The sequence below is a fragment of the Vicia villosa genome, unplaced genomic scaffold (genome assembly GCF_029867415.1).
Source record: "Vicia villosa cultivar HV-30 ecotype Madison, WI unplaced genomic scaffold, Vvil1.0 ctg.001471F_1_1, whole genome shotgun sequence".
NCBI lineage: Eukaryota > Viridiplantae > Streptophyta > Magnoliopsida > Fabales > Fabaceae > Vicia > Vicia villosa.
Window position 1 is genome coordinate 367,665 of NW_026705630.1, and position 72,089 is coordinate 439,753.

Consider the following 72,089-nt stretch of genomic DNA (forward strand, 5'->3'; position numbering starts at 1 on the left):
ATCATGTTTTTTGGAGGCTGACCCTTTCCAGGGGTTTTGACTCTTTTGGGGAAATTATCTCCTAAGAGAAATGAATCTTTATTTTTTTGACATTTTTATTAATTGACTTTGGAGGCTAACCCTTTCCAGGGATCTTGTTGAAAATGAAAGAATGTGTGGAAGCTAACCCTTTCCAGGGATTTTGATTGAAAATGGAGGATTGATTTTGACTTTGGAGGCTAACCCTTTCCAGGGATGTTTATTGAAAATGAAAGAATGTGTGGAAGCTAACCCTTTCCAGGGATTTTGTTGAAAATGAAAGAATGTGTGGAAGCTAACCCTTTCCAGGGATTTTGTTGAAAATGAAAGAATGTGTGGAAGCTAACCCTTTCCAGGGATTTTGTTGAAAATGAATGTTTTGGGTAGCTCTCCATTAGTTATTAAAGGATGAAAGGATTGGCAGAAAGATTATCTAGTGGAGACTTCTTGTTTAAAGCCCAAGATAAAGGCTGACTCAATGCTGAGGATGACCAAAACATGGATCCTAGACTCTATTAAGGAGAATTGATGAAGATGAGGGTGACAGAGACTGTCCATGTCTCTCATTCCAAAAGTGTACTCAAATGTAGAATTGAGACAAACTTAGCTTGTTTAAAGTCTGGTTTAAATTGGAAGAAACTCACCAGGGTAGGCTAAATGGTGACTAAAGACCTGTTCCTATGTTTATAAGAAACCTGATGGGTCCTTGTATACAAGCTCAAGAGGAAGCTGGAAATGCTTTTAAGAAGCCTGTGGGTCCTTGTACAAAGCCCAAGAGGAGGCTAATCGAGGGTCCTTGTTATAGCACAAGAGAAAGCTATGTGGTTTTGAACTTATTTTGGCTCTAAGCAAATGGGTAAGAGGTTTCACCGGGAATAATTCCTCTTTGGGTGGATGTGTCCTATTATTTGGATTCTAAGGTTTTTACCAAGATGTTTCACCGGGAATAATTCATCTTGGGGGTTTGAACTACAGATCTCTAATTAGGAAAGAGCCTTCACCGGGAAGACATTCTCAATCCTAGGCCATATTCCTATAATATATATATAGTTTACTGTCCTAGGGTTTGTACTCAAACGTAGTTCTAAACAAATATATGTACAGTTTATATTTGACAGTAATTTAAACAAAGACTGTAAATTGAAAGCTTGTAAAGCCTAACCTGGATGGAGTGGAGGCCTTTGAAGAAGTATGTACAGAGCCTCAACAGTAATTGGTGGATAACAGTTGAATATATATATGATAAACAGTTAATGGTTTTTGAAAACAGAAGAAGTGAAGATGGACAAAGGTCACATAGGTATCTGAAGAGTTTCACCGGGAATAATGCCCTTCAAATACCAGAAGAATGTTTTGAAAACAGAAAGAAGATTTTGAAAATACAGTTTTGAAAACAAGCTAAGAAGAGAAGGTTTTTGGGACTTACACTCTATTAGAGGCCCAGTACTTTACAGTACTGGTGTAAAAGCAATTTGAAAAATGATTCGGAATGATACAAGGTTTTGTTGTTTGAAAACCTTAATCATTTGATTTATTCGGAGATTGAAAACAGTTTTTGAAAATTGACAAAAGTCAACTTAATTAAGGTAAAAATAAAGATTTCTAACTAATTAAGACCTAAACAATTAGGGTTTTATCATAAACTTATTTACAAAATGATTAGGTTAAAACAAAGTGAATATATATATTTAAAGTATTTAAAAAAAACACTTAAAACATACTATTTTAAACCTAATTAAAACACATGAAATAAATAATATTTTTATGATTTTTTGATTATTCACAAAATAGATATATTAAATGACAAGTGTGTGAAAAATGAAGTGAAAATGATTTAATTTGATAGGTTTATTAATTGTGTGAAGTTTGTATAAAAAAAGGAATGAAAATGGGTGCTAAAAAATTGGTTTGGCCTTAGAGAGGTTCGAACCCACGCCCTTCATGATCACATTTCAAAACTTAACCAACTGAGCTGCGCGCGCAGCTTGTTAACTATATACACTCAATATATTATATTTTCAGATAAGCCAGGAAATTCAAATTTTACGCGCGCCATGTTCATCTTCTTCCTCGAGCTTCAGATTTTCAAATTCCTAACTCTTTGGTTTCTCAACTAAATGGCATGATGTAAACATCAATCTCACTCGTTTTTGGACAAGGAACATGATCATGGGCTCAAAATTCATTTATTCTAAGTGTAACTAACGAATTTCATCATGAACACGAAGAACATACAAACCCTAATTTTAAAATTAAATGATGCACAAGATGAATAAATGAATGATGATAGAGGGTTTTCAATCCTCTGATGATGCTGAACAAGATAGAATCGAGCTTTACCACAAAGAGTGCTTAAATTAAAGGGGTGGAGTTCAGAAACTTACCTCTAAAAATGGAGGTCGTGAGGATGATTGAGAGCACCTGGGCTTGTATGAATGATCTCAATAGCTTCCTTGAGACTCAATGATGCTAACTGAATGTTTATTGGAGCTTGAATCCTCCTGAATTGCTCTATGGACCTCCCTCGATTTCAGCTTCAAGTGAACATGGAGGTTGTTGAATTTGGAGTTACAGATGAGCTGCAGCCATCTGGTTAGCTTCACTATGACCTGAGGAGTGTGCCTGGATGATTGGCTTGGCTCAGAACCTCCTGAATTACTCCATGGACCTCCAACTGCAAATGATCCAAGGTGAGAGAAACAATGGTGTTCCTCCACTTACAGAAGTGATCCAGGTGCTTGGATCACCTCAAATTACCTCCCTTGAGATGTTAGAATGTTCACTTCTCAAAGATGAGCTCTGGTTTGAAGAAATCGATTCTTCTTGCCAAAGAACTTTGAAAAACAATGAACATGAGAAGAGAAAGAGAAAGCAAGGAATATGGTTGCTTTGGTGTGTTTTCTGAATGAGAAAGAGGCCTCTATTTATAGGCAATTGACTCAGAGCAATGGATCATAGTAAGCTTGCTTAGTGTAGTGAGTTTGGTTTCTTAGCCATGAAGGAATTCAAAGAATATTCCAAGTGCAATGATGAGCTCTTTGATACCACTCCCTAGCCATCGGTTTTGCTTGATCTTAGGGGACCAAATGGCTGCAGAAATGAGCTCCAATTGGTTGGGAGAAGATTCCTTTGATGAATCACCAATTTGCCATAAATTCAAAAATGCAATCATTACATAATCACATGCCTTTGTTTTTGGGAATCTTCTCTAATCCTTATGCAATGATGGAAATTGATGTATGGTATGGTTTCAGATGCATTAGAGGTCGTGTAGCATCACTTAGTGAAGCAAAATGCACAAAATTGCAAAGTTCCAAATTGTACATGACCTATAATTTTACTTCATGAGGCCAACTTTGAACAAGCATAACTCCTAGCTCAAATTGAATTTGGAGAAGGTTGAACACAATTTGGAAAGCCCTAAACATCTACTTCAAATCATTAGTTTGGAGTTTCTTCAGAATCCTTTGGGAAATTTATGAAAAATGAGCCCAAAGTTGGATGAAAACTAGGTTAAAACACTTAGAAAAATTTCTAAGTGTTTATGACCTAAACTTCAAAATTTCCAAAACTTCATAAATGATTGATCTTTTGAAAAAAGTTCCTTTGTAAGATGTTGTTTTATTTTGCAAGATCTACAACTTTCATGTTGGAAGTTTTTTGAGTTGTGTAGGTGAAATTTTGAGTTCTCACCATGCCTTCAAAAACCCTAATTCCCGACTTTTTGCTCCTTGATAAATTTCTTTGAATTTCTTTGGTCAAATGACTTTAATATCCATATATTGATGATATTGATCTTTGAAAGTCATTTTTTGACCAAAAACCTTAAAAGTCAATGATGATCCCACACAGTTGACTTTTCCTGACAAAGTGAATTTTTGGACTTTTGTGTAGAAACAAGATCTTATCCTCAAATGAATGGTGTAAATGGATTATATTGAGGTAGTAGAGATTCTTGAATCATGTCTTGAGTTTTGGATCCATGCCCTGATTAAAAGTCAACTATCTTGGTGAATTAGGTCAAAAACCCTAACTGTCGACCAGAGGACAATGATGAGTGTAGACTTTGAATTGAGGTGTAATGTCCAGTGGATCTTGTTATGTGAGTTATTTGAAGATGATTGATGTCTTTGAATGATTCCCTGGGGCTTTTTAGGGTTTCCCAAAGGTGATCCCTGATTTTAGTCCTTGATAGGCTCCAAACCCTAGTCTGTTGATCTGAGTAATCCTGTACTTAGATGACTGGGTGTCTTAATCAATCATAGGTGTAATAATGAGGCTTTTGAGTCTCATGATTGTGTTAGAGACTAATCCCTCTATTGATTGATCCTTTGCCTGAGTTTTCTTGTTTTTGAACACCCTCGATTGAATGTCAGGCTGTTCTGGGTACTTGCTTTGACTTGATGAAAAATCCTGAAGATATGTCATCTCAGGGGGGTCAAAAATTAGGGTATGACAGATGCCCCTATTTAAGTTTCTTTTATCTGGAGGGAGAGAGATTGATATCTCGATCTCTCCTGCGTAAAAGAGACTTAAATATCAAAGAATGCCCGAACTTTGGGCGCTCCTGAGATGATAAAATCTTTGCATGATTTGATCCCGTTGTCACACTTGGCGGGAAATGAGGAGACAAACTCCTGCAGAAATACTTGATGTGGATTCTGGTGAATGGATGGCAATGTAGGATGCGCAATCCATCTTCTTTAACTAAGTGTTGATACTTAGAAAAAGGTAAACAACCTCCCCCTTGTTTCGGATGTCCATATCTCGAAACTGGTCTTAGTTGTGTTTGGACAATATCTCAGATAAAGAGAAAATTTCCAACGGTTTGTTTCCTCATCAAACTTCTTACCAGCACTTGGAGGTAAGATACCATTTGACGGTAAATAAAGAAACTTCAAAGGTTTGTTTCCTCATCAAACTTCTCATCAGCACTTGGAGATGAGATACCATTTGATGGTAATAAAGAAACTTCAAAGGTTTGTTTCCTCATCAAACTTCTTATCAGCACTTGGAGGTAAGATACCATTTGACGGTAATAAAGAAACTTCAAAGGTTTGTTTCCTCATCAAACTTCTTACCAGCACTTGGAGGTAAGATACCATTTGACGGTAAATAAAGAAACTTCAAAGGTTTGTTTCCTCATCAAACTTCTCATCAGCACTTGGAGATAAGATGCCATTTGACGGTAGTAAAGAAACTTCACCATCTTCCCTTTTGACTTGACGTCTTTGAAAGAACGTCATATGGCCTCATGATCTTTTGAGGGGCTAATGACTTTGTTTGAAGGCGGACGAACTGTTTTCGGGGCGAAAACTGCCATTCGTCAACTGATGCCTGGGGAATTAATGAACCGTTTTCCTAAGAGGAAAACTGCCATTCATCGACTCTGTGGGGAGTTAAACATCCCAGAAACAGACAAACTGTTTGAAGAAACTGCCATTTGTCGATCTCTTGAGTATCTAGCAGACAAACTGTCTTTTCTTGGGAAAAGACTGCCATTTGCCAATTGCTAGGGGAGCAAACTGTCTTCTGCTGAAAGAGACCGCCATTTGCTGACTTTGTTGGGGAATCTGAACTATCTTCTGGACGAAGACTATCATTCGCTGACTCCGCTGGGGAATCATTTGTCAATCTGCTGGGAGATTCCGAATTACTTTTTTTTTGACGAAAAGCGGCATTTCCGGATCTTGCTGGGGAAATACCAAACTTGTAGGGAATTCCAAAATGTGAAGCAGACTATCTTATCTGAAGAAGACTGTCGAATGCCGCTCTGCAAGGGATTCTCGGCTGAGGAATTCCAAAAGTGAACAAACTATCTCTTTGAGGGAGACTACCATCTGTTGACTTGCTTGGTGAGATCCTTGTGTATGAACTGTTGTCTCGAAGGAAAAAGTTTCTCCGGAACTTGCAGGGGAAACTCTCAGTTCATGCCTCAATGACTTAAGCACTCACAGGATCAAAGCCTGATTCGGCTATGCAATTATGATGTAATGTATGCATGAATATTATGATAAAATGTAAAGTGAATGTGAATGGAATTGTCGCGGATGTAAAATCCTATGATACGACTTGAACTTTGTTGATCAGAAGATGTCCTCTTCTTGTAGTTCGAACTCTCTTGGGAATATCTGGTTATCAGTTGTCCGCTGTCCGAAATGAGTAGTATGAATTGAAGTAAAGATCCGTCATCGGGAGATGTTCGCAAAGCGACCTCATGGGGAAAACTTGGTTCCCGGAGTCTCAACCGTTCTCGGAGCAACTATTTGCATTCTTCCTATTGTTTGTAAACCTTAGAAAGAAATTTCACCTTTATTTTTGCAAGTAAATTCATTTTATTTTATGAAAACATTTGTTTCAAGAAATTGACTGTTTAAACTTAAAATGCATTTCAAGAAACTGAAAAAGACTAGATTGCAAAGGAAAGCACAAGGCTCAAATTATTATATATGGAATGGTAATCAGCCAAATGCTTGATTCCATGGAGTATTTACAAAGTTGGAAATTGGTAATTTTCGGAAAAAGGGCTACGATGAAACGTGACGACCGTTATCTTTCCCTTCCACTCCGAGTTGCGCTGTATTCGTGCTTCGTAGAAGATGACCTACTGCTGATGAATACTCCGCTATGGATTTTGAATGATCAAGTTTGTCCTGAACACAGTTACTTGCCATATATCCCTAACTTTTGCGTAAACTACCCCTTTCGGGTTTTAAGTCTACCGGGATTGATTATTTTTTTTATGTCTCTAATTTTTGCCTGAACCGCCCTTTCGGGTTTTCGATTCACCGAGACGCTCTTTTTTGCCTAAGCCGCTCTTTGCGAGTTTTCAACTTAGCGAGCTGTTCTTTTAATTATTTAGGCGAAGTATTTCTTGACTGCGTCGACGTTCACAGGACGGGTGAATTCTTCTCCATCCATAGTCGTGAGTATTAAGGCTCCTCCTGAGAAAGCTCTCTTGACCACGTAGGGGCCGTCATAATTGGGAGTCCATTTCCCTCTCGAATCTGTGAGAAAAGATTGAATCTTTTTGAGTACAAGGTCGCCTTCTTTGATTGTGCGAGGTCGAACCTTTTTGTCGAAAGCTTTTTGACAATCGTCTGTCCAGATGCAACTTTGATTTTTCCGTAGAAGTTTGAAAATAGGATCGCAAGTTGCAGTCATGAGATATATGAATCTCGAGATGTAACTCAGACGTCCAAGAAATCCTCTAACTTGTTTCTCGGTTCTGGGTGAAGGCATTTCTTGAATTGCCTTGACCTTGTCTGGATCTACTTCAATTCCTCGTTTGCTGACAATGAAACCAAGGAGTTTTCCTGAATAGACACCAAAGGTGCACTTGTTGGGGTTCAGGCGAAGCTGAAACTTCCGTAAGCGTTGAAATAACTTTGTCAGATTTTGTATGTGATCTTCTTCATTTTCTGATTTGGCAATCATGTCATCCACATAGACTTCCACTTCTTTATGCATCATATCATGGAAAAGTGTAGTCATGGCCCTTTGATAAGTTGCCCCTGCGTTCTTCAGTCCAAAAGGCATAACACGGTAGCAGAACGTGCCCCAGGGGGTGATGAAAGCTGTTTTCTCCATATCTTCAGGTGCCATTTTGATTTGGTTGTATCCTGAAAATCCGTCCATGAATGAGAAAACTTTGGATTTTGCTGTACTGTCTACCAACATATCAATATGTGGTAAAGGAAAATCATCCTTAGGGCTAGCTTTGTTCAAATCTCTGTAGTCGACGCACATGCGGACTTTTCCGTCTTTCTTAGGAACGGGAACAATGTTAGCTAACCACTGAGGGTATTCTGAAGTGACGAGGAAACCTGCGTTGATCTGCTTTTGAACTTCCTCTTTGATTTTCATGGCCATCTCCGGATGAGTTCTTCTTAATTTTTGCTTGACCGGAGGGCATTCTGCTTTTAATGGCAAGTGATGCTCCACTATACTGGTATCCAACCCTGGCATATCTTGATAAGACCAAGCGAAGACATCTGAGAATTCTTTGAGTAGCTGTATCAAACTCTCTCTGATCTCTGAACTGAGCGAAGCTCCAATCTTAACCTCTTTTCTGTTTCCATCGGAACCAAGGTTAATGATCTCTAGAGGCTCATTGTATGGCTGAATGGCCTCTTCCTTTTGTTGAAGTAATCGTGAAATTTCCTTTGATATTTCTTCGTCTTCTTCGTCCGCTGCCTCGAATACAGGAAACTCAAAGCTTGGAGAAGTCATACGGTCGTACGTTTCAACGGGGTATTTTATGATTAATCTGCATATGTGTGATAAGTTTTATTTAGACAACGAGGGAAGACTCGGTGTATGCAGTTAATGGAATATTTGATGTTTTTTTAAGGGTGTTTTTTTTAGGATTACCAATTTCCGAAAAAAGAAAAGGGAAAACTAAACGAAGGAACAGAATGACATTTTTATTTATTGACAGTCATTTCTTGAAACAAAGACCCTATAAAACAAAACTCTATTGCTTTGGGTGAAGCAAAGAGGGACATTTTCCTAAGAAATAGTAAAATGCAAAGCCCTATGAAACATCTCTTCACCCTGGGCTATGGTGAGAGGACAAAATAACGGTGAAAGTTCCTACTTTGGAGTGCGAACAACAGTTGAAACTTCAACAGCTGTCCAGTAGTGGCGAACCCCATTGTGCACTAAGTAATCTTAGGCTTAAACTGGCCTGTGGTAGGTCTTGGTTTACCAACCACTGTCTTTGCAACACTCAGACGATCTTCTTCTACTTCAGCAGACTGAGCGGTGTGAGCATACCCATTTCCAAGTGGAGTATGTCGAACTTTCTTTTAAGGAAACTTCCAATCTTCTGAATGGAGAGACTCGTTGTCGGAGACACTTTCGAGATCATCCTCTTCTATATTTTGGTCTTGCTCTTCTCCCAAGATGGCATTGACTAGATATGTGAATTCTAGATCCGTAGCCTCGGAAGGTGACTTGGGGATATAATCCTCAATGATGATTTCACTAGTCGATGATGATGAATAGCAAGGGTTATACATCTCTTTTGGCTGAGAGAGGTACTCATAATCAATGTTCCATCCAGTTGGAACAATGTCTTCAAGAGAGATTCTTGAACTTTCAGGAGCGGAGTATTTCACCATGTAGTCGAATTTTCCGCTTGGCTCTCCTAATGTATCCCAAGTCTCTTCGGGGATAGGAGGAACTTCTTCTGATGATCCATGACTTCTGGTGGTGAAGCTGTCAGTAACTTCATCACTGCTTGGTTGAGTCTTACTTTCAGATCCTTTAGTCGGATAACAGCAAGGTGGGTCAGACTCTGGTAGGGAGATATATCCCGCTTTGTTAAGATAGGATAACCATTCCTCTTCATCGGTGTTTTCCATACCGATGGTATTGACTGTTTGTTGAACAGGTTGAAGAAAACCTCCGCTGCAGAAAGTTTCTTGAATTGGGAGAACTACCTCAATCCCTGGGATAGCTCTTGATGATGTTGGAAAGAATCCAATTCCCGTTCTGTTCTTGTTGTTGGTAGGAATATTAATGTGCCCCCAACCACTGGTAGTGCCATCCTTTACAACTTGGATTGCATCTTTGTATGAAGAGATAGACGCTGCTTTTTCCTTTCCTTTGTCTAAGGAAAGTGCTTGGAATTTAATTCCAACAACTTATTTTGGTTCTATGTCGGAGAATGATGACAGGTTGCTGACGATCAGAGCTCGTTCTCCACATACGGTTACCAATTTGTCATCTCTTATGAACTTCAGTTTCTGATGAAGTGTTGAAGTAATTGCCCCAGCCTCATGAATCCATGGGCGACCTAGCAAACAACTGTATTGTGCTGGAATGTCCATAACTTGGAAAGTGATTTTGAACGTCTGAGGTCCAATAGTTATAGGAAGATCCACTTCTCCGAAAACTGACTTTCTTGATCCATCAAATGCTTTGACGATGACATGACTTTTTCTTAGAGGGTAATCTTCGAAAGATAATCTTGATAACGTTGATTTAGGCATGACGTTGAGAGAGGATCCATTGTCTATTAGGACTCCTGTGAGTGTATCACCCATGCAGCCAACTGAGATGTGAAGTAGAAGATTGTGGTCCACTCCTTCTTCAGGAAGATCTTCGTCACAGAAACTCAGATTAGTTCCGGCGGAGATGTTGGCAACGATGTCGTTGAATTGGCTTATAGTAACACTTGGTTCTACGAAAGCTTGTTCCAAAACTTTCTGTAGAGCTTCCCTATGAGCTTCAGAACTCAATAGCAGGGAAAGAACAGAAATCCTAGATGGAGTATGTAGTAATTGATCTACAATGTTGTATTCACTCCTCTGGATTAACTTCAAGATCTCATCATTTTCTTTCGCTTGAATAGCATTGGTCGGATGATTGTCTTGCCTATGTGGTACTTCCTCCGAAGGTTTCTCCACATTTTCTGTTGTTCTGTTGAAGACTCGTCCACTTCTGGTGACTCGACTAACATCAGCAATGTTGACAACAGACGGTAATGGTATTTCCTTACCATTTTCAATGAATGTAGCGTTGTACTTGTATGGTATAGCCTTGCTGGACTCATACGGTACAGGACCTGGTAAGTAGATGACTAACGGAGCAACTGCTGTCTTCCTGCTATCATACTTAACTTGCATTGGTTCAACTTGATTAATTTGAGGAGATACGGTAAAGACTTCGTCATCTTCTCTGTTGGCAAGAACAGTAATGGTATTGTCATCCATCAGCTTTTGAATGTCGTTGTGAACACGCAAACATCCTCGTGAATTTCTTCGACAGGTTTCGCATCTACTGTAAGCATGGAAATCTGTTCCAAAGTAGGCAGGTCCATTTAAAGTTTTGTGGAACCTGACTACCGATCCTTCAAGATCTTCAACTTTGTAGATTTTGTATTCTCCTGGACATCCTTGAACCATGTTGATGTCATGCTCAGTTCTGACTCGGATATGTTGAATCCATCCTAAGTCCATTTGTTCTTGTAATGCAGCTTGAACTACGGCACATCCTTGATTATTCTTTGGACAAATTTCACATGTGAAGTAGTTGTGAGGTGGTACATGACCGTACCCAGCTTGTTTAGCGTGCATCTTGACAAGATTTTCCCCTATCTGACGAATGTCGTAGATTTGAATGACATTGGGGTGTTGATCTACCAGATTTACTGAAGCTTCTTTATGCTGCGGCAAAGGATTTGCTTGGACGTTTGGATTAGTATCTTTGAAGGATAGCATTCCGCTCTTCACTAATCGTTGGACGTCAATCTTGAAAGGGAAACAGTTTTCAATATTGTGACCTGGTGCCCCCTGATGATAGGGACAAGATTGGTCAGCCTTATACCATGATGAGGAACTGTTTGTAGGATTTGGAGGACTTCTTGTCTGAATGAGTCCTTTTGCCAGTAATGTTGGAAACAATTCTGCATACGGCATTGGTACGGGGTCAAAGGCAGGATACCTTGGAGCCCGATTGTTGTAATTTGGAGGTCGAACCTGCTGCTGAGGTTGCTGCGACCTTTGTTGAATTTGTTGTTGCGAAACCTGAGGTTGATGAGCTGGCGCTGAGTTAACAACCGGAGTTATTGTTGCAACTTGAGGTTGGAATTTCTTCTTGATTTTGTGCAAGACATTGCTGACATCTTGATCCTTTTTCTTCTGGAAAGAACTTCCATACTTCCTTGGACCAACAGAAGATTCTGGTTCTTTGTTCAAGCGTCCTTCTCGAACTGCTTCTTCTAAACGTACACCCATGTTTACCATCTCGGTAAAGTCACTTGGTGCACTTGCAACCATTCGTCCGTAGTAAAATGGACTTAAAGTTTTGAGATAGATTTTTGTCATTTCTTTCTCTTCAAGTGGTGGACAAATTTGAGCAGCAACTTCACGCCATCTCTGAGCGTATTCCTTGAAGCTTTCTCTATCTTTTTGAGTCATGGCCCGGAGTTGATCTCTGTCGGGAGCCATATCCAGATTGTACTTATACTTTTTGACGAAGGCCTCTCCGAGGTCTCGAAAAGTACGAATCTCTGAACTGTCCAAGTTCATGTACCATTTGAGTGCAGCACCAGTCAGGCTGTCTTGAAAATAATGAGTGAGCAATTGTTGATTATCAGTCTGAGTTGACATTCTTCGAGCGTACATCACAAGATGACTTTGTGGGCATGAATTCCCTTTGTACTTCTCGAACTCTGGTACTTTGAATTTGTGAGGAATCTTAACATTTGGAACCAGACAGAGGTCTGCAGCATTCTTTCCAAATAGATCTTGTCCTCGGAGAGTCTTGAGTTCCTTCTGCATTTGCAGAAACTGTTCCTGGAACTCGTCCAATCTTTCATACACGCCAGCATCCTCACTTGGAGCGTGATGATATACTTGTCCGCCCTGCGGGGGAAAAGTATGCATAATGGGCTGTGGAGAAGCCATGACAGCAGATCTCGGTATCTCAGCATTCTGTTGTGCGAAACCCATTGCCGTTGCTCTTGGAACTTCAATTTCCAGAGGTTTGTAACCCTCCGGTGGACGCATATCCATGGTGACTTTTGGAGCTTCAAAAGCTCGAGGTATGTACCCTTCTGGAGTAAAGTTATACGGCATGCCCCAAGGTCGATCAGGCGGCATGGTATACTGAGGAATAGGAGTAGAAACAATCTCGGAAACCACAGTCCTTTGTGGTTCTTCTGGCGTTGGTCGATTCTGCGCAACTACCAGGGCTTCTACCATACTATTGAGTCTTTCAACAGTACCTTTGAGAGTATTAATCTCTTCTCTGAGTTCTTCATTCTCTTGCTCAAAGTCTTCCATTCTTTTCTTGCGACTTGAACGAGTGTTGTATTGATGAGACAGCTTGAAAGTCTTGGTTCACCTCCTTCTCCTCCTCTCTTTCTGGAGAAAGGAAAGTGACTATTAGATCCGCGACAATTCTCGTGTCAGTGCGTACGACTAAAGCGATGTATGATATGCAATTAAGTTATTATTTTTCAAGGAAACACCATAATTACGTTATGAAATATCAAACTTTTATTAATTAAGCGAAAATGCCGTTTTTACACACTTTGAAAATGGAAATACAGAGAAACTGAGAGAAAGGACTCTAAAACTTTAACGAAGAGCCGACTTCACGTTCTAACATCTTCTCCTGTTTCTTGAGCTGAGCGTTCTCTGACGTGAGCTGATCGATGATCCAGGAAGCAGGAGGGATATGATGAGAAAGTGATGTTTGTGTCACTTGTCGATCGAGTACTTCAAGTAACTCATCCTTCCTTCTTAGGATGTTTTGAATTTCAACATTTTCCGTGTTGACAATTCGATACTTGTTCCTCCAAGCATTCCTTTCTTGGCATACCTTGTTTAATGCCGCTTGCAGTTTTTCAACATCGGTGGAGAAAAGGTAAATTGGTTCCCTTAGGGGAATAGGTTCTTGATGTTGATATGGCATCCTGAGCTTGAATGCTCTGACGCGTACCCAATGAAGGTAAGGATCCAGGGAGATGCAAAGATGTTTTCCTAACAATCTTCTCCCTTTGCTGTGAACAAGACGCCAGGCTTGGACAATTTCCTTCTTCAGCATGTTGCCATGATCGTCGATGTTCTTGAAGAACAGACCTTCCAATTGGATATTACTTGGTATATTTTTCATGGGATAGCTGGATTGTAACTGATTCCTCCCTTAGTTCCAATAAGGGGTATGTTGGGAAAACTTCCGCAACTGAAGATGATCTTGGTTTCGTCGTTGTCAGGACTACACCACTCAATGTCCGTATGAGTGAGAGACATGATTTTCTGTGACCAGTAAAGGCCATCCCTCATGCTCCAGAAAGTGCTAGACTTTGGCAGGTGTGAAACGAACCATTTGTATAACAACGGTACGCAGCATGTGATTAATCCTCCTCGCTGCAGGTTTCTTGAATGCACAGAGTGATAAGCATCCGCAAGCAAGGTTGGAACTGGATTTCCAATTAAGAAGATCTTAATTGCATTGATGTCGACGAAATCGTTAATGTTAGGAAACAAAAACAATCCGTAAATAAGCAAAGCCAAGATTTCCTCAAATGCGCTCATATCTTGGATGCTGACGAAGTACCGAGCTTGATCAAACAGGAATTTGGAGGGCAATCCTTGAATTCCTCCTCTACTCACCATATGAGTTCTGATGTCGACTACGTTCAAAGGAGTAGTTGCAGCAATAATAATGTCGTCAGGGTTCTTTTCCAAACCGGAGTACGGATCTTGCGCGTAAACGGGTATTCCAATCAGACGAGAGTACTCCTCTAACGTAGGCATGAGCTGATAATCTGGAAAGGTGAAGCAGTGATACGTTGGATCGTAAAACTGTACCAAGGTGGGAAGGATCCCATCCACCATGTTGGTATTGAGCAAAGGCAGAAGTTTTCCATACTTCTCCTTGAAAGCCTGGGGGTTGACCACCAGTTTTCCGAGCTTTCCCAGTTCCTCGACCTGGGGAATCTTGAAGGTGTATTTCCTAGCTCTCTTTCTTCCGTAATCCATGGTATAGATCCTTAAGTCCTTTCTCTGTTTCTCTCTTTCTATGAAGTTCAAAACGTTCGTTATTTAGTTTCCTTGAAAAACGACTCGAAAAAGACTCTTTTTTTGTTTTAATTATTAATGAATGATGCATGAATGCATGAATGCACACACAATAGTTTTAAACAAACATGGCGTTGAAGGGTATAGTGGTCATGAAGTCAAAACGCAAACCTCGCCCCAATGGTAAACTAAGGTTAAGGATTTTTGTACCTGTAGAACGGGTTCTAGGGGTCTCAGAGTTTTTGCTCAACCTTAAAGATACGTTGATTGGTATCTATAAGAGAGTTTTCTCTGAGTGTAGTATCTGCGTGACAATTACTTCCGTAATCACCGCTCTACGTCCTAACAAAAAGGCTTTAAGTGGAGTTAATGTGTTTCTAGGTCCTCCTGGTACAAATCAGTCTCGGAATGTAGTGGCGCAGTTAATCACAACCAGCCAGGCAAATCCCAAGAGTAGACTTGGAAACCAAGATTAGAGGGCCTTCACCGGGAAGACATCCTCCATCCTATCTTATGTTGCACTCAAATCCGGGTATAGGATTTCTCACCACAAGGGGGAATCAAGCCCTTTCCCGATACAGAATAAACAAAATAAACAAATATATATGCAACAATCACATGATATGACACAGAGGTTAGGCAGGACCTCTCTTGTTTGAGGGGGAATTTGGCATCCCTAATTCCTCATTGGGGATGGACCAGCAACTGGTCAACCATTGGTTTGGATGAAAAACCAAGGTTTTTAACACTTATATCCCCAGCAGAGTCGCCATTTTTCTGGTGTGGTCGTTTTCTTTACCTCCCCATTTCACTTGGGAGGACGGCACGCTAAACCCTTCACGCGAAATTTGGAAGGAGAATGCGCCCGTGGCGGGATGAATTTTATTTCAGTTCTTCCTACGATATCACACGAACTTTCTTATTGGTCCTACGAGTAGGAAAGGGAAAAAAAGATCTCAACTAAACCCTAGGAGTTTGCTAAGTGTGGGGATTTCACCTAGACTAGAAATTCTGGAGTCCGGGAGGTCGGTTATACATAGGGAAGTGTTTAAACACCCTACATATCTGTAGTACTCTACAGGAACCTTCTCTGTATCATTGTGATTGTGTTTATTGCTAATGATTGGGAAAGTTTCTCCTTTGTATTAGGAGAAGGAATTGAATTGATTTGAAAAAGACAGACAGACAGACAAACTGACTATTTTTGGTATTTTATTAGCTCGCTGAGATTCCTTGTGAACCTCATGCCTACATATCCCTAGTGGAAGTCAGAGCTTAATGTAGTTCGGGGAACTAACTAGGGAAATTAATGATTTTTGGTGCCTTGCTTAAAGCTCAAGGTTGAAGCTTGGAATTAAATCTCTGTTTACAGTAAAGAGACATGAAATCATCTCTACAGAGAGGTATTTGTACTATTCTACCACAAACATTTAAAGGAGTGACAGAATAACTGAATTCATTTCATTCAAGAGGGGGACCTTACTTGTGTATGTGCAAGTATACCAGTCAAATGCCTCTTAAATGAAAGAAAGATGCTCATCCAAATTAGGGAAAGTTACCACATGTCTGGGTTTTACTGCCAGCTCATGCCTTTCAAAATCCTAAATGGGAGACTTGATTAAAATTGAAATGGAAATGGAAATGTTTGTTTGTTTGAATGTGGTAGAGTAGTAAAAATATCTCTCTATAGAGATAAGCTATGTCTATCTACTGTATAAAAGATTTGACTTTAGCTGGCTTGTATGAGGCCCAAGCTTGAGGCTTTTTTGATTGATTAATTAATATTATTGACTCTGGGAGATGACTCCACTGGGGATTAATTACAGGGTATTTTGTGTTCTGTACAAAGCCCAGAATTGAGGCTGACTTTACTTAGGGAGACTCTATTTATGTGCCTTGTACAAAGCCCAAGGTTGTGGCTAACTGTTGAGGATAATTGAATGAATGACTTTATTTTATGTGCCTTGTACAAAGCCCAAGGTTGTGGCTGACTCTAGCTAAGGAAAACATTATTTTCTGCCTTGTACAAAGCCCAAGGTTGTGGCGGACTCTTTTTTTTAAACTGAGTATGGATGACTTTATGGGGAAAAGATCCTGGGTGTTAGGAATCTTTGACACATGAAAATATGGTTTTTCTGCCTTGTACAAAGCCCAAGGTTGTGGCTACTGAGTGATGAAGAACTCACTGGGGAGACTCTATTATCTGCCTTGTACAATGCCCAAGGTTGAGGCAGACTCTTGACAGGGGGGTTTTATTGTTTGGGTGCCTTGTATGAAGCCCAAGGTTGAGGCTAACTATTTTTGTTGGTTTTGACTCTACTGAGGAGATTTTATTTATTGAAAGACTATTTTTCTTTGGAAGCTAACCCTTTCCAGGGATTTTGACTCAGCTGGAGAAATTATTAAAAGACTGATTTTATCATGTTTTTTGGAGGCTGACCCTTTCCAGGGGTTTTGACTCTTTTGGGGAAATTATCTCCTAAGAGAAATGAATCTTTATTTTTTTGACATTTTTATTAATTGACTTTGGAGGCTAACCCTTTCCAGGGATCTTGTTGAAAATGAAAGAATGTGTGGAAGCTAACCCTTTCCAGGGATTTTGATTGAAAATGGAGGATTGATTTTGACTTTGGAGGCTAACCCTTTCCAGGGATGTTTATTGAAAATGAAAGAATGTGTGGAAGCTAACCCTTTCCAGGGATTTTGTTGAAAATGAAAGAATGTGTGGAAGCTAACCCTTTCCAGGGATTTTGTTGAAAATGAATGTTTTGGGTAGCTCTCCATTAGTTATTAAAGGATGAAAGGATTGGCAGAAAGATTATCTAGTGGAGACTTCTTGTTTAAGGCCCAAGATAAAGGCTGACTCAATGCTGAGGATGACCAAAACATGGATCCTAGACTCTATTAAGGAGAATTGATGAAGATGAGGGTGACAGAGACTGTCCATGTCTCTCATTCCAAAAGTGTACTCAAATGTAGAATTGAGACAAACTTAGCTTGTTTAAAGTCTGGTTTAAATTGGAAGAAACTCACCAGGGTAGGCTAAAAGGTGACTAAAGACCTGTTCCTATGTTTATAAGAAACCTGATGGGTCCTTGTATACAAGCTCAAGAGGAAGCTGGAAATGCTTTTAAGAAGCCTGTGGGTCCTTGTACAAAGCCCAAGAGGAGGCTAATCGAGGGTCCTTGTTATAGCACAAGAGAAAGCTATGTGGTTTTGAACTTATTTTGGCTCTAAGCAAATGGGTAAGAGGTTTCACCGGGAATAATTCCTCTTTTGGTGGATGTGTCCTATTATTTGGATTCTAAGGTTTTTACCAAGATGTTTCACCGGGAATAATTCATCTTGGGGGTTTGAACTACAGATCTCTAATTAGGAAAGAGCCTTCACCGGGAAGACATTCTCAATCCTAGGCCATATTCCTATAATATATATATATATATAGTTTACTGTCCTAGGGTTTGTACTCAAACGTAGTTCTAAACAAATATATGTACAGTTTATATTTGACAGTAATTTAAACAGAGACTGTAAATTGAAAGCTTGTAAAGCCTAACCTGGATGGAGTGGAGGCCTTTGAAGAAGTATGTACAGAGCCTCAACAGTAATTGGTGGATAACAGTTGAATATATATATGATAAACAGTTAATGGTTTTTGAAAACAGAAGAAGTGAAGATGGACAAAGGTCACATAGGTATCTGAAGAGTTTCACCGGGAATAATGCCCTTCAAATACCAGAAGAATGTTTTGAAAACAGAAAGAAGATTTTGAAAATACAGTTTTGAAAACAAGCTAAGAAGAGAAGGTTTTTGGGACTTACACTCTATTAGAGGCCCAGTACTTTACAGTACTGGTGTAAAAGCAATTTGAAAAATGATTCGGAATGATACAAGGTTTTGTTGTTTGAAAACCTTAATCATTTGATTTATTCGGAGATTGAAAACAGTTTTTGAAAATTGACAAAAGTCAACTTAATTAAGGTAAAAATAAAGATTTCTAACTAATTAAGACCTAAACAATTAGGGTTTTATCATAAACTTATTTACAAAATGATTAGGTTAAAACAAAGTGAATATATATATTTAAAGTATTTAAAAAAAACACTTAAAACATACTATTTTAAACCTAATTAAAACACATGAAATAAATAATATTTTTATGATTTTTTGATTATTCACAAAATAGATATATTAAATGACAAGTGTGTGAAAAATGAAGTGAAAATGATTTAATTTGATAGGTTTATTAATTGTGTGAAGTTTGTATAAAAAAAGGAATGAAAATGGGTGCTAAAAAATTGGTTTGGCCTTAGAGAGGTTCGAACCCACGCCCTTCATGATCACATTTCAAAACTTAACCAACTGAGCTGCGCGCGCAGCTTGTTAACTATATACACTCAATATATTATATTTTCAGATAAGCCAGGAAATTCAAATTTTACGCGCGCCATGTTCATCTTCTTCCTCGAGCTTCAGATTTTCAAATTCCTAACTCTCTGGTTTCTCAACTAAATGGCATGATGTAAACATCAATCTCACTCGTTTTTGGACAAGGAACATGATCATGGGATCAAAATTCATTTATTCTAAGTGTAACTAACGAATTTCATCATGAACACGAAGAACATACAAACCCTAATTTTAAAATTAAATGATGCACAAGATGAATAAATGAATGATGATAGAGGGTTTTCAATCCTCTGATGATGCTGAACAAGATAGAATCGAGCTTTACCACAAAGAGTGCTTAAATTAAAGGGGTGGAGTTCAGAAACTTACCTCTGAAAATGGAGGTCGTGAGGATGATTGAGAGCACCTGGGCTTGTATGAATGATCTCAATAGCTTCCTTGAGACTCAATGATGCTAACTGAATGTTTATTGGAGCTTGAATCCTCCTGAATTGCTCTATGGACCTCCCTCGATTTCAGCTTCAAGTGAACATGGAGGTTGTTGAATTTGGAGTTACAGATGAGCTGCAGCCATCTGGTTAGCTTCACTATGACCTGAGGAGTGTGCTTGGATGATTGGCTTGGCTCAGAACCTCCTGAATTACTCCATGGACCTCCAACTGCAAATGATCCAAGGTGAGAGCAACAATGGTGTTCCTCCACTTACAGAAGTGATCCAGGTGCTTGGATCACCTCAAATGACCTCCCTTGAGATGTTAGAATGTTCACTTCTCAAAGATGAGCTCTGGTTTGAAGAAATCGATTCTTCTTGCCAAAGAACTTTGAAAAACAATGAACATGAGAAGAGAAAGAGAAAGCAAGGAATATGGTTGCTTTGGTGTGTTTTCTGAATGAGAAAGAGGCCTCTATTTATAGGCAATTGACTCAGAGCAATGGATCATAGTAAGCTTGCTTAGTGTAGTGAGTTTGGTTTCTTAGCCATGAAGGAATTCAAAGAATATTCCAAGTGCAATGATAAGCTCTTTGATACCACTCCCTAGCCATCGGTTTTGCTTGATCTTAGGGGACCAAATGGCTGCAGAAATGAGCTCCAATTGGTTGGGAGAAGATTCCTTTGATGAATCACCAATTTGCCATAAATTCAAAAATGCAATCATTACATAATCACATGCCTTTGTTTTTGGGAATCTTCTCTAATCCTTATGCAATGATGGAAATTGATGTATGGTATGGTTTCAGATGCATTAGAGGTCGTGTAGCATCACTTAGTGAAGCAAAATGCACAAAATTGCAAAGTTCCAAATTGTACATGACCTATAATTTTACTTCATGAGGCCAACTTTGAACAAGCATAACTCCTAGCTCAAATTGAATTTGGAGAAGGTTGAACACAATTTGGAAAGCCCTAAACATCTACTTCAAATCATTAGTTTGGAGTTTCTTCAGAATCCTTTGGGAAATTTATGAAAAATGAGCCCAAAGTTGGATGAAAACTAGGTTAAAACACTTAGAAAAATTTCTAAGTGTTTATGACCTAAACTTCAAAATTTCCAAAACTTCATAAATGATTGATCTTTTGAAAAAAGTTCCTTTGTAAGATGTTGTTTTATTTTGCAAGATCTACAACTTTCATGTTGGAAGTTTTTTGAGTTGTGTAGGTGAAATTTTGAGTTCTCACCATGCCTTCAAAAACCCTAATTCCCGACTTTTTGCTCCTTGATAAATATCTTTGAATTTCTTTGGTCAAATGACTTTAATATCCATATATTGATGATATTGATCTTTGAAAGTCATTTTTTGACCAAAAACCTTAAAAGTCAATGATGATCCCACACAGTTGACTTTTCCTGACAAAGTGAATTTTTGGACTTTTGTGTAGAAACAAGATCTTATCCTCAAATGAATGGTGTAAATGGATTATATTGAGGTATTAGAGATTCTTGAATCATGTCTTGAGTTTTGGATCCATGCCCTGATTAAAAGTCAACTATCTTGGTGAATTAGGTCAAAAACCCTAACTGTCGACCAGAGGACAATGATGAGTGTAGACTTTGAATTGAGGTGTAATGTCCAGTGGATCTTGTTATGTGAGTTATTTGAAGATGATTGATGTCTTTGAATGATTCCCTGGGGCTTTTTAGGGTTTCCCAAAGGTGATCCCTGATTTTAGTCCTTGATAGGCTCCAAACCCTAGTCTGTTGATCTGAGTAATCCTGTACTTAGATGACTGGGTGTCTTAATCAATCATAGGTGTAATAATGAGGCTTTTGAGTCTCATGATTGTGTTAGAGACTAATCCCTCTATTGATTGATCCTTTGCCTGAGTTTTCTTGTTTTTGAACACCCTCGATTGAATGTCAGGCTGTTCTGGGTACTTGCTTTGACTTGATGAAAAATCCTGAAGATATGTCATCTCAGGGGGGTCAAAAATTAGGGTATGACAGATTCAAGCATAAACTTTATTTTATCGCCCATGATTTGAAGGTTGGGTAACATTGAAGTTAAACATACAAAGATGACACTTCAATTGGCCGAAAAATATATTACTTATCCTTCGGGAATAGCTAAAGATGTATTGGTCAATGTGGACAAATTTGTGTTTCCAATTGATTTTGTTGTGTTGGATATTAAAGAGGAAGATGATGTGCCTTAGATTCTAGGCCGACCTTTCATGAAAACCACAAGAATGATGATTGAAATTGATAATGGCTTAATGGAAGTTCGAGTTCAAGATGAAGAAGTGTGCTTCAATCTTTTTGAAGCCATGAAACACTCAAAAGACAAAGGAGATTGTTTCCTAATAGATACCACCGATGAAGCCATCATGGAAGTGAAAAGACAAGTTCACTTATCCATACCTCTTTAGAAAGCTTTAACTGATGCACTCAAAATTCTTAATGAAGATGAAGAAAAAAATTGAAAAATGCTTGAGAGAACTTGAGTTATTAGAAGAAATAAATCGTCATAAAGCCATAATGGAAGATTTGAAAGATAAACAAAAGAATAGTGATTCTAAACTTGAATTAAAGATACTACCTTCACATTTGAATTATTTTTTCCTTGAAGAAATTAGTAAAAACATGTTATTATTAGTATCTCATTATCTACCAAGGAAGAACATAGTTTGATTCAAGTTTTGAATAAAAATAAAAAAGCAATAGGTTGGATGCTATCTGATTTGAAGGAAATCAGCCCAGCCTATTGTATGCATAAAATTATGATGGAATATGATTACAAGTATGTAGCTCAACCATAACGTCATTTAATCCTACCATGAAAGAGGTGGTTAGGAAGGAAGTGGTGAAATTGTTGGAGGCCGGCATGATTTACCCTATCTTAGATAGTACATGGGTGAGCCCAATGCAAGTGGTGCCCAAGAAAGGCGGAATAACTGTAATCACTAATGAAAAGAATGAATTGATTTTGATAAGAACCATATTTGGAGTAATTTTTCGGTGTCTTTACATTTGACAAATACTATATTTCGAGTAATTTCTTCTTTTTATTAGAAATTTGTACAAGTTTTCACAAATTTATTCTTCTTTTGCAGGGCTAAATATGACATCGATAATATGTGTCGTGATCAATGGAATTGGGCGAGCAAAAACCCTTATGGCTATGGTGAATCTAAAGAATGAGAAGACTCTTCCAAATCAATCCATTTGACATTGATCATTTATTTATATTTATACAAAATAAGTACTACTACAAGTTTAGTTTTCTCTAGAGTTTTTCTTGAGCGATTTTAAGGTGAAAATAACTTTTGTAATTATGAGTTTTAATTATAATTACGAGGCAATTAAGTAGCACTACTACTATAAAGTAATGATTATTTAGGTTTCGGTTTTAGAGATGTCAATTTAGGGCCCAAAGTATAAGGCCCCAAAATTTAGAAGGGGCCCAAGGCCCCAAATTAAAAACTAATAATTTCTTTTAAAATAAAAATAAAATTTTAACTTTGAAAAATAATATTTTATAAATAAAACTAAATAAAAAATTTAAAAAATACTTTGAAAGATATCACAAAGGTTCTCAAATCAACATACTAATTTGAAAGATATTCTAAATAAAATGTATGAAATATCACCAAGTTTCGTGTCATTAGTCTAACCTTTCCGGCAAATAAACAAACTAACTTTAAACATTTTTTTAGTTAGAACTAGATTCACAAGTCTGCATAAATTTCAATAATTTACTATCAATTCTCAATTTAAATTTAAGCATTAAGCTAAACTCAAAAGCGCTACCGTAGATAAAATTAATAAAAACTAAAAATGTAAAATTTCCAGATTAGGCGGATTTGAACACTAGACCTAAACCTAGATAAAAAGTATTTTTCTGCGAGGCTATTTTATAAATTTGATAATTTTATTAAGACTTATTAATATATTACGATAAAAACAATATTACATGAAGAAAAAAATGAATAAATCAATTATTTCTTCCATCAAAATATCTCATGCTTCTTCATCTTATTTTCATGAAATTGTTCCTGCTTGCTACAATTCAGTTCAATCTTAGGGAAAATTTCAATCTTTTCCCGTCAATGCTAATTTCACTCCCATCAAAACCTTAGTTTGTTGTGTTTTACCTCCTTTGAGCCCTAAAATTCATCAATTTGATGTGTCATATTATTTTTACAAGCATTTCTAGTTGTCTTTATTAGTTTTCAGTTAATTATGTTTGAGTTTTATGAAGAAATAGGAAGAAAATGAAGAAGTGAAGAAACAAAGTTGAAATATGAAAAATCGGACAGATCACAAAGATAAGAAGATTTTCCAGCATAACTTACCTCATGATGTATGTCTAATAATTGTATCATATCTAGAGTTTCGTAACTCGAATTGGGACGTGACTTTTAGCAAAAGAAAGCTAAAATAGAACTCTAGCCAATGGAATCATAGTGACTGCGATATAACCATCGTAAGGGCGTCAAAAATCATCGTGATTGCGATGCTGTTGAGAGAAAATTATCGTATCATGATATACTACTTTTCTAACACATTTTTGCTTCTATAAAAGGGAAAAACATATAGGAAAGAGGTGTGGACATTCTTGGGAGTTAATTTTAACGGAGAAACACTTCCTAGAACCCTTGGGCAAAGGTTTTCATCAGCAGAAGCAAAATTCTAACCAGATATTCATGTATTATTTCATTATCACTTGAGTTATGACTCCTATTATTATGAATAACTAAGTTTTATTGATTATGGCTTGTTAGATGAACTTGTATGAATTTGTTGTACCATATGTTTGGATCTTTGTACTATTTGGATCTTCGATTTATTTAGTATCGTTAGTCAGTTTAATTTTGTGTGCATTACTTTATATATGTTTACGAATATGTATGTCGATCTAGACTCGTAGTCATTACTGACCATAACTCTATGAATCAGAAATACATTATTTTTGTCAACTTATTAATTAATTATGGATAAGAATTTATAAGTTATGACTTAAGGTTTAAGGAAAAGAAATATTATTTATTTTAACTAGCCAGCTTACCTAAGGAATTAGGGAGCGTATTGTAGAATAATGAGTTATATACCAAGGAATTGGGTATAACAGTTAAATTAACCTGTCGTAATAGTTGATAAATTATCTTAGAGGAAAATCGACGCTAACATCAACAATAACGTACTGGAAATTCGAAACAAGGTATAATCGTCGTTAATTTGATCAAGTTTTTCACCAATTTTATTTATGCTTTTATTTTCTAAAATCAAATCTGAAAAACCCTAGTTTAACTTCAATAGCCTGCGAATCACTTTGTTAAAATAGCACAATCTACCAATCGTTAGTTAGTCTAGTGGTGATTGGCGCTGGAGTTGGTAGGGAGGACCACAGTTCGATTCCCCGCAACTGCGATCGAAAAGGGGCTTGGCCCATTTGACGCTAGAGCTAACCCCCGAACCGAACTATACCGGTGGTGATTTGAGTAAGGATGAGCATTACATTTATCCCTCATAACTCCTTTATACATGACTGCTCCTAAAGCTTACCCTCGATCAAACCTCATGATATTGACAATAATCATTTGGTCACCCAAGTAGATATTGTCGAGTAGGGATGACAAGCAGACCTGCACCTGTTGAGCCCACCCGCACCCGAATCCGAGTCAACGAATGAAAACCCGAGTTGACTGGGTTTGGGTTCAGGTGTCACCCAATATTTTGGGTGCGGATCTGGGTAGTATGAAACCCACACTCGAAAATGTAGGAAAATGTATTTTTTTTTTAATGTATTTTGCTGCGGGTTCGGGTTTGGGTGAAAAAACCCGAACCCAACGGGTGTGGGCGTGGGTGTTATTTTGCCACCCGAACAACATTTGGGTTTGGTTTCGGGTTGGGGTGCCGATTTCGAGTGCGGGTTTGGGTAGTGTGAAACCCGCACCCGACCCGTTGTCATCCCTATTGTCGAGTGTGGTTGCTACTTTCGCCTTTTACGCCAAAGAACCTCACGAAACCACACCTTCTCCTCCTTATGTCTCTCTTAGATGGAATAACAAATTCATCAATGTTACCAAACTCTTAAAATCCCCATCAACATCATTAATTTTAAAGTCATCAGAGGAAGAAGTGAAGAAGAAAGAAGACAAAATTCTAGATTCCCTAATTTCCTTTGAGAATCGAGATCTTTCCACATTGTACCCAAGGTTATTGTTTCTCCTTCTAGTCTTGGACTTTCTACCGATAACTCTCCTCCATCCCTAGTCGTCTTGCTGAGTATCCTCTGATACATTTTAGATGAAATTGGATGAGCAAGGTTTAAAGAGATGGTGGATTTTCTCTCTCTAACATATTTTTTCTTATACGTTAAACAACTAAAAACGTACTTGTTAGACAAGTTGAGTTACTCACAAACGTATAGAAAGCGATTACAATATTAATGATAAGTCAAGGATACTACATTCTATCCATTTATTTTTGGTGAACACTCCGGTACTCTTGAGTTTAGATGGGTACCGGTACCTTCAACCAACCAAATGCTATAATTTCATGCCATGTCACCTATTTATTTTAAATTATTTTAAAATAAATTAACATTTAATAATAGTTTACACTAAAGGTACTGGTATCCAATTTGAATTCATGGGTACCAAAGAACAGTGCCGGCCTTTAGCAAGAGCAGCAAGGGCTGCAGCGCTGGGCCCCAAAATTTTGGGGGCCCCATTTATTTTTTTTTATTAAAACAATACCTTTTACACCTGTTTTTTTTAAAATAGGTATTAAATAATTATTCTTTTGAAAACATTTTACACCGAAATTTTAAAGGTAGGTGTAAAATAATTTTTATTTTCACAATTTAAGTATAAATTTTTATTTTTTGGGTCTTTTTTAAAATTTATAACAGGGCCCCCGGCTTGTTTGGGCCGGCCCTGCCAAAGAATTTACCTTTGTTTTATTTGTTAATTTTATTTTACTAATAGAATCACCTCTATTATTCTTTAATTGAGAATTAGTCCATAATAAAAATACTCACATATTTTTAGTCAAAGTGAACAAAATTTCCAATAAGTTTTTCTAGATAATCTTCTAGAAATAATATTACACTATCACTCATTTTTATTTTCTCTCTCAAAATTACACTAACTTCCACAAACAAATAAAATTCAGCATGGCATCACCTTTGTCTAAACTTTTCCACCTGAGAAGAGATTCCCCAGGCATTTCTGAACATCTTCAGGGGTAAAAACAACATATTCATTCATTTCAGTAAAGGATCTTCCTGCCATAATCCTCCCATATGTATCACACAACTCGCGATAAATCGGAATTACTTTCCTCTCTAGAGACGCTTTTATCTCTTCGCAAAATTCAGATTCTGGCACGACAAATGAATTCTGTTTCTGATAAGCTCTCTGGAATTCCAGACTAAATTTCATAAACACCCCTCTCACCTCCGCCACTGATATTGTTGTTGAATTTTCCGGCAATGACGAAAAAACTTCATCCCACGCTACTCTCTCGTAGTTCTCCATCAACCTTTTCACCTTTGATATGTGCCTCAACAACCAATCATCCCCCAGAACATCTTGTAAACTCGTGGCACGTACCTTTTCCACGACGTGCCAGAGATTGTTTGCGAGAAATAGATAAGACAATGATATATCCATACATTGATTCGATTTTCCGTCGATTTCAGAAAGAAGAACTTCAATCAGCCGCGTCATTTGAACGGAAAATCCGGTCGCAATATCCGTAGTGTTGTTGGATAATTCTAGACTGTATGAAAATGATTCCGGCAATGCTGACGTCATCGGCGGGTGAATATCCAAGAAAATTTCAGAGAGAACATGGTTGTAATCGGCAAGACGAGTGAGGTACTGCATTGTTCGAGTCGTCAGAGAATGAAATTCCCCGAGATTCCCCGTCAATTTGGAAGTGTTTTTCACCATTGTGTATTCGAACTCTGAGAGTATCTTCCTTACCGACTCCACGAGTCGTTGTTGTGAATTGTATGCTTGAGATATAACAGCTGCGGTTGATATAAACGAGAAGATCGATTCAATCTCCGGCAACAACACGGTGATTGCAGTGTACATGTCGAGCACAAGGAAAATCATCTCTGGCATTGATTTCTTTGATTTGGTGACGACGAGTTCAGGAAATCTGAACAAAATAATAGCTCCATCTCTTGATATCTCACCAAAGCAAGCTTCTCTGATGGATCTAGAAGCGAAAATCCGATCGCAGAGATTTCTCTCTCCGATGAAGAGTGTTCTCACTGAAATCCTAACCGCCTCTAACCAACTCTTGATTTTCATCTCAAGAATTTTCCAATCCATCTTATTCACCTTCGAGAAGCTTCGTTCCTCCACGTTCAGTTTATAAATGCCTTCATCAATAATTGATTTTCTCACTTTAGTATAAACCTTTACACATTCCTTTCCGTAACCATTAGAAACCATACAATCAGCAATAATTCTCAAATCATCAACCATGTCACAAGAAACACGTTCCACTTCGGAGATACGTTCCGCTGCAGTTCCAGTATCTTTTTCCTCTCCTCCATCGTCGTAAGAACTGAAGGAAGTGTCAGAGGATCCAATGGACACGGATTCGGGATCAAGGTGAGCCTGGTTCGCGGATAATATCTGGTAGAACTCTTTCTGCAGTCTCTTCATGGCAATTTGCATTAGGTTTTGTGCATGGATGAGTTTCTGCGAAAATGGCTCTAGTTTGAGTAACGAATGCATTGCTCTTTGAAGGTGGTTAACACACTGAATGTATTGAATTGCTTCGTTTTTGTTGTATTAAATAATACATAATGTATATTAGTTTAGGCCCATTAGGTCCATTAGGCCCATTAGGTCCATTAGGTCTTCAGTGCAGAGTCCATATATATTTGTAATACTCTGCTAATGTTCGTATTATGAAATACACATTGATAATTTCAAATTACATTTTAGCCGCGCAAGTTCATCTTCAACAATGGTCAATTCACCATTGTAATATGGTATCAGAGCACTAAAACCTTTTTCATCATCTTCCTTCTCTGTCTACACCATCATCATACTCATCTTCTCATGGCGTCTGACAGCGAGGAAGAACCCACCACACCCATTAAAACTCTTCATTCTTCAAAGAAAGACCCAATCGATCCATCTCTAAACCCTAGAAATCCATACTATCTGCATCCCGGTGAAAATCCCGGCGCCACCATTGTCGCACCACCGTTAGACGACAACAACTACTACAACTGGAGCAAATCAATGCGCCGTGCCCTCACCTCCAAGAACAAACTCGCCTTCATCAATGGCAATCTTCCTAAACCAGCATCATCTGACCCTAATTTCGAGCTATGGGATCGCGCAAACAGCATGGTAATTTCTTGGCTCAATCGTACTCTTTCTCCACATATTGCTCAAAGCACTATTTGTTTCGATTCGGCATACGATCTCTGGGAAGATTTGCGAGAAAGATTCACCAAAGGTAATCACTTCCGCTTCTCCGATCTTCTTCGTGATATCCATTCCATTCAACAGGGCGACAGATCTTTATCCACATACTTCACTGATCTAAAGATCCTATGGGATGAATTAGAAGACCTGCGCCCTACGCCTTCTTGTACATGTTCTACACCCTGCACCTGCGATCTATCACAAGCTGTGCGAAAATTCAAACACATGGAGTACGTTACTTGTTTCTTGAAAGGTTTAAATGATAATTACCAAAACATTCGAACTCAGATCTTGCTTCTCGATCCCTTACCTAGCATAAGTCGTGTTTACTCCCTCATTGTTCAACAACAAATCGTCCCTGCTGCAAATCCCAGTCCTCTCATTCTATATGCTAACCAAAAGGAAAATTCACGCAACAAAGGCAAACCAAATACCAAAACCTCTATGATATGTACCAATTGCACTAAAACAAATCATACTATCGAGAACTGTTACTTTAAGCATGGATTTCCCCCTGGATATCGCAGCAAGAACTCCAAAAACACCTCTGAAACCAAAGCTTCAACAGCTTCGGATAAAGAACATGTCCTCTCAAAAGAAGACTACCAACATCTCATGATGCTGCTTCAACAATCGCGCAAAAATCAGACACCAGATCCACAGGACAAGGATAAATCCTCCAATCATGACACAGGAGTGATCTCAGGTATGTTTTCAGGTAATCCCTTTCATCAAAACTCTACATGGATTCTGGATTCTGGTGCTTCACACCACGTTTGTCCTCATATTACCTGCTTCTCTGACATTGATGCTATCAAACCTATCAAAATTTTTCTCCCAAATGGTATATACCTAACTGCTCATTATTCTGGAACTGTTATACTTGAGGCTTCATTAAGTTTACACAATGTCATATATTTACCTGCATTCAAATTTAGCTTAATTTCAATTTCTAAACTATGTCAAAACAATCAATATAGCATCTCTTTCTCACACAATTCCTGCTTTATTCAGGATGTGTATACCAGACAAATGATTGGCCATGTGACTCAACATAACAACCTATATCTGCTGCACACACAACCTATCCATCATTTTTCTGTTTTGAATAGCTGCAATTCTTCTACTAGTTATAATCACTCAAACACTAATGATTCCCTATGGCATTGTCGCCTAGGTCATCCTTCTAATGAGGTCCTACACACAATGTCCCAAAATTTTACTACTATTACACATTGTAAAGTCTCTGCTTGTAACACATGCCATTTATCAAAGCAATGCAAACTCCCTTTTCCCACTAGTAAATCTGTTTCCTTAAAATGTTTTGATTTAGTCCATATGGACATATGGGGACCTATATCTACTGCTTCTATGGATGGATTTCAATACTTCTTAACTGTTGTAGATGACTTTTCTAAGTATACATGGATATTTTTAATGCTTCACAAATCTGAAACTAGAACACATATTAAGAACTTCATTGCATACTGTGAAACTCAATTCTCTTGCAGGATTAAAATCATTAGAAGTGACAATGGGGCAGAATTTCTCATGCCTTCATACTATGCCTCTTTAGGTATTGTTCATCAAAGGAGTTGTGTTGAAACACCTCAACAAAACTCCACTGTTGAAAGAAAGCATCGCCACTTACTTAATGTTACTAGATCTTTATTATTTCATGCCCATTTACCCAAAATTTTCTGGTCTTTTGCATTATGTCATGCTGTTTTTTTAATAAATAGATTATGTAGTCCCACCATTGATAACCACACACCCTATGAGCTGCTTTTTAAAACTGCCCCTACTTATGATACACTTAAAACCTTTGGATGTTTGACTTATGCCACTACTCTTGCAAAACAGAGAGATAAACTAGATCCTAGAAGTATCAAATGCATCTTCTTAGGTTTTACCTTAGGCATAAAAGGATACCTCCTTTTTAACCTCACCAACAGATCCCTTTTCACCAGTAGGAATTGTATTTTTTATGAGAATATCTACCCTTATACACCTTCTCCTCTACCTCAAACCAATGAAATTCCTATCACAGATACCTCCAACCACCCATTTATATTTGACATACCAAACAGCCCACATAACAATATTCCTACACAATCCAACCAAACACCTATCCAACACCATAACCCTCACAACAGCCCCACCATCACTACTCCACACTCCATACAACAAACAGATTTAGCAAACCAAAACAATCCCCCTTCTCCTAACCCCTATGATACTGATCCCTCACCCATTAATGTCCAACATAGACAATCTACTAGATTAAAGACAGCACCTGCATACCTTAAGGATTTCATTTGCCATCATTCATACAAATGCATTCCTCATGACATATCAAATTATATATGCTATCAAAATATTTCTCCTGACCATCATTCATACATATCATCCATAACTGCCATTACTGATCCTAAAAACTATAAACAAGCCTCAATAGACCCACTTTGGGTTACTGCTATGCAAACAGAACTTCAGGCTTTAATTGACAATCAGACTTGGATTTTGACAACTCTTCCAAATGGTAAGAAAGCCATCGGATGCAAGTGGGTTTATAAAACCAAATTCAAATCTGATGGTACTATAGAACGACACAAGGCTCGATTAGTAGCACAAGGCTTTAACCAAACACAAGGTATTGACTTCTTTGAAACCTTTTCACCTGTAGCAAAACTTACATCTGTCAGGTTAATTCTTGCCCTTGCCTCTTCTATGAATTTACATTTACACCAATTAGACGTTTATAACGCTTTTCTTCATGGAGATTTAGATGAAGATGTTTATATGACTCCTCCTAAAGGTCTAAAAACATCTCATCCAAATCAAGTTTGTAAACTATTGAAATCTCTATATGGATTGAAACAATCCAGTAGAAAGTGGTTTGAGAAGCTATCCAACATTCTTATAACTCACAAATACAAACAATGCTCCTCCGATCATTCTTTATTTATACAACACACTGATCAACATTTTACTTGTGTTTTGATATACGTTGATGACCTTCTTATTGCAGGAAACAATTTGCACCACATCAACCAAACCAAAGCTCTCCTGCATCAACACTTCCGTATCAAAGATTTGGGCACTTTGAAGTACTTCTTAGGCCTGGAAATTGCACGCAACGCCTCCGGCATCAACATATGTCAACGCAAATACACCTTGGATTTACTAAACAACACAGGTTTACTTGGATGCAAGCCTGCCAAAACACCTATGGCACGAGATACTCGCCTCCAATCAACCGATGGTACTCCATTAGCTGATGCAACAAAATTCCGAAGACTAGTTGGCCAACTCATATACTTGCTCAACACACGACCGGATATTTCATATGCAGTACAACAGCTGAGCCAACATATGCAACAACCAACTGACACACACTATAACGCTGCACTACGAGTTCTTCACTACCTGAAGAATTCTCCTGGTCAAGGCATTTTCTTCCCCAGCAAAACACCACTGCAACTTAAGGCTTTCTCCGACTCAGACTGGGCTACCTGTCCAGAAACGCGAAGATCTATTACCGGATTCTGCATATACCTTGGTGACTCTCTTATCTCTTGGAAATCCAAGAAACAACCCACAATATCCAGAAGTTCTACTGAAGCTGAATATAGATCTATGGCGTCTGCTGTTTGTGAACTCCAATGGTTAACAAACATTCTACATGAACTCGGTATCTCATTCAAACAACCAGCATTGTTGTACTGCGACAATGCGTCTGCGCGTCACATTGCAACAAACTCCTCCTTCCATGAAAGAACCAAACACATCGAATTAGATTGCCACCTTGTCCGAGAAAAACTACAACAACACTTGTTCCATCTTCTACCCGTGACTTCCTCTCAACAAGTTGCTGACGTTTTCACGAAACCTTTGGACACTAAACCATTTTACTGTAACATCCGTAAGCTTGGCATTCATTCCATATACCCCCAAGCTTATGGGGGGGTATTAAATAATACATAATGTATATTAGTTTAGGCCCATTAGGTCCATTAGGCCCATTAGGTCCATTAGGTCTTCAGTGCAGAGTCCATATATATTTGTAATACTCTGCTAATGTTCGTATTATGAAATACACATTGATAATTTCAAATTACATTTTAGCCGCGCAAGTTCATCTTCAACAATGGTCAATTCACCATTGTAATATGTTGCCATAGAAGAGAGAAGTTACTTTGGCGTAATCTGAAGTTTCGGAGTTCCATTTCGATATAACCGCTTCTGCTGCTTCTATGCGTGCTGTAGCTTTTCTGATTGAAGGTGCTATGGTTGTAGATGAACTTGATAGTGAGGACGGTGAACTGTTTCGGTATATTGAAAACGACGGTGTTTTAGGATTCAAGCAAAATATTTTCATTTCTAACAAAGATGATATAGAAATTTGTTTCTTTGGAAGGGAAAAATTGATATAGAAATTGTTTGGGAAATGATATCATCCTTTGTTAAGTTGCTGATACGAAGGATTATATATATGAGAGGTGGATTTGGATACGGTGCATATGGACGCAGTTGCTATTTTGAATGATTCCATAATGATGATGAGATTAACATGACTTGTTTGCCTTGCTAAGGAAATTTCATCACATTTTTATCTACGGCAATGGCACGTGGATTATAGGAAATATGAGGTTTCACATTTATTACAGAAGACTTTTTATTTTGGGGACAACTTCACTACCCATCACAGAAAGTTGGGTAGTGTACCTTCAACTAATCACATGATGCCATTTAAGTTTAACACATTTAATTATTTATTGAATACTACAATTGTTTGTTATTTTCAAAGCATTTTACATGGGAGGTAACCTTACCCAACTTTTTGAGTTGGGTAAATAAGAATTCACCTTTTATTTTTTATTGATGTTTGATAAATCATTTAACTGATGAAGTTTAGCCGCATTTTTCTTACATATCATATATTTTTTATCAATATATTTTTTATTCATAAGATAATTTTTGAGTTATGTGTGACTATTTGTTATGGATGTTTGATAAATTATATGTTTTTTAAAGACAAATTAAAAAACGTGTTATTTTTTTCAAATACGTTGTGCATGTTTTCTTTATATGTAAATTTAAACAGTTAACTATTAACTGGAAGGAATGAAATTTTCAATGAAGCAGGTAGAAGCTGAAAGTTAAGTCAAATATACATAGTTTCCTAAACTTTGCCAAAAAAAAAAATTTGTTTAAGGTTTATGCTTAAGTTGTTCACGTTGTGTGTAAACCATATTATGATACATGAACTTTATCAAAAATAAATAAATATTATGACATATAAAGACCAATCAACGCTTATACGAGAAATACTTGCATGGACACGAACCTAAATCCTTATTTTTAGGCACAACCAATAAAAAGTGAGAAAATTGACATTTGTTAAAAATTTAATTTTGTTTTTAATTGCTATCATGGGGGTGGTTGGTTTAATGGAGGAGAGAGACAATTTTATTTTATTTTTTTAATTAATAACAAATTATGATTGGTTGTGTGTAAATCCATGTGTTATGGTTGTGTTCACCTAAGAATTTCTCCGCTTATACAATTTAAAAATACGATATCAATTACGCATAACTCAAGTTCTTGCAAATTAGGATGACACTGGCTTACACGGTCACGTAAGCATGCATGTGAAATTTAGGGTCCGTTTGTTTTGACTTTTTTTAAAAATGATTTTTATAGTGTTATCAAGTTTTGCGAAAAAATTTTTTACAAAGAAATTTTTTATAAAAACTTCAAATGAAAAATCTGTTTGAATAGTTATTCTTAAAATATGATCTTAGGTATTTCATCTATTTATGGGGAAAAAATTTAGATATCAAAATTTCAAAAAATCACTTAATTTTGAAGCTATTTCAAATAGATTTTCATAAAAATCATTTTTGAAATACAACTTTTTGAAAAAATTATTATTTTGACTAAGTTTTGGTCTTCAATTATATATGTTTATGTTATAGGATGTCAAATTAAGTATTTCATTTAAGAAAAAACGAATATAAAAAAACTTATAATATTTTGAAAAACGGTTTTAGAAAATCTATTTTCAAAAATACAAAGAAAAAATCCATTTTTTTTAAAGCTGAAACAAACTGGCCCTTATTACGATAGGGAGTTCACGACAATCTCTTCCGTTCAATATTGTTTTTAATAATTGATTAGAAAGACAATGAGATAAGTGACTCGGATTTTACTGGAGAGGATTTTGTCCCTAAATATTCTTGTTTTATCCTAATATATTTTGCTCACCGATTCTCATTGTTCCATTAATTATTGTACTTTTTGTTTTTGTTTTGGTTTTTAATTATTTTGATACTTTGATTACATCCTTGATGCATATTCCGCATTAGAATCTCGAATCATTAGATGATTCAAAGCACATCGCCTTTTTCATGCCTCACGTTTGGGGAATAATGTACATTCGAGATGTACATTTCAAATTAGTCAGACATCCTGCCTTCTATCAAATTGTCAAAAAGGCTTATGTACATTTGGGATGTACATCACAGTTTAGCCAGACATCCCACCTTCTATCAAATCGATCGAAAATGCTTATGAGCATCCGAGACATACATCTCGAATTAGCCAGACGTTCATCCTCTCCTACCAAACCGCCTTTAAAAGAGAGGGAACACTCTTATTAAACATCATAAATGCCCTTCACGCATAACAAGAAAACCAAGCCAATAAATAACCATGAAAGCGGGATTATTCCATATCGGGCCTAACACTATATAGAAGGTAGCTTGGGAACGATAGATGCAAGCAATCTTTAATCCATTAATCCATAAAACTCAATATTCACTACGGCTTCTCCCGAATAGCTTCGGGGAAGTCCTCACATTGTTCTTCAGGAATAGTTGGCGCCCACCGTGGAGCCTGGTAAAACTCTCCTAAGTTGTACACAATTGCGAATAGACGAACAAGTAGCATGGCTAACAATAACGGTCAGGGATCTCACGCCATGGAAGAACTAGCCGCCACTGTGGAGCTCTTACTCCAGCAAAACGAGCAATTACAGAACACTGTGATTGCACTGCAACAACAACATCCTTAACCTCCCCCAAAGGAAGAGGATCATGACGATCTGATTGACACTCAACCATTATCGGAGGAAATCTGAAATGTTGAGGTTCCCGAGAATTTCAAACCCTCTCACTCTCGTCATTTAACGACAAGCACGACCCGTAGAAGCATATTATGACAGTCAATATTCAAATGGCAGTCATCGAAGCTAGCGAGTCACTTAAATACAAACTTATGATCGGGACCTTACAGGAAGCCACCTTGCTTTGGTATATGGGATTACCTACACATTCAGTGACGAGTTACCAAGATCAAGCCAAGAAGTTGATATAGTAGTTCTCGGCTAGCAAACACCAGAAAGTCTCGACCACCAGCCTTTACAACGTCTGCCAAGGGCCGGATGAAGCGCTACACGAATATGTGGCGCACTTTAATGAAGAAACCATAAAAGTCGCTCATCCTAACCAATAAATGTTTGTAGGAGCTTTCTAAAACGCCTTGAGGGCCAAAAACTCCAACGAATCACTGGCCCAGAAACCCGCCACCTCCATGGAATATATCACCACCCGGGAAGAATTCTACATCTGGGGTAAAGAAAGCAACGCAGAGAAAAAGATCTGATACGCGGGGGAGAAGGACCCGATCACCCGATCTGAGGGGTCGAGACCAAGAAAGCAGAATGAGTAAATGTATGGGAGAAAAAAATTGCCTTCGAGAAGATTCAACGGGCAGCCACTTGAACATTTAACTCCACTAAACACCAGCAAAGAAAGAATCTTACAGGATTTCTAAGCACTATGAAGCTATCCTCTAAGCTTCAACGCACTATTCTTGATCACCTGCAAGTTACCCATGCTTCGAGGCAACATTTCTAAGCTGAAAAGGTGAGTAATTACAAATCATTATAAAAGATATAAGAAATAATCATAGTAGTTGCACAACAATTATCAAAGATTTCACTCTTCAATCATACTTCACATACTTACTCATGATATCAATTCATTATTTCATTCACCTCATGAACACATCAATTATCAACAATCATCACACAAAACTTCATGTAATCATACATCATCAAACATCACTTAACTCAATATCATGCAATGCCACAAAGGATGCAATGCCACAAAGGATGCAATGCAACATCATTGACTCATGCATGTGGTACCAAAACTTCACTGATAACTCAGTCATCTCTATCTCCAAGAATCTCCACCAATAGGATCAATTCACGCTTAGAACTAGATTACTTCACATTATCGCACCCAATCCACACTATGGGATTGAGGCCGTCACTGGACTAGCGTCCTAACATGGGACCAATCATCCTGCAAACATCACTGGACCAATGTCCTAACATATGCTATGAATGTATGATGCACAACATCATAATAATAACGATTATGGCTAGTCAAAATGCATCATCATTCATTTACTCATCATATCATATAACCATCATCTCATTATATCCACATTACAATCATCTCAATTAATATCACAACACACATACCTCATATTTATGATGTTACAAACCATCACATACAACACCTCATTACAACAAACATATACTCTTTTATAATCTTCTTCACAAGCATGTGTCATGGTCAAACATACACATAAGCAAATAACAAAGTTTCATGTTTAATTCCAATAAGCCTTCAAAATCATCATTTCATGCATCTTTAATTCTTTTAAAATTAAGTATAAATTATGATAAAGTAAAAGCATGCATAATCTCATGAAACGTAAAAGAAAATATAAAATTTCACATCCTAGGCTGCGCTAAGTGGGCCTCACGGTGCTAAGCGCCCTCCCAAACTTCGCCAAACAGAGATTTTGATGCTAAGCCCACTCACAGGCGCTACACCGTCTAACGCCATCTGTCCTAAGCGCGCTCTACAATTCTGCAGAAAATTCCTGCGCGATCAACATCAGTCCCCTATAATTTCTTGACCCCAAGACACATTCTAATCATCATTTTCCTACGATTTAAGGCATAGCAACTATTTCTAACATGTATTTTCCATCAAAACATCCCAATACAATTATTCATCACAATCCCAAGAATCATCATCAAAACCTAAACTTTCAAAATAATAGAAATATGGAAATTGATCCTAGTTCATGTTACTACTTATCATATTGTTAAATACTAACATCATTATACATACCAACAACACATTCCAAACATCAATCATCATAATTTCATCATAAACATCAAATTCATCAAAAACCCCAACAAATTATACATATAATCAAACCCCATATCAATCACAATGATAAGAATCACCCCCTTACCTTAGGTTGTAGCTATCTTTGATTCTCGTTGCGTTCTCTCTACGAATCCATCAGAGTTCTTCGTGCCATAGATTTCTTTCTCCTCTCTCTGCCTCTTCTCTAAACTTTGATCGTACCGAATAAACCTCTCTTCCTTCTTTTCTCTTTTTGCACTCACTTTGTCATCTTTAACACTCATATTTGCCTTATTTACTAAATTAAAATAATTCTACTCATAATTCTAATTATTCTATTATTATTTAAATAATCCACTCTAACCCACAATAATTCATCCCAACACATCATATTATTTAAAACATCACATAATCTCATCGATAAATCGCAAAAATCACTTATGACTCGTATATTTACACCAAATCAATTAAATAAATAATTTAAATAATTAATCTAGATTTTTGGGGTGTTACTGTTTACGGTGATTTCCGGTAAACAACCGCTAGTCCTCCAAACTATAAAATATACTTTGGTTACTCGCAGGATCGACTAGATTGATCCTAGGACATAGTCAAACAATTGCCTTTCGATATGATTTGATTCATGTTTGTTTGTTCTGACTTCAAGAAAACTTGTTTGTGATGTGATCGAATGAATATTCACTTAAAAAACAACACTTGTTACATATGTTAATATGTCTTTCGACAAAAGAAACGTAAACAAAAGCATGTAAATTGCAGGAATGTAAAGTGCAGAAATATAATGTGCAAGAATGTAAAATGCAGAAATGTAAAGTGCTTCGAAATGAAAGTCAAACAAAGAAAAATAAAAGGAATTTAAAAGATACTTGAATAAACAAAGATACAAATGTATTTAAAATGGTGTTGGTGTCATACGTACATTTCTCAGCGAACTCGTTCTCTAAACACTTGATACTTGAGTGATTTGTACAAAATGAACACACGGAATCCTAACATTAAGACCCTTACTTATACTAATTTCGACCCTAATGGTCCTACACTAATCTGATGCCACGTTGCTCACAAGAATCCCTGGGATGCCATCTGTCCTTGTGCGGTTACACAGACTACTTCGAAATTCAAATCCTCCCGCCTGAATCTTCTTTCGATGCGTGGCAACGTGATCAGAACCGAGAATGCCACGAAAACACGTTCAGCCTCAGTACCTTACGTATTTCGTAAAACGTTTAAGTCTCAAAGATAGCCCTCTTCGAATTAGCTCCAATTCTAACTATCTTCGTTCCAACTCAAACAATCATTCTCGAAACATGGCCATCAATAGCCATTTTTAATCTCAGAAATGGTCATCAGTAACCATCTTCCTTCAAATTCTAACTCTTCAAAGAATATCCTTTCTAAACGAAATCTTCAGCCAACAAATTGCCCCCAATAAATGCCTGTTTCGAAAACAAGAGAAATAGGCGTTTCTTGTCATGATGAGATTTCATTTTACTCACTTCTTAGAGTTCCAAGACAACGGACTAACGTTATAATCATTTATGATTCCACTTTCAAAACGTCTTGTCATTTTCAAAGATGTCTTCTCAGAACTTACATTCCCACGTTCTGGCATTACTTCATGATCATTACTCCTATATACTAGGAGTAAGGCTAATAATTATTCGACCGCCGTTGGATTAAATCAACGCCTGCCGCGTGTCTTTTGACTTTTACCCAAAAGATTTGAAAGGGTTTCCGTTAAACCTTTAAATACTTGAACTTCTACCCTCGCATAACTTCCACTCCTATTTTCCTTACCTTCAACATAGACAAGAAAAATCCTCTTTGGCTTAGTTTAACCTATTTCTTAAATCAAATTTACTCATGGCGTCTTCTTCAAATGCTCTTCAACCCATTCAGAAACTTCAAAATCCTACACAAATAGGGAATCAAGAACACATTCCAGACCCATATGCTGCAGAGACGCGCGCCATCTATGCTTCTCAAGTAATCATCCCTTTTGAAATTTCTGGAAAAACTCATGCTTTCATGGGTCCTTTACCGGGAGGAAACAACCCCTCTTTGAGTAAATTTTTCCCTGCTTATTATAAAACTAGACCTTTAGTTAGCAAGAATAAGATAGATGAAGAAGGTCATCCAATCTCAGCTGATCCTGATAACACAAAAGAAACCTCAACTGAGACTTCTTTGGTCTTAGAGAAGATTAGGTTAAACTATGTAACCAATTTTGTGAAAGTCTTTAGGTCAATCCCTTTAGCAAAAGATCCTGAATTGTACTACGCTTGGCTAACGAAGGTGGAAAAACAAAAGGCTTCTTTCTGGAAACAACTAGGGATTTATGACCTAATCCAGTTATCCAAAACAGGCTTAGAATATAACCAAACCATGTTAGTAGCGTCAGTTTATTTCTGGGATGCTTCTCACAATACTTTCCACCTTCCATGCGGAATGGTCACCCCTACCCTCTTCGACGTAGCTGCTATCACAGGGCTTCGACCAACTGGAGAAACCTTCGACCTCAATTTCATGGATACCGACACCATCAATTTTAATGAAGCAACAGTCACTTACACTGCTTTCATTCAACAATATCATGACGAAACGAACGCAGAAGTCTCGGATGAAGAACATATTGCATTCTTAGCACACTGGCTTTCGAGATGCGTCTTTTGTTCTAGGTCCATACAAGTAGCAAAGAGATATCTTTGCATGGCTAACCAGCTGAATGCTGGGAAAAAGTTAAACTTAAGCCAGTTAATTCTGGGATTTCTCTACGAGAATCTCGGTGAAGCAACAGACCTTGTTAAGAACTACAAAACAGGATCTCTTCTTTTTGCTGGTCCTTTCTGGTTGTTGCAACTATGGCTTAATGCCACTTTTGAGGCTCACCTCCCATACAAAAGTGTTGTAGATGAAGAAAGTGCAGCTATAAAGAATCGAACATGGAAGGAACCAGACTAGCTTACCTAACCCCAAAAGAAGAAACTGGCAAACTTCGTGAAACCTTCTTGGCATACATAATGATGTTCGCTAAACGTTATCAATTCAGTCCCTTGATGGCTCCATTCGTACAATGGAAAATGGGTCCCGAATGGTTTACTCGAGAATTTCCAGCAACTTCTTCCGACCAACAAGCCGAATCCATGGCTATCTGGGAAGCTTTCCTCACCCCAAAGTTGTTATATCACCGACTTCGATCTCCAAAAAGTCACTGCTGTCTTCTTTGTTATCAACCAAATTTGGTTTCGAGACAATTTGGGTTGGTTCAACTCAAACCAAAATGCTTGTACGACAAAAGGAATCACATGTGTCTACATATTTTGCATCTGGCAGAAGACGAATATGAGTCAAAAATCTCCAAATATGTTGGCATCACCACTTTGTCTCCCGTCTCTTTCGAACCTGTTTTTTACTCTACCATAGATTTTCATCAATAGTAGACAGATTATTATTCTATGCAAATCTTCGATGCTGAAAGCCTTACTCGGGAACTAACTGAAGCTTTTGCTGATGTGCAGGCGAATTTCCATAAAGGTACTTCGACTCGTATTAAAGAAATCCAAGCATTTCAAAAATTCTTTGAAACTATCTATAGGCCTGATGATCTTAGTCGGACCGTTCGTGAGGCTGCGGTCATTTTACGTGAAAAGTTTTCTGCTAAACTGGATAAGTTGAAATTGCCCACGTCCGTTCGACCTGAACTACGTTATGAAGTGGCTTTTGAACTTAATCCCCCAAAATTCCCTCCACTACCTAGTGCTGATTTTGGTGTGGCTTTAAGCCCTCCTTTTCCAGACTGGTTCGTGTGTGGGAATCTCATAAAAATCCTTCAGGAAGAATCTAAAAAACGCGTTGAACGAGTGGTCCCGACTAAGGATACCTTGGATACTTTCAAAGGACATCTTCATATAGGTCTTGAGCACGTTCGCGTCTTGACTCCAATACCTGAAGGTTGGGGTTTAGACAATCCTTCGACTAACTTTCCTTTCTTTACTGAAATACTGATTTACATTTTGTTCACAGCCGTTACTCGAAAGAGAAATATCAAGGAAGCCCCTGCACAGAAGGGTTCTGGAGCTTCGAGGAACACCAAGGCAAGTGGGAGTGATTCTGTCACCACTGGCAAGAAACCCACGGTACATACATACCTTATATTTTAACTTGTGAAATTTTATGAATATTGCTCACTTGGTTTTAATATGTATTTTCAGAGCTCGAAACCTCCAGCATCTTCGAAGCGAAAAGTTCCTCAAACAACTGCTTCAGATGACGAAGATAAATCTCCTCCTCGTACTAGACAAGCAATAAAGAAAAGACAGAAAGCTGCCACCCCTTCAGCCAAAGGAAAGGGATTTGGGACTTCGAAACTTACTTCATCGAGTGACAAGGTATCTTCTGACGAATCACCCTTAAAGGCTGCTAGTACTATCCCCATTGTGGAGAGCCACAACTCAAGCCCAGATAATGTTCTAACCAAGGTATTTGGATTTCACAACATAATCATTTTTTTCAAATTCTAATTCTAATGATTAAGTTCACATATTACCTTGTAAATGTAGGATGATGCTGGCACAGCTACTTCTGATCTCAAAACTTCAAGTCTAAACATTGATCTTGACAATCTTCGAGGTAAATGTCTGCCTTTTCGAATGACAGACGGATTTCTTGCAACTTTCCATTTTTTATCAATTCTAACTGTTCAACACAGGTGTTCCTCGACACAAATCTCCTGTGCTTTCTCCAGTTCTCGAAGACGCTCAGCCCCTTGCAACCATCATTCCAACTGTGTCTGCCGAAGAAAGCCATTCAAATGATGAGTCTCCACCTACTCATCAAGATGAAAATATGGAGGAAAATCCTCAATGTTCGGATAGTAATAATGCAGCCGGACAACCAACTAGCAGCGAAGATACTATATCTGAGCAAGATGCTACAGAGGAAACTTCCAAACTGCCTACACCTGGTTCTCATGAAACTTCGACCTTCGGCACTATGGTCACTCCTGTGACCACTTCGAAGCAGGTCCCCGCAATGCTTACTCCTTCAGAACTGGAGCAACTCAAGAAAACTGATCCCGTAAGCTTCCTCAAGACCATGATGAGTGTTGATAATGTTTCGCCCATTGGGCTTGGAACTTCTTCTAATGTCTTGGCGGATACTAGCGACAAGGATGATATTCCTAATCTCCTTCGTCAAATAAGGGAAAAGTTCTTCGAAACCAACCTCGTCGAAGCTCTAAGCAGGGATTCCACCAAATGTTATAGCTTAAACAATCTTTTGAAGAAAGTAGATTTACTGCTGGTCTCAGAGGAAGTCTTGGAAGTGATTGTTTTACTGGGTTCTCTGATTGATCAACTCCAATATAATCTTCTTCGAAAACGGAATATTGACGAGCAACTCACAACAAAGGTGACTTCTCATAGTTCTTCTTGGAAAGCTGCAAATGATGCAACAAAAAAGGCTGACGCCCTTAAGCTTGAACGTTCGAAGAACCAAAAGGAATATGAAGATTGTGAAACGAATATCAAATCTTGGAAACAAGAAATTGAACTCCTCGAAGAGAAGATAAAGAATGCCAAGTCTCGTCAGGCAGCAATCCAACAAACTCATCAGGAAGAATTGACTGAAGTGGCGCAGTTAGGGATTCAACACTTTGAGACGGCACAGAAGCTAATGCCCGAGATCGAAGAACTGAAAAGACAACAGGCAATAATCGAACGTCATATGTCTTTATGGGAGACTCAATATTCGAAGATGAAAGATAATCTTCCCAAGGATTTTAATTAGCCACTCTGGACCTTGTACTATTTTTTGTATTTCGTACTTAGTTCTTTTCTTTGTTGTAATCAAACTTCCTCAGGAATGCATATGCAATTTTAACTTTCAATCTTCCATACTTCAAATTCTGAGGTTGTCACGAGTAGCATTTTAACAATTCCTAAAAATTGTCAAAATTATTTTTATTATCATAATGACTTTAATAATGCCCCTACATGACATGATTACTCTTCGCAGCCTCTCACGCCTAGACTTGACGTTTCCACTTCCCTTAGCCGTAACCATCATTAAATGATGACATCACCTTTTTCAAAACGTCTATTTGAGTCGTGCGTGTATCAGTTTTCAACATGATTACACTTCAACTTCCAAGGCGGGAAACGGCGGAGGCCATAACTTCTCTTGGGGATACCAAACGCAGTCCAATCAACACTAAAAAATGAACCGTTGTTTTATGGCCAACGTATTCTATATAAAGCGTTAGCATTCTACTCCTTTCTTCATACTTTCCCCAAACTCTTATCAAAGTTTGCTCTCTTCTCCTTTCATTCTTTCAAATACAGAGTTTGATAAAATCTTTTGCATTCTCTTTCTCAAATGGCGCAACCCTTGACTTATGCTACCATTAAATCCTGCATCAAAAAGGAATTTAAACTTTCTGAGGAAGAGTTTGATGAGAACCACATCAGTATCAGCGCGCTCTTTGCCAACCAACAACTCCAGTTCTATCACGAAATCCTTGAGGGGTCTGTTTATCCTAATATGCTAGCAGATTTCTGGATGTTTGCATCCCTGCGCATAGATCCAGAAGGAAGAACCACCATCATGTCTGAGGTTCGAAGGGCTCACATTACCATCACTCCTTCAACCATTTCTGACCTACTGAGATGTAACAATCTTGGGGAAGCGTTTGATGACAACACCATCAACATGACTACCTATGTTACATTGAGGGCCCTCATGGACAATGATCCTTTTAGTGCTAAAGTCATTAGGATTTGGCACCAGCTTTTAGTGGGCAACTTTCGTCCACGAAACCATGATCTAGACAGCATCATGATGGAGGATCTAGAGTTCGTACTATGTGCCCTCTGGGGAAAGAAAATCAACTTTCCACTACTGATCTTCAAACAGCTTATCGAAGCTATTTCTATGGCTACCTCTCGTCAAGGTGTAGTGACATGCCTTCCTTATGGAAGATTGTTGTCCTACATGTTTCTCAAAAAGGGGATAGTGAGAAGAATGTGTAGGTCGGGATCTCTAGACATGTTCGAAGCAAAAAGCTTGCCCCTGCTATCCTTGGAGGGTTTAGAACAAAGGATTAACTAGAGGGTGTGTTGTCTGAGGCTTTTGATGGAGGTGATATAGGTCTTAGTTTTATTGTTTCTAATTTTGAATGCTCCTTTTGTTAGCCTCTAGAATGCTTTTATTTCTGTAGTTGGTGGAAACACAATCCCCAAAATGAATGTACTCTCCTATTCTTAATGAAAAATATTTTGGAATTGCTTTGTCTTTTTACTTTATTTGCCAAATATCTTGCTTGAACACGAAGCCATTTTGGTGTTTGCTCAACCATTTTGGCCTACGTAGTATACTCTGAATATCTACGTTTTTGAAATTTTTACTTCGTGCATGCTTGGTTTGTATCTTTTCAGATACTTCCCATTTACTCTTAAGATCCTACGATCTTCTGCCAACTCTTCTATCTCGTAAGCGTTATTCGAGAATACTTTTAAGATTCGAAAGGGTCTTTCCCAGTGTGGGGACCATTTACCTAGTGCATGATTCTTTCGATCTATAGGTAAAATAACTTTCCAAACTAAGTCATTATTAATAAATGTTTTACCTTTCACCTTTTTATTGTATGCTCTGGACACCCTTTCTTTTTGTCTTTTTATCATCTCCAACGCTCGAAGTCTATCTTCGTCTAAATCTACCAATTTGTTCATCATCAATTCCCAATATGTGTTTGGAGGAATTTCTGCCTGTCTTTGGATTCGGACTGATTGCAAGTATATCTCAACTGGAAGCACTGCATCGTGTTCGAACGTCAATTGGAAAGGTGTAGTGTTTGTAGCTTCTTTTGGCGACGTTCGAAAGGCCCAGAGTGCTTGGTCCAAAGTTTTATGCCAACTCTTGGGTTTTTTCCCTACGTGTTTCTTTATGAGACAAATTATTATTTTATTTGCTCCTTCAACTTGTCCATTTGCCTGAGCGTAGTAAGGTGTAGAAGTAAACAACTTGAACCCCATTTCTTTGGCGAAATCTTGCATCTTCCGCCCAGTAAACACTGATCCTTGATCTGTGGTTATACTTTTTGGGATTCCGAATCTGTATATAATGTGTCTTTGAATAAACTCAATCACAGCCTCTTGATCTACATTTGCAAGCGGTATCGCTTCGACCCATTTTTTGAAGTAGTTTATTCCCACTAAGATATATCTTTGACCTTTAGAAGATTTGGGGTGAATTTCCCTAATTAAATCTAGTGCCCAACCTCTGAAAGGCCATGGCTTTATTATTGAACTTAATTCATTTGCAGGAGCATGTTGAATACCTGCATGTTCTTGACACTCTTGACATCCTTTAGCGAATTCTATGCAATCTTTTAACATAGAGGGCCAATATATTCCGTACCTAAACAAAAGCCATTTCATTTTGTGCCCCGCTTGGTGTGCACCACATGCTCCACTATGTACATTCGAGAGAGCCAAATATGCTTCAGCTTCACCCAGACACTTTAGCAAAACTCCTTTAGGAGTCTTCTTAAACAATTCATTTCCCATCAAGAAATATGATAAGGCTCGATACTTTACCTTTCTATCCGTGTCTGTCGAAGGATCTTTTAAATAGTTCACAATTGGACTCCTCCAATCTGTGTCTGCTAAAGAGTCTATATTTAAAACTTCAAACTTTTCTTTGTTAGCAAAACCTAATTGTGAATTCTCCAGATCACTTGGGGAGAGCTTGGTGGCCATTGCTTTGCCTCTTACTTCGATCAGCTCTTCTAGTTTTTCTTTTGATACTCTATATCCTGAGGCTAACTGTGCCAAATCATTTGCTTCTTGATTATTCAATCTTGAAACGTGACTTAGATCCACGTACTCGAATTTTTTAAGTAGCCTGTTTGCTATGACAAAATACATGATCAAATTCTCTTTGATACATTTGTATTCCTTCGTCAATTGCTTAATCACTAGTTCGGAGTCTCCTTTAATTTCGACTCTGGTTGCCCCCAATTCTAACAAAGCTTCAAGTCCAGCGATTAGTACTTCGTATTCACCTTCGTTGTTGGAGCATAAGGGACCTTCAATCTTGTACTTGAGCTTTGTTGGAATTCCATCAGGAGAAATTATCAGTATTCCAATGCCGGTTCCTTCTTTATGAGTCGAACCAACGAAGTATAACTTCCAAGGATTCAAGTCTACATATTGTTGAGGGTTCTCAACCACTGCATGGTCAACAATGAAATCTGACACGATCTGACCTTTCATTGCTTTAAGAGGTTGAAATATCAAAGAGTACTCAGTAAGGGCTAAAGCCCATTTGCCAATTCGACTATGCAATATTGGTTTTGATAGCATATGTTTAATAACATCACAATGAGACGAAACATAAACTGGCTTTATATAATACTTGAGTTTGATACAAGAGAAATATAAACAAAGGCAGAGTTTTTCTATTGCGCTATACCTAGTCTCTACATCATTGAGTACGCTACTTAAATAATAAATAGCTCTTTCGACACCATTGTCATCTTCTTGTGCTAACATGCTGCCTATTGTATTATCTGAAGCTGAAATATACAGGCGCATGTGCTTCTTCCCATCTGGGGGAGACAATATTGGTGGATGCATCAAGTATTGCTTGATTTTTTCAAAAGCTTCTTGATGTTCATCACGCCATTCGAACTTGCCTTGCTTGAGTCGAAGTAAGGGGAAAAGGCTTGCGCGCGTCCACTCAAGTTTGAGATAAACCTTCTCAAGAAGTTTATCTTTCCTAGTAATGACTGTAGTTCTTTCTTCGTGGATGGAGGCTTTGTTTCCATAATAGCCTTTGTTTAATTTTGATTAATTTCTATTCCCTTTTTATGGACTACGAAGCCCAGGAAATCTCCAGCCTGCACAAAGAAAGCACATTTAAGGGGATTCGTCTTTAAGCCATGTTTTCTCATTCTCTCGAATGATTGGCTCAGATGGTCAAGATGATTGTTATCTGAAACAAACTTTACAACAATGTCATCTATGTATACTTGCATGAAAGTTTCTATAAAATCATGGAATATAGAATTCATTGCTCTTTGATAAGTTGCCCTAGCATTTTTTAGACCAAAAGGCATTACAACCCATTCGTAGGTGCCTATTGCCCCTGGGCAACGAAAAGCTGTTTTGGACACATCTTCTTCTGCAATGAAGATCTGGTTATACCCAGAATATCCATCCAACATACTTAGATATTCGAAGCCTGCGGCTGAATCTACTAGCATTTCTGTCACAGGCATGGGATATTCATCCTTAGGCGTGGCCGCATTCAAATCACGAAAATCTATGCATACTCTTAATGAACCGTTCTTTTTAATAACCGACACAATATTAGCAATCCATTCAACATACCTTGTGGTTCTGATGAACTTGCATCGTAGAAGTCTCTCGACCTCTGCTTTGATCTTCGAATGAATTTCTGGTGCGAATCTCCTAGGAGTCTGCTTGATGGGCTTTTTTCCTTCTTTTATGGGCAGCTTTAATTCGACCAAATCTCGCCCTAAACCAGGCATCTCATCGCAATCCCATGCAAAGCAATCTTTGTTTTCTTTTAATAACTTAATGACTCTTGATTTCAACGCTGGCTCTAATTTTGCACTGACATATGTTACCCTCTTCTGATCTCCGTCTCCAAGATTTACTTCTTCGAGTGGATCTTGGGCTAACATTTTGATATTTTCCCCCATTGGGTCTTTCTCGAATCCCAAGGGTTCTTCGTCGTAGATTCCATCCAGCCTTTGGCTTAACTTTTCACCCGAGATCTTTTCGGCTTGAAATGTGTCTTCAAGGAATTGAGGGATCGAATATGTCCCAGAATCCGTCGTTTCTTCCTTTCTTGAAATTGCATCAACAATCATGTTTGATAATTCGGCTTCGAGAGCCGTTTTTCTTTTGTTCTCGGCTATGTAAGCCTAAATCTTTTCGAAGAAGGATGATTCAGACATCATCAACATCGTCATCCCAGCCTGTTGGCCGTATTGTTGGAAAATGCTCTATTGGTGCGGTATCTTCTGGACCGTCTATTATTTCTCTATTCCATTGGAATCCATTTGGGTGTAAAGACAAATAGTATAAAGCATTCTTATTTGGGGTGTATATATCTTCTGCAGCATGGCAAGGCCCTATGTTGGCCAAATTCCTGTCGAAGCTGGTTTTATTGACTTGATTAACTTCAGCCGTGTAGTAACTCTGATCCCCTTCAATGTTCTCTACTATACCATCTTCCCTCCAAATGGTTAATCTTTGATGCATTGTCGAAGGCACCGCAGCAACTCCATGGATCCACTCTCTTCCTAGCAAAAGAGTATAATTTGTCTTCGCTGGTATTACCATGAACATCGTTGGCCTTGTGACCGAACCTACAGTTAAATTTACTTGAATGACACCGAGAGTTTGCCCTATTTTGCCTTCGTAGTTAGACAAGACCATGTTATGTGGCCTTATATCAGTATCGAACATACAAATTCTCTTCAACATGTATTGGGGCATTAGGTTCACTGCTGCCCCCCATCCACTAGGACTTTGTTAATGCCAACATTTTCAATCTTAGCCCTTATGTAGAGTGGTTTTAGATGATTTCTCATACCTTCATCAGGCCTCTCGAAGAAAGCATTCTGCTCTTCAACTGCCCCATTGTTTAGCACATAATAACACACAGGTTTGTGTCTGGCCATCTCTTCCATATCAGCTTCCTCACAATCTTCAGCTTCTATTTCTTGGTTAAACTCATGAGGGAGTACTGACACAACATTGCAATTGAGGTTTATAGATGAGACTCCATCTGAGTCGAAATCATTTGTCATTCTATCGTCTTCTTTCCACGGGCTGGAATGCATCTTTTCTTCTTCCTTCTCATTTTCAGAATCGAACAACTTGCGTTCCACTGGAGGTTTACTTGTCCTTTCCCCTTGCGTTGGGACTTGGTTACTACTAGACTCTCCGATCTCCCTTGGTTTGTATTCCCTTTGGGCCTTCTTCATCCTCTGGTGCCTTCTCCATTGGGATCTGGACATAGGATTTTTGCCTTTGTAATTCTCCAATCTGTACATCTCTCGATTTGAGGTTTGGAATTGCTTCCTATATACCATTGCAGTTCTTCCCCCTTGGTCCCAACTTCGCCATTTGTTGGTTCTCGCACCAGCTTACATCCATCTATCCCTGGGTATGTCTGCAGGGACTTTGAATATGACCCTTGGAGCTCTAGGATGCGGACTGTCAGGCCTTTTCGATGGGGTCCAGTTATCGAATACATACAGGTTGGGACGAAGCCCTTGAGTTTCTCGACCCATATAGAAATATACCCTCTCGAATGATCGTGCCAGCAATTCGTCATAGACTGCTCCACATCTGGGGCACAATGCAACCTCAGTGTTTTCTTTGTGACATTTGACCAAGAAACCCACTAAGATTTCTTCCATCCTTGGGTACACTTTTAGCAATAGGTTTCCTCCTCTCCAGGGTTGTTCCAATCTTTCTCGTAGGGCCCTTTCGAAATTAGCCTGAACCCTTCGATTCAGCATGATTGAACACCTTGGGCACATCAGCATTTTTCCACCATTCTTCTCATGGCAATTCCAGAGATAATCTTTCAAGCTTTCCCCTCTTTCTGGGATTTCAATGTTTCCCTTCTCCCTTATCAGCCATTTTTCTAGTTCTTCTATTTCAGACAAAGGCCGCCTAACATTGACCATGTTAACAACTGCCGGAGGAGCTTCAGAAATTTGTATCTGCTGAAGTTTTTCCCTGAGGTCTTCAGTGGCCTCATTGGTTTTTCCTTTCAGATCTTCAGTCATCTCTGCATCGAAAGATTCTTCAACATCAGTGTTGAAGACTGTATTGTCATTTAGGCTTTCAGTAGCCTGCTTTCCAGTTAAAATTGTCTCCGATTCAGCAACATCTACTTCAGACACTTCCACCATGTTGACGTCAAGTGGTTCACACAGATTAGTGGCAGCAACATTCAAAGGGTATGTGTCAACCTTCATATGACTCTTGGTTTTATCAGCGAATTTCAGACGTCCATCCTTGATAGCATTCTGAATTAGATCCCTGAAAAGAAAACATTTTCTACTGGATTTTTTCCATTAGAAGGGGTGAGCAATTTGCAAGAATAAGGCGGTGCTTCTTTTAATTCAGCTAGATCTATTTCGACCTCTTCCACGCTGTATGAGTCTTCGAAAGATTCTTCGTTAACTTCCTCAGCTTCAATATATGCTACCCTCTCCTTCTTGTAACTTTTATTTGCTCTGGCCTTTTCTGCTTTTAGTCGTTTGACTTGTCGAACCCTGTCTGCCAATTGGGCCATATCCCTTAGGTATTGGGTATCCAGTTTCTTTCTAATTGAATAATCTAAACCACCTGCAGCCATCTCGACTAATTCATGTTCTGGGACGACCGTGAAACATCTTGATTTCATCAAACGGAACCTGTTTAAGTAATCATCTATAGGCTCTGTGAACTTCCTCTTGATGCTAGCCAATTCTTTCAGGCTTATCTTGGTTTGACCCATATAGAATTGTTCATGGAATAATCTCTCCAAGTGTGCCCATGCGTCTATGGAATTTGGGGGTAATGTGGTAAACCAAGTAAAAGCATTTTTTGTTAGCGAACTAGGGAAGTATTTAATCCTAAGGTCCTCGTTGCCTGCTAAATCGTCGGCTTCCGTCAGATATCTGGCTATGTGTTCCACGGTTGACTCACTGGTGTCCCCTGAAAACTTAGTGAATTTTGGTTTTTTGGTACCCCTTGGTAATTCTGTTTGCATGATACATTCCGCTATGGGGGACGTATAATTTGGACGTCGAAGTCCAGTATTGAGGCCATTACTGGCCATAATTCTCTCTATCATGGTAGTTAGGTTATTTTCAGTGGCCATATTCTCTCTTCTAACCCTTTGAACTACTTCGTCTGGGTGTTCGTTCCTACCTACTATCCTTAACCTGGGTCTTTCCTCCGCAATCTCCTGATGGACAGGAATAGTCCTTTGACTCGAACCTTCTAGGTCTATTACTTGGTTCCTTTCGATTGCTGCTGTTTTAGGTGGGGGAACTATGTCAGCGGTGGTTTCCCTGGCGGAGGGACTACATCAGCGGTTATTTCTCTAGGCGGAGGAACCGTATTTTGAACACGTTCCATAATTGGTTCACCCTCTCGATAAGGGGGTTGATTATTTTTTCGCCTAGGTTGTGGGACTCCTAAGAAATCCGCCATTCGCCCTATTTGTGACGATATTTTTTTATATGTTTCCACATTGTCTTGGTTAGTCCTTGTAATGTTTGCTACTAATGGGTTGAAAATCGACCCCAATTCTCTAGCGAGGACTCCTAACATATCATGGTTACTTACATCCATCTCCTGTCGAAATGCCGCTTGACTATTTGTGGTTAAGGGAGGTATTTGGGCAGAGAAACCAGTGTTTTGTGCGCTTCGACCTATCGAACCGACATTAGGCGAAAACGCTGTTGGGTTAGTTGTAGTGTATGTAAGACCTGTTCCTCGTAATCCTATCATGTATGAATATGGCATTCCATATGGGTTATTGGGTCTCCAATCTTCGAAAGCGGTTGATGGTCCTGGGGTAAATAATTGACTTCCGGTGTTTGTCGAGAAAAATGGTATCTCGTTTACGCCTGTGAGTGGAGGCACGGTAGTCGAACTCGAGACTAGAACAGTCCCTGTTGTCCCTGAAGTACTCTCGGGTATAGCCTGGGAACTACTTATGGGTCCAGATCCTGTCGAAACCGGTATATCCTGCGCCTCTTGAGTAGAAGTCGAAACGTGCGTGGAATTTGCCGCTACTGTTCCTGACCCCTGTGGGGGATCTTGATCTCCCCCTCCACTGGCCGCATTGACCATTTTCTTGTTGTACCTTCGTTTAGGAATCGGTTGTTCACTGTTGGTTAATTTACCGTTCCTAAGGTTCATATAAGGTCTTGATATTTTCTAGACAAAACAAAACAATCAATTAATAACAATCTGTTTGACACGGTCCCACTGGGCGTGCCAATTTGTTTACGGTGATTTCCGGTAAACAACCGCTAGTCCTCCAAACTATAAAATATACTTTGGTTACTCGCAGGATCGACTAAATTGATCCTAGGTGATCGGTCACCATTTCTAGTAAGTTTCCGCATCTTTTTCCGACCGAAATTCACAATCTTGGTAATACTAAGTGGCATTGTCATATGTTTTTGAAGTAAGTTTCTTGTTTCTCGATGGTATGATGTTGTTGCATTATTAGTGTGTTTAAGCTTCATAAAAATGCCATTTTATGCGTTGGTTGTTAGTATGTTGTTGGCCAGGTTAATCCCGAGAAAGATGGCGCTCCGAGGCGAGAAAAAGGAGCTGAAAGAGCTAAAGAAGAGGCCAACACGGGCACCCGTGTGCACCCACACGGCCGTGTCAAAAGCTGCCTGGAAAGTGGATTCTGGAGAGCAAAACAGAGGCTTTACACGGGCACCCGTGTTCCTGCACACGGCCCGTGTGGAAAAGTGCCCAGAAAGTGAATTTTGAGGTGAGGGCCAGATGGACAACACGGGCACCCGTGTTCCTGCACACGGCCCGTGTTGTTGAGCGCGGGCAGATGTTCTAATTTTGATATTTTGGAAACCTTGGGCCTCATTAAGGGTATTTCGGTCATTCCGGATACTGAGTGAGTGAAGCAACACTACTAAAACCTAACAGGAATAGAAGAGAGGCATCTTGGATCATTGAGCATAGAGAATTACAGAGAAAGAAGAGTCAAGGGTTTTGGAAGAAGATCTTCAAGAGCACTGGCGATTGGAGATCATATCAACCACTAATTTCTTGTAATGACTTCAATTACTCTTGTTGTTTTCTTTATCATTATGAGTAGCTAAACAACACTATGCTAGGGGTGATGTCCCTGAATCTTTTTATGTGATGAATTGTCACAACCGTTGTTGATGAATTTGATGTTTAATTATAAATTGAGTTTTTGATTCATTGTTCTTAATGCTTTATTATATTGGAAAGTATCTTATCGTTCTACGGTTAGGGTTTGGCGTGACAAACCTCCCTAATGCTTGTGAATCAAAACACTTCCGGCAAATCGCTTAGGAATAAGGATTGCACTTTAGTGATCATTCATTCTAGACTCTAATGCATAAAAGACCTAATACTAAATTCAGTTATTGAGGAATTGAGATTGTCTAATTAGTGTTAAGGGGTTCTTCACTAAGGAATTAGGGAGAACTATTTATAGAATTGATACACAGTTATAATTAAATCATCTCATGAACACGGTGGTTTCAAGGAGTTACATAGGATTCATACATCTACCTTAGCATATCTGCTCATATTTGCACCAAGCTATCTTTTATTTAGTGTTTTATTTATTTCTAGTAATTCTAATTAATCAAACAAACCAAAACAACCCCCATGATATTTTTGTTCAATTGAATCATTGTGAAACTTGTAGTTTACACGCAGTCCGCGAGTTCGATACTGGGTATTTACCCTTCTTTACTACTACATCGAGGAAATAGTACACTTGCTATAATTTCACGATCAAGTTTTTGGCGCCGTTGCCGGGGACTGCCAAACTATAAGCCGAACTCTAAGTCAATTGAAATTTTGTTGCTCTGCGACCAAAATTTTATTTTTATCTGTTATTTTAATTTCGTTGCAGTCTTGTATCTGTTCTAACTGTTGTCTAACTGTTTATGCGAGGTCAGACCTCAGCTAAATTTTCCTTTGACACAGAACCAGAAAGAGCTCTGCACGAGAGACGCCGCAAGGCAAGACTTGAAAGACTGGCAGCACCAAGTGCAAGTCTTAGTGTTCCACATCAGGAAAGCGACGACGAAGTGTCTGTGCACTCGGAGCACAGCGACTCGGACTTTGACAGGGAGATAGTTCAGGAACCAGTTAACATGGCTGGAAATCAACCTCCTGCAGAAAGATTGTTAGGGGACTATGGAGGGGCAAATGCTCACCCCAACCGGATGACTATTGTTAATCAACCTGTGAATGTGGCACATTTTCAATTGCATCCATCCACCATTCGCCAGTTAGAGAGCAAGCCGTTCTCCGGAAGAATTAACGAGGATGCAAATAAGCATCTTCAGAGATTTCTCACTACGACAACTTCATTGAAGATCGAAGGTCATTCAGAGGAGGCTAAGAGACTTGTTATGTTCCCGTTTACACTTACTGATGACGCAGAGGAGTGGTTTTACTCACTTCCGGCTGCAAGTATCACGACATGGCAAGAGATGGAAACGGCATTCCTCAATGAATATTTTCCTGCGTCGGTGTTTATCCGAAAAAGATATGACATTGTCAATTTCAAACAAAAAGAGGGGGAATCATTGGGAGATGCATACAAGAGGTTCAAAAGGTGTTTGACTGCATGTCCTACTCATAACATGGACGCTACCGAGCAAATGCAGAATTTTGTGAATGGGTTGCGACTTAAGACAAAGCAGCTTATTGATACCGCTGCTGGTGGTTCAACAAATTTTGCTACAGCCACAGTTATGAAAAGGATCATAGAGGCAATTGCTGCTAACGAGCATCTTGAGTTGTATGATCGAACCATGAACCAACCGGAGGGTAAAATTGATTTGAAATTGCCAGAGCAGGTTGTTAAGATGGAGGATCAGATTGCTGCAGAGGTAGAGAGAAGGTTAAAAAAGATGAATATTGGAACTCAGACAGTAGCACAGGTAGAACCAGTTAAAGCGGTTCTTTGTGAAATATGTGGTGGACCGCACTTTGCTATGCATTGTGTAGCAACTCAAGAACAGGTTGAGCAAATTCATATGTTGAGGCAAAACAATCCTTATGCCAACACATATAATCCGGGGTGGAAAAATCATCCGAATTTCTCATGGAAAGACCAGCAAGGAAACGTCCAGAAGCAGGTTCAAGGACAACAACCATATCAACCTCAGACTCAACAATACCAACCACAGGGGCAACAATATCGTCCGCAACAACAACCATACCAACAACCTCCATATCAACAACAATTCCAACATCATCCTCAACAATTTCAACAACAGGTACCAAAGAAAGAAGATTGGGAGATCGCTCTTGAAAAAGTGGCAACCCAAAACTCTCAGTTTCAAGAAGAGACAAGAGCCAACCTCAGGAACACCACGGCTTCGATTAAAAATCTTGAAGTTCAAATGGGTCAAATAGCACAACATCTCACTCTACAGGCACAAGGAAACTTTCCGAACGAAACTGTGAAAGATCAGAAAAATCTAGAGAAGATCAATGCTGTTACAACAAGGAGTAAAAAGGTGTTAGAATCGGAAAAAGAAAAAGAAGAGATAGATGACCCTATGGTGATAGAGGTAGATTTGGAAATAAGAGAGAACCCAAGAAAGCCAGAAGTGGTGATACCACCGGTTAAACCAGCTGAAGAAAAAATTAAAAAAGATGCTGAACCGGTAATTAAACTACCCTTCCCTTCAAGAGTAACAAAGAAGAATTCAAAAGAGAAAGACTTTAAGAAGTTCACTAAATTGTTCAAAAGGTTAGAGGTAAATCTACTTTTTTTTGAAGCACTTGAACACATGCCTTTGTATAAGAATTTTATGAAGGAGGTGTTGGCGAAAAAGAGATCACTAGGAGGAGAACCAAAAATTGTAATCGAGAAGTGTGGTATAGTCTCTTCAGCAAGAAAGATCCCAATTAAGAGGAAAGACCCTGGGGCGGTGGCGATACCATGCACTATCAAGAATATAGCATTTAAAAAGGTACTCCTCGATTCTGGCTCTAGTGTGAGTTTAATGCCTTTATCCATTTTCAAAAAGCTTGAATTAGAAAAGATTAGTGAAAGTAAGACACAGTTAAGGTTCGCCGATCACACCGTTAAGAAATCCTATGGGGTAGCTGAAGATGTACTAGTGGAAGTTGATAAGTTTGTTTTCCCTGTTGACTTCCACATCATGGACATTCCGGAAGATGAAGAAACTCCTATCCTTCTTGGGAGACCCTTTTTGTCAACAGGCCGCTGTAATTTTGACATTGAAAAAGGGGCGCTAACGCTGAAATCATTTGATGAAGAAGTAACCTTGAAGATGTTAGGAGTCAGGAAACATAGGTCAGATGTGAATGAGAAAACCTCAACTGGTATGACGGAAGGTGAACAAGAAGACAAAAATCTTAAAAATCTCCAAGAAAAAGTTTCTAGCATAGCCTCTATGATGGAACCAACTTATGTAGCTGTCAACAGTCCTAAGAAAGCTAAAGAAGTAGAGAAAATTGTGGGAAGCAAATTGAAGAGAAAAGTTATCCAGGCTTTTCATCTCCATGAGTTCGCGGTTGCGGAAGTGGCAGGCAACAAGGTTTGGAAAAGGAAATACCCTCCATAATAAAGGGTAATGGACCGTCGAGCCATGCGACGTTAAACGAAGCGCTTCGTGGGAGGCAACCCACGGTTTTAATAATTAATTTTTCTGTTTGTTTGTTTTATTTTCAGGAAATAAAAGAGAGCATCTCTAGTGGAAGCTAGGAAGTGATCGTTGGAATGCAATACCTCTGTAAGCAACCGCTCCAAGGCTGGTTCTAAAACATTGAGGACAATGTTTAGTTCAAGTGTGGGGGAGTTTGTAGTGCCGCCATGGTGTTACCAGATAAAGGATACAAGTCGGAAGGGAGCGAACTAACAGTAGTGGTTGAACAACACATTCCACACTTAATCTCTGCAGGCACTACGGAAGCTGACACAATCAAAGATAAGAAGGTAGGACGCAAGAAGCCGACACTGAACCAAGAGAGGAGTATGGTAGACTTTAGATGAAAGGAAATTGCAGGACACCTAGAGCACCTTGAAGCATGCAAGCTTAACCGACCCGGTGAGATGTCAGAGCCAAATTCATAACTCCATATGAGAGTCCAGTCAGGTAGGGCACTATTCACTTTGATTTTGCGTACGTTCTCATAACACAAGCACACTACGAAAGCGCACACTGAGGCAAGTTTTTTTTTTTTGTAAACCCCGAGCCTTTCTAGCCATCCCATATGCATTATATCATTTGTTCCCCTTTTGAGCCGTAATGTGTATTTTGTTCATTGTTGTTAGTTATTTTTCTTTCCACCCGCATTCCCATCATTCATATTATCGCTCGGCATTTATAGTAATCATTAGAAGGACACTAAAGAATCTAAGTGTGGGGTTGTAAACAAAAAAGAAAAAAAAGAAAAGGGGCAAAGAAAAAAAAATTGATTGATTTCTCAAAAGAAAAAAGAAGAAAAAGAAGAGAGAAGATGAATATGGATCTTGTAAAAAAAAAAGAAGAGGTTTTAAAAATTCAAAGCAAGAAAAATCTTTACCTTTGCCTACTTTTGAGAAAGACAAAATAAGGTCCAAACCCCACTTTTACGATTCAAATCAGTTTGAGTAGAGAAGTGAATCCAATATAAATGCCGAGCACCAAACCATTTGTTATCCCGTTTCTTGTTTACCCACCAAACCCAAGCCTCGTTTCAGCCCTAAGACCTCATGAAGTGTGTGTAATCTGTGTGTGTAGTGATTTGAGAATTTATTCAAAGTTGAAAGTAATATGCATGCCTTGATACTGTGGGTGTAGACACTTTAACCCGGAGAGATTTTGTGAGAGTGTGAAAAGCTTGCAGGTGAAAACGTGCTCGAAAGTGAGAATGCAGTTGATAGTTTGAAAAAGGAAATCAGAAACTCGATTGCTAAGTGAAGGAATCTTGCGAAAAACCTGGTTGTGTTGTGGAGAAAAGAATCTCGTTGGTGACCTCTGTTTTGCCTCTATACATCACTTGAGGACAAGCAATGAGATAAGTGTGGGGTTGTGATCGGTCACCATTTCTAGTAAGTTTCCGCATCTTTTTCCGACCGAAATTCACAATCTTGGTAATACTAAGTGGCATTGTCATATGTTTTTGAAGTAAGTTTCTTGTTTCTCGATGGTATGATGTTGTTGCATTATTAGTGTGTTTAAGCTTCATAAAAATGCCATTTTATGCGTTGGTTGTTAGTATGTTGTTGGCCAGGTTAATCCCGAGAAAGATGGCGCTCCGAGGCGAGAAAAAGGAGCTGAAAGAGCTAAAGAAGAGGCCAACACGGGCACCCGTGTGCACCCACACGGCCGTGTCAAAAGCTGCCTGGAAAGTGGATTCTGGAGAGCAAAACAGAGGCTTTACACGGGCACCCGTGTTCCTGCACACGGCCCGTGTGGAAAAGTGCCCAGAAAGTGAATTTTGAGGTGAGGGCCAGATGGACAACACGGGCACCCGTGTTCCTGCACACGGCCCGTGTTGTTGAGCGCGGGCAGATGTTCTAATTTTGATATTTTGGAAACCTTGGGCCTCATTAAGGGTATTTCGGTCATTCCGGATACTGAGTGAGTGAAGCAACACTACTAAAACCTAACAGGAATAGAAGAGAGGCATCTTGGATCATTGAGCATAGAGAATTACAGAGAAAGAAGAGTCAAGGGTTTTGGAAGAAGATCTTCAAGAGCACTGGCGATTGGAGATCATATCAACCACTAATTTCTTGTAATGACTTCAATTACTCTTGTTGTTTTCTTTATCATTATGAGTAGCTAAACAACACTATGCTAGGGGTGATGTCCCTGAATCTTTTTATGTGATGAATTGTCACAACCGTTGTTGATGAATTTGATGTTTAATTATAAATTGAGTTTTTGATTCATTGTTCTTAATGCTTTATTATATTGGAAAGTATCTTATCGTTCTACGGTTAGGGTTTGGCGTGACAAACCTCCCTAATGCTTGTGAATCAAAACACTTCCGGCAAATCGCTTAGGAATAAGGATTGCACTTTAGTGATCATTCATTCTAGACTCTAATGCATAAAAGACCTAATACTAAATTCAGTTATTGAGGAATTGAGATTGTCTAATTAGTGTTAAGGGGTTCTTCACTAAGGAATTAGGGAGAACTATTTATAGAATTGATACACAGTTATAATTAAATCATCTCATGAACACGGTGGTTTCAAGGAGTTACATAGGATTCATACATCTACCTTAGCATATCTGCTCATATTTGCACCAAGCTATCTTTTATTTAGTGTTTTATTTATTTCTAGTAATTCTAATTAATCAAACAAACCAAAACAACCCCCATGATATTTTTGTTCAATTGAATCATTGTGAAACTTGTAGTTTACACGCAGTCCGCGAGTTCGATACTGGGTATTTACCCTTCTTTACTACTACATCGAGGAAATAGTACACTTGCTATAATTTCACGATCACTAGGACATAGTCAAACAATTGCCTTTCGATATGATTTGATTCATGTTTGTTTGTTCTGACTTCAAGAAAACTTGTTTGTGATGTGATCGAATGAATATTCACTTAAAAAACAACACTTGTTACATATGTTAATATGTCTTTCGACAAAAGAAACGTAAACAAAAGCATGTAAATTGCAGGAATTTAAAGTGCAGAAATATAACGTGCAAGAATGTAAAATGAAGAAATGTAAAGTGCTTCGAAATGAAAGTTAAACAAAGAAAAATAAAAGGAATTTAAAAGATACTTGAATAAAGAAAGATACAAATGTATTTAAAATGGTGTTGGTGTCATACGTACATTTCTCAGCGAACTCGTTCTCTAAACACTTGATACTTGAGTGATTTGTGAGTGATTTGTACAAAATGAACACACAGAATCCTAACATTAAGACCCTTATTTATACTAATTTCGACCCTAACGGTCCTACACTAATCTGATGCCACGTTGCTCACAAGAATCCCTGGGATGCCATCTGTCCTTGAGCGGTTACACAGACTACTTCGAAATTCAAATCCTCCCGCCTAAATCTTCTTTCGATGCGTGGCAACGTGATCAGAACCGAGAATGCCACGAAAACACGTTCAGCCTCAGTACCTTACGTATTTCATAAAACGTTTAAGTCTCAAAGATAGCCCTCTTCGAATTAGCTCCAATTCTAACTATCTTCGTTCCAACTCAAACAATCATTCTCGAAACATGGCCATCAGTAGCCATTTTTAATCTCAGAAATGGTCATCAGTAACCATCTTCCTTCGAATTCTAACTCTTCAAAGAATATCCTTTCTAAACGAAATCTTCAGCCAACAGTTACACATCTCTTGACCATGCTAGTGAAAGAGCATCCCTTTAAAAAAAATCCAGGAAGGAAGATCGTGACTGGAGCGCTCTACACCATACTTTGAATAATATAGTTGGAGGTTTCTCAGGAGGGGGCGAGACAAACCATTCTCGGAAGAGCTACGCGAGGAAGTTAATGCAACTTTTACGAATACTCCAACCAGGGCATCGTTGTCCCGAGACACATATCATTTTTCCATATGAGATGTGGAGTGCATCGTCCCACCTGAAGACGGCCCAATGGTGATCGACGTCCAAATACAGAAGTGGGATATAAAGCTCATCCTCATCGATCTATGAAGTTTTACGGATGGTTTGTAATGGGAAGCTTTCCAGGATTTGCGGCTCGACATGGATTTGCTACGACCATTTAAGCGGTCGTTGGTAGGCTTTTCAGGAGAGCATGTCCAGGTTTTAGTTTATATCATGTTGAATACCATATTCAGGAAGGGAAGAAGCGCAAAGGAAATAGAAGTCAGATACATGGCCATTAATGCATCATCCCCCTATAATATCAACATCGAACGCCCGACTTTCAATGCTTTCGAGGCAGCCCTATCCACCTTGTACCTGACAATAAAGTTTTCACTTGAAAATGGAGATGTAGGAGTCATCAAGGGAAATCAGGAGCTCTCCAGGCAGTGTTACCAGGAAAGCCTAATGATGCACAAATGTCATAAGAGTAAATCTCTTCCCAAACTTTGCGATGTCCAGTTCGTCGACCTTGATCCTAGAAGTGAAACTCCAGAAAACAGTCTGACATCAATAGAGGACCTAAAGGAAATATAGATAGGTCCAGATCCCTACCAAACAACACAGATAGGGAGCCCACTCCGAATGGAATAGGAGACAAAGAATAGAGAGTTGCTGAAAAAGAACATAGATTTCTTTGACTGGATCCCGACTGACATGCTAGCATTGATCCCGACATAGTTTTCCATTAATTAGTCGTACGCCTTGAACCAATACTTATAATATAACATAAAAAGAAGGAATGTGAAGCAAAGAGAAACGATGTCGAAGAGGAAGTAAAAAAGCTTTTGGATGCTCACTTTATACGAGAGACAAAATATCTCACGTTGTTAGTTAACATGGCGATGGTCAAGAAAAGCTCGTGAAATTGTGTGTAGATTTTGCTGACTTAAATAAAGCTTACCTGAAGGATTCTTATCCAATACCCAACATAGACAGGCTCATCGACTTCTCATCCGGCTTCAAAATGTTGAGTTTCATGGATGTTTATTTAGGCTATAATTAAATAAGGATAAGCTCGGCTGACACCCCCAAACCACCTTCATGAATCATGACTAATAGAAAAAATTATTACTATGATGTTATGCCATTTGGATTGAAGAATATAATGTTATGTCATTCGGATTGAAGAACGCATGTGCTACTTATCAACTACTTATGGACACCATTTTCTCGAATCAGATAGGGCAGAACCAAGAAGTTTACATTAACGACATGGTCGTGAAAATGGAAGATGGTGGTTGTCATCACAGCGACATGGAAGAGACTTTGGCCACCATCAGGAAATACAACATGCGCCTTAACCTCAACAAATGCTCTTTCGGAGTCTAGGTAGGTAAATTTCTAGGCTTAATGCTAACTCAGAGGGGCATCGAGGCCAACCCAGATAAGTGTCAATCCATCATCGACATGAGAAGCCCCACAACATTAAAGGAAGCCTAGCATTGGCCGAGAGAATATTCGTCCTATCAAGATTCTTATCCTTCTCCTGAGATAAGTTAATCCATTCCTTTTCGGTATTAAAAAGGCAGAAAAATTCCAATGAATGAAAGAGTGTAAAAGGGCCTTTCAAGAACTCAAGTTCTTCCTGGCTGCACCACTCATTTTGGCTCGCCCAAAAGATGGAGTTCCCTTAATTCTCTACCTTTCTGTCTCGAAAAAGGCTTTGAGTTACATTTTGGTCCAAGAAAGAGTAAGAGGAGAAAAACCCATTTATTTGTAAGTAAAGTATTAAATGGAACATATATCAAGTATCGTTAGATAAAAGATAGACCTTGTCATGATAGTAACTGCCTAGGAGTTACGACACTACTTTAAAGGGCATGCCATCATTGTGAAAGCAAACTGCCCGGTAATAAAAATTCTCACCAAACCCGACTTGGAAGGACGAATGATGTTATTGGCGGTAAGTTGTCTGAGTTTGATGTAACTTTCACCAAGCAAAGTTCCATCAAATCACAATTTACAGACTTTTTGGTAGAGATTAGCATCTAGATCAATGAAGAGCCCTACTGTGTTTGTTCTCTATCAGTGGAAGGATCGTCAAATCTCAAGGAAAGCGGGGCTGACATCGTCCTTGAAGGGGCCATGGAGTTACTACTAGAACAATCACTATGCTTCAATTTCCAAGCAAGCAATAACCAGCGGCATATGAGGCTTTATTAGCATGAATCAAGTTAGCAAAAGAAGTAGGGGCAACCAATCTTCAAGTGAAGAGTGACTCTCAGTTAGTTACCAACCAGGTGCAAGGGAAATACCAAACCAAGGACCCCGGGTTATCCAAATACTTGAAGATGATACAAGAGACCATAAAAGGTTTTCAAACATTCAAGATCAAACACATCCCTCGTGAAGAAAACATAAGAGTATACTTACTAACAAAACTCGCCTGTACTAAGGAACCCGGTATGAACCGTACGATAATCCAAGAAATGTTATAACACCCCAGCACACAGTTCACTAAAGTAACTATAATTGAAGCCGGGAAGAGCTGGAAACGGCCAATACTAGGGTTTCCTCATAGTTCCTTAATTAATTATTCCACTTATGTTTCACATGGACATCATGCTAATCCCTAACTATTAATCATATACACTTCATACACAAGCAAGGTAAAATATAGAACTATTAATTACACAAGCAAAAACTTCCAAATTGGATAAAATAGTGGGTCAAACGTGGGATATGGCCACCCGTAGTGGCTACTATGGTCCGCAATATATCCTAGGATCCTCCTTATGAATTTTCCAAGGGTTTTTTATGGCCACCCATAGTGGCGTCTACGACCCGTAGTCATGCCCAGATCCCCTTTCCTTACATGAACTAGGGGCTAGCTATGACCACCTGTAGTGGGTGCAGCTCATTGTCGTGTCCAAAAACCTTAGTTTCACAAATTATGTCACTTTGACCTGTAAATCATCCATGATTTATAGTCCAACTCAAAGAAAAATGTGTAGATAGCAAGTACATATAAAAATATATATTAAATTAGAACATGCAAGCAATCAAACAAATCATGGATCAAAGAAATGATCAATTTTCATAATTCAAACAAAACTAGTAAAATTTCATGAAAGATCTTGATTCTCTTTCAAGGTATTCAACTCACACATGCAATGAACTTAAACTTTGATGAATCTCCTTCTTGCTCCCTTTTTCTTCTTTCACTCGTTCTCCTTCTCTTTTTTCACACTCTCCAATTCTCTCAACTTTTGATTTGAAACTAGTGGAAGAATGAATAAAAATGGTAAGTTTTCTAGAAGAGTTTGGTTTAAATACCTGCCACCACTTTAATTCATTTTTTTTGACATAAATATCTATTATCTAATGAGACCACTACTAGCCTTAGAATATAACTTATTCAAAAAAATTCATCTCTTCCCAAAATACCAATTAGACACTAAAAAGGGATTAGGAAATTTGGATATTATATCTTCCCCTATTAGAATAAAATGTGTCCTTGAATTTAAGGATTATTTGAACAATTAAGGATAAATTTCTCGCATCTCCGACTCTATCTCCCAAATAGCCTCGCCGGGATATGATTCTTTCTTCCCACAACACCTTTATCAAAAGTATTTCTTTATTCCTTAGTGATTTGATGGCATAGTCCATATTGCTGCTAGGTTGAGGTTGAAAGAAAATATCAGTTGCAACTTCAATTGTATTTGGGAGAATATGTTGAAAAGAATCGGGTACATATTTCCTTAGTTGAGATTCGTGGAACACGTCATGAAGCATAGATAGTGAAAGTGGCAATGCCAACTGATAAACCACGTCACCTGCTCGACTTATGATTTGATATGGACCACTACACCTCGGGCTCAACTTCTTTGCCTTGAAGGGACCTTTAAAACCCTAACTTTGGGGTAACATTCAAGAATACGTGATCTCACTCTTCAAACTCCAAGAAACTTAACTTCTGACATCCAAAATTCACATTTGTTGAATTTTTCTAAAAGTTTCTTCTCTCATAAAAATGGACAACAAAGTCCTCAATGCTCTTCGTGCTCTTGTGGAGTGCGAGAGTAAATCAAAATATCGTCTACAAAATTAGAACTAATTAATCCAAATATGGTTGGAATACTCTGTTCATATACTCTGTAAAGAGAGGTGGAGCATTTTACACTCCAAACGGCATTACTAAGAACTCGTAGTATCCCTATTGTGTTCTACATGTCGTCTTTGGCGTGTCTAAACTCTTTATCTGAATCTGATGGTATCCTGACCATAGATAAATCTTTTAGAACATACTGGCTCTTTTTAACTGGTCTAGTAGGTTGTTTTCCTCAATGGATAATTCAATAAAATAGTGGTTATTTAACTATCTATCTATTTTGGTATCATTTTTATCACTAACCCACACAAATGGCACTTAAGAGATATTGCCAATGCAACAACTGTTCAAATGGAGTTGCCTTGGATTCTTGGAAGACAGATGTGAAGAAGTTTTGACATCAAGATCAAAACATGGTCATTGGCTCCAAAGTTCGACCACGTGGTAGTATCCATAGAAGTGTCAAAATATTTGTCAATATTGACAAAGGAAGTGCTTCAATGGTCGCTTGACTCTCATGAACAAAGAATGGTTGAAAGAGTTGTAGAAAAGTCGAAGAGTGGTGTGGCTATGCAGACGCAATCAACAAAAGAAAAGAAAAGAAAAGGAAAATGGTTCGACAACAATTTGACGAGTAAGGGAAACTAGCAAGAAGGAAATTCGTCGAACCAAAGAAGACCCTCGTATCAAAGCAACTACAAAAGTGGTGTTGCAGGTAAAGGAATAGGAGGTGGATGAAAACATGACACAAGTCACATTCATTGTTTCAATTGTCAGAAGTATGGTCACTACTCTAGTGATTGTCTTGAAAAATAAAAGAATCAAGAAAATGATGCAAGGCTTGAAAAGCATGAAGAAGAAGAAGAAGAAGAAGAAGAAGAAGAGATGAAGATTATGGGAGTTCTTGACTCAAGTGGAAGGTTAATCTTGAAGGCTCATATGTCTTGGAATAGAACCTTCAAGATTGAACTTAATGTGATATAGCGTAAGTGTGTGGCAACCCAACTAGCAGGGATGAATGAATATGGTACTATAGATTTGGTCATCTTAACTTTAAAGACATCAGATATCTGAAGAGGAGAAATATGATTTTAGGGTTACCAGAAACCGAAATTCGAAATGAAGTGTGTGAGGAATGTGTGAAGGAAAAGCATCACTAGAATAGCTTCAGCAATGATGCAGTAAGCAAGTCGAATGCAAATTTTGAAATCATATACTCTGGTGTGTTGTCTTATCCAGGTGGATTCGATTGGAGATAACATATACTTATCAGATTCATACACGATTTTAGTAAAAAACGATGAACTTACCTGATCAAGAAGAAAACTGAAATGAAAGTGAAGCTTAAAGTTTATGTACCTGAAAAACCTATAAACCTCATATTATTAAACATTTAACTAGAGGAGAGCAATGGGTCCAAGACCTTTGATGGGCACGGAACATATACCAAAGAATTTACATGATAAAAATAATGAAAGAAAAAAAAAAGAGTGAATATTGCATAGATTCACTTTCCACATTTTGGTACCACTGCGATCCACACCATATTTCTTTGTGTTGAAACATTGAAAATTAGAAGATGCATCAATTCTTCATTTAAAAAGAAAAAAAAAAACCATTTAAATATTACTAATAATGAATAAATTGTGTAAAATCATACCGCAATGTGTAACGATTTATAAATTAAAAAAACACTTATTTTTTAATAAATTTTAATCAAAAGAAGAGAGAGAAATATATATTATTAGTTTTAAAAAAACTAGTGTTGAAATGATGTCTCTCTTCTTTAACCACAAATATGTTTTCTATGTATAATTTTTATAATATATTAAAATTATTTTAATTTTAATTTAGGAGATAAAAAAAAGTTAAAATTAACAAATTAAATTAGTGATAGATAATTTTCTCATATATAAATTGTACATCTTATTAACTCCTATTTTTAGCAAATCATTTTCAAAAAATAACGTTTATATAGTGAAGTTTGTTTTTTATGTTGACAATATTATAAAATATTAAATTTAAATATTTTTTACTTATATAAATTTTCTATGTTATTTATAATAAATAGTTTTTTTTTCATTTTTTTTATTTTTTATTAAGAGAAAAAGGGCGATGCACTTACACTCTCAACCAATCACCATCATGTATTCAATTAAAATATTCTTTTATTTAAAAAAATTAATGACATAACATATTGATGTCTTTCTATTGAATGACAGTGTAAAACTATTTACAGTACACTATCTTTTAACTCTTTTATTAAATATAGAAAATTAATTTAATCAATTGATTAAATATGTATAAAAATAACTTCATTATTTATCAAATAAAAATATATAAAAATAATTATTTGATAAAGAATATTAAGAGAAAAAAAAACAACGTACACAACAAATTATATGGGATGCATTGGTCTTGTATTTTGTTTTCTCAATTTATATAGTAAATGAAAAAAAAAAAAAATTAAATTGAAATACATTTCTCTCTATTCTTTGTTTTTTTTCATTTGTTATTACTTATTAGATTAATCTAACGATTCATAATTGCACATATTATTACTTATTAGATTAATCTAACCGTTCATAATTGCAAATTAGAGAGGTTCCAATAAAAAGATATTATGGCTCTGTTTGGTAAAAATAGCGGTTGACTGAGAAGCTAGCTGATAGCTTATAGCTTATGACTGATGGCTGATGACTGATGACTTATAGCTTATAGCGGATGGTTGAGACTGATAGTTTATAAGTTCATTGAAGTGTTTGGTAAAATTAGCGGTTCAATTAACTTATAAATGTAAAATGACATAAAAGATATTTAATATATAATTATTTTATTTTAAATTAAAATAAATTATAAGGGTTAAAAATGGATTTTAATTGAAATAATAAGGTTAAAAAGGAAGAAAAAGTAATAAGCTATAAGACATAAGCTAAAACGCTATTTGAAATAGCGTCTGGAAAATAAGCTATAAGCTAGTAAAATAAGTTATAAGCTCGTGATGAAAAGACCGTTACCAAACGGGTCTAAATTATCATATAAGCTCATAAAACATAAGACAGAAGTTATAAGCTCGAAAATATGTCTTACCAAACAGAGTCTATGTATAAAAATATAGGATAGAATTATGGACTTTTCAGCCCGCATCTTGGCCGTTAAAATATTCTTCACTACATGTGGTAATACAATCAAATGGTTGATATTAATGCTGATTGAGCAGCATGACACAAACAGCAGCAGTGGATCTGTATTCAGAAATATACGCATGTTCTCAATTTTATCTCAAATAAATTCAAATCATTTTAATTAAATTTATCGGTATTATTTTTTGATTTCATCAATGAGGGAATTAATTGAGCATTCACTCCAATCATAAAATATACTTTAAAAAACATTAAATTTAAATTTTTTTTATTTATAATTCTTATGGAATAATATTTTTCTTTTTATTTTAATAAAATGATGCTAGTAGATTTTATCAAATCTAATTAACATTAGATTTGATATGGTGAAAAGATGAATTCTCACATCGCAGATTTAGAGGATTTGAAACTATTCGATGTTTTTATTTGTTGGAATATGTTGTAAATATGAAAACAAATAAGCTATTGTATGTAGCTGGAATATCAACCATAATTTTATCAAATCTGTTGACTATGAATGCTAGGGGTACTTATACTTACTGACCTCTTCTATGATTCTATCAAAAATTTGTTTTAAATTAATTGTAATTAAATTTGGAAATTTATTATTTTTTTAACTATAAAGTCTCACTTGTTATTAAAGTAAAGTTAATTCACTAATAAAACTAAAGAAATATTAGGGTTATCTATGCCAAATATACCTAGTTTATTTTCTTTTATATCAAACAACTAAATAATTCTTTTACATTTCATTCTCTTTTTTCATTATTTTTTCTTTCCTTTTATTTTCTTTTCTCCCTAATAACTCTTTTACATTTCATTCTCTTGCTTGTTTTTATTTTTTCTTTCCTTCTATTTTGTTTTCTCTCACTTTCTTTTGTGATCCAAACACCCGAAATAAGTCGCAATTTCTTATCAAAATATACGTGTGGCTTCCATGAGATTGTACAATAAAAAACCAGAGAGGAGGTATGTCACATTTAACTAGAATTTAAAATAGGTGAATGTAATTTTAACATGTCCCCTTAGCATTTTCCTTTAAATATTTAGGATCTCAAATCTTATTATAGTAACTAATTAACAAATCGGTTGGTCAGTTAGTGCAACCTAGAAAATTGTTATATTCAATTCAACCCTCCAAATGGCCAAGCTCCCTTCCCCCTTTAAGACGAAAACCAAAGAATTCTCATCAGAAAAATTCAAGTTTTACAAATTTCTTCATATAAGCTTTCATTCTCATAATACTATAATCCAAATATTGGATATTACAACTTCTAACAATGCAATAGACAAGAAAACTGCTGAAAAGAATTTTATCAAAAATTAACAATTACTCAATTGTATGCTGCTAAGCTGGCACAGGTGAGTAAAAGGCCAGTAAATACTTCTTACAAAAGCTACGTATTACCAGGACTTTCTGTTGTTGTTGTTGACCGTTTAAGAGATTAGGAAAAATCAAGGGGAGACGCGCAATTCTCCCTATACACACTGGACTAGCTACTACGTTTATTTCATTCCTTTACCTTCGTCTTCGTTCAAAATCCGATTCCGGAAATCACTAACCATTAGAGGCAAACCTTCCCTCAGTGGGATTTTTGGCTCCCAGTTTAGCAGTTCCTTTGCTTTGCTAATATCCGGTTTCCTCATATGTGGATCATCAGCAGTATTTGGTTTGTACTCTATTGTAGCACTTGAATCAATTGTTTCTTTGACAACCTGCATGTTTTTTTTTACCATAAACAGGAGTTCATAAAATAAAACAGTAACTTCGATTTCAATCCATTATTTACTCCCTACAATAGAAGATACTACGAATATACTATGTTTAATCCTTAGATTAAATAATGAATAAAGTCACTCCATGACTGACGGTGACCTTATCAATCAGAGTGAAACTGCAAAATAAGACTAGGTACCTGTGCAAGCTCTAACATGGTGAATTCTCCTGGATTACCTAGGTTGAAAGGTCCTACATGTTCACCATCCATCAAAGCTGCCAGCCCATTAACCTGTAAATTGGAAAATATATTTAGTTCACCATTGTGTAAATTGAACTAATCCAATTCTAAAAATTAACATTCAAATTCAAAAATATATGTAATTTACTATTGTGTAATTTGAACTAATCCAATTCTAAAAATTAACATTCGAATAAACAATAGTACAAAACTGGACTCATACAGCAGCTTAGATGAATTACAAGCAAAGATTGATATTCTGATTCAAGTATCAAAGCAGCTTTTTCTCTCTGCTTGATGTATTCTTCTCTCAGTTACTTTCTGAAAAATTCCTTTCCATGTGAATGATATTGGGGAGTTCACTCAAGAAAAAGTAAAATCATGCTACACGCACTAGATGAGTGTTTTAGAAAACATGCAGACTTTAGTTACATATTTCAACATACAGTTTTCAACACCAACTATCTAGACCTTGATTAACATTTAATACCAACCACTAATTTTTGTACACTGACGAGCTTTAGATGGTTTGTCCAAGTTCAGATGATAATTAGCAAAATATGTTGAGTGCAATACCGAATTGATGGTAAAACTCTATAGGATTCAACAAGATGTGAAGTTTTAAAATATAAAAACGTATTAGCTACACACCAGATCAGAGACAAATTGGAAACTTCTTGTTTGCTTCCCATCGCCGTATACAGTCAATGGCTGTTTTCGAATAGCCTGCAGATATTGAAAAAAAAAACAGCATAAGCACACAAAAAACCTCTCCCATGGTAGTTTAAAGACAAACAAAGAAATAATGAAAGGGAGTCAAACCTGTGCAACAAAATTGCTAACAACACGTCCATCATCTAAACACATGCGGGGTCCATAGGTGTTAAAAATTCGAGCAATGCGGACCTAAAAACCAGCTAACTGGATCAGTCCAATAACATGTGATTTGAAGAACTTATCATTAGTAATCTAAAATCCATGTATGTTGATTTTTTTAATGGCCATTTATGTTGATTTATACTATATTACTTTTTTTCTGTAACAAAAATTTGCCAAGCATTGAACTTCAAAAACAGATGTTGGGTGCACAAGAGGAATAAACATATGATTCAATTTCAATCCTGACCTATTCTTTGCTTATATAGTTAGTTAACTTAGGGAAAGTTATCGGGGAGATTGAAAAAATTGTAAGCTGACAGTGAATTCATGGTTACACCAATTGTAGATATATAGCTCAAGCTTAATGTGTTCGGCAAACCCCAATGAAAGACAAAATTGATAAGCTAAAAAAGTACAATCTGTTTGTATATCATCATCGAATAAACAGTCTAAAAAGCTAAGGATATTATAACTAGCTGACAAGTAAAAACCAAGTAGTTAACAAATACTTGAGCAAGGTGA

At 37.8% G+C, this 72,089-nt stretch overlaps 2 protein-coding genes across 2 annotated transcripts in view; both read right to left on the reverse strand.

The window, feature by feature from the left end:
- Positions 1 to 26,598: 26,598 nt before the first annotated feature.
- Positions 26,599 to 28,353, reverse strand: LOC131635386 (exocyst complex component EXO70H1-like). Its single transcript, XM_058906008.1, has 2 exons — positions 28,350 to 28,353; positions 26,599 to 28,205 (listed from the first exon to the last, which is right to left on the reverse strand). Exons 1-2 carry the CDS (start codon positions 28,351 to 28,353, stop codon positions 26,599 to 26,601), a joined length of 1,611 nt encoding a protein of 536 aa, XP_058761991.1.
- Positions 28,354 to 69,934: 41,581 nt separating this feature from the next.
- The window catches only part of LOC131635388 (UDP-glucuronic acid decarboxylase 1-like), a 4,016-nt gene continuing 1,861 nt past the window's right edge, over positions 69,935 to 72,089 (reverse strand). Inside the window, exons 4-7 of the mRNA XM_058906011.1 lie at positions 71,511 to 71,594; positions 71,340 to 71,414; positions 70,647 to 70,739; positions 69,935 to 70,446 (exon numbers count right to left, since the gene is read on the reverse strand). Coding sequence (XP_058761994.1) covers positions 70,237 to 70,446; positions 70,647 to 70,739; positions 71,340 to 71,414; positions 71,511 to 71,594 — 462 coding nt within the window. The 3' untranslated portion in view covers positions 69,935 to 70,236. The remainder of the gene's footprint in view (positions 70,447 to 70,646; positions 70,740 to 71,339; positions 71,415 to 71,510; positions 71,595 to 72,089) is intronic.